At 39.9% G+C, this 50,842-nt stretch overlaps 1 protein-coding gene across 3 annotated transcripts; it reads right to left on the bottom strand.

The window, feature by feature from the left end:
• Positions 1 to 4,279: 4,279 nt before the first annotated feature.
• PDLIM3 (PDZ and LIM domain 3) lies at positions 4,280 to 34,594 on the bottom strand. Of its 3 annotated transcripts, XM_082680327.1 has the most exons (8): positions 34,411 to 34,594; positions 25,442 to 25,593; positions 23,720 to 23,804; positions 15,272 to 15,339; positions 10,304 to 10,567; positions 8,576 to 8,703; positions 6,610 to 6,721; positions 4,280 to 5,246 (listed from the first exon to the last, which is right to left on the bottom strand). In XM_082680327.1, the coding sequence occupies exons 1-8, from the start codon at positions 34,501 to 34,503 to the stop codon at positions 5,057 to 5,059; spliced, it is 1,092 nt and encodes a 363-aa protein (XP_082536453.1). In that variant the 5' UTR covers positions 34,504 to 34,594; the 3' UTR covers positions 4,280 to 5,056. The 3 variants fall into 3 exon arrangements, with proteins under 3 accessions (XP_082536453.1, XP_082536455.1, XP_082536454.1); XM_082680329.1 differs by lacking the exon at positions 10,304 to 10,567; XM_082680328.1 differs by lacking the exons at positions 10,304 to 10,567; positions 15,272 to 15,339 and adding an exon at positions 15,719 to 15,906.
• Between the last annotated feature and the right edge of the window lie 16,248 nt (positions 34,595 to 50,842).

Genomic DNA, 50,842 nt, shown 5'->3' on the forward strand with positions numbered 1-50,842 from the left:
AGCCTTAGGACTCTATCTAACAGATTAGTGACAAATACATATTTATGTTAATAGTGTTCTTTTAAAAAATAACAGCATTGTTGAGATATAATTCACATACCACATCATTCACTCATTTGAAGTGTGATTCTACGATATGTAGTATATTCACAGAATCGTGCAAACTGAGTTGCAGACTCTTCAGTCTGGAAGAGGCTACGAGACCCCCAGTGCTAAATTTACTCAAACCAGTAAACACCTGTGCACCCTCAGTGAGATTCACAAATGCAGCACTTATCTGACCTGAGTGCCTTGTTTCAGAGAAACTGCATTCCCCATTGCTTTGGGCTTGGTCAGAGGGAGGAAAGCTCTAGATCACCTCTACAGATCGGCCAAACCTTCCCAAGGTCCAAGAGACTGTTAGTCCCTCTGTCTTCTTCTTGGTCCAGATCATGCCCATCACTCTATTCCTCAGGTTCTCTTTCTAACTTTTTTTTCTATATCTAGAATTCCTACCCTTGAAGGCATTCCTTTAGATTAAAGGGCTGTCTCCAGAACAAAACACAAGTATTAGACATAAAAGGGGCAGTAGAAAATTATTAGTACTTGTTAGCAGGAATTAACCTTTTCCATTGGCTGGCAGAGCAAGCATTAATCTGAGGATTGGGATCAAGGACAGTATTCATGAGGAGGAATGAGAAGGTTTGCAGCATGAAGCAGTGTTCTGGAAGGGTCATGGTTGGGAGCTTTGGGAACTTGGACAGCAGCACCTGGAGCCCAGATGTGTGAAGGGGCAGGCAAGGCAGCATGTGCAGCTGTGTGTGGCATAATGGTACACAACGCAGGCTCTTGCATGTGACGTTGGTAGCATGAGCCTGGTGTTTTAGTGAACCACAGATATATGTGCACTTTGGCATTTATACACGTGATGAGTAATTCACACACCTGTGTTTTTCAACCCCCCTCTACTTCAGAAAAGGAGATGGAATGGGAATTTGGTCTCATGAGAGGTAGTTCTGAAACTCACAACATAATTTTGCTCTTGGTACAGAAATAATGACTTGTATGTACTCCTTCGCCAGATGAATAGTTGAATAAATAAATGAATGGAGTAATTTTCAACTCAAACAAATATTTGGCATTTTATATCTTAATTTTAAATCTATATGCTTAATATTTATGATAGGGGTAGCAATTAGGTTTTAAGAGCAGCTCTTGTATTATTCTTTGGTTAATGGAATTGTGCTTTGGGTTTTTCATAAGTTGAGGTGTGCTGACATGCCTTATTCTTAGAGGTAGGAAAACATGTTGTTAGACATTCTCTGCATACTTGGACAAACTTTTGAGGTAATTCAGAAGATAATGTTAATATCTCATTTTATGTTCTTCTGATGTGAGCAGTGATGAATAATAGTACTACAGAATTTGAAAGAAAGAAATTATGATAAAGCACCCACTTCTTCTAGGTGCTTTGTTTTAAACTTAATTGCATGAAGCATTCTAATTAGCTTGAAAATGTCAATTTGTAAATATAGCCAACGCATTCAAAAATCCATTTTGTTGTTGTGCCTAGTATTCAACATCTCATACTTGGTAGGTGCTCAACTAAATATTTATTGAGTACTCTACAACATGAATAGAAGCTTAAGACGATTATCTTGAAATAGTCATGTAGATCAGGTAAATGGTTTATTTACTTCAATTATCTGAATACCCTCAATCTGTCTCCAATTTTCTTTTTTTTATGCTTAAGTTTCAGATGGCACAGCATTTAAAAAGAAACATTAGGCCATGATAACAGGATAATACAGAATAATGGTTCTAAGTAGTAGTTTCCCAGGACTGAAATAAATCTGTTCAAAGGACAACTTGACAAACTTTTGCAACTCAAGTTGTTAGGAGAAGAACCCCAAAGCTCCATTCTGCCTATCTTGGGATATTCCTGTGAGGGACAAACTTTAGACTAGCTTATGTAGAGATAATCTAAACTGTTTGCGTGTCACATTAGCCATTAGCTTTACCTTTGCTTACACAGGTGCAAGTGTATGTGATAACTAGAACTGTTTTTCACTCAAACAGTCGTCCTATTGGTAGAGAGTGTAGCAACTCTATTCTGCATTTACTCTGAAAAAACAGCAGTTTAGTTAATCATGAGTGCAAAGTTTACAGATGCCCAGTTCTGTCATGGATCATTTCATTGCTCATTGCTAGCTTTAATAAGCTTATAAATATAAAAACAGTGACTACTCTGCTTTCTAAGAAGACGTGGTATGCTGAGAGCTAAATAAAAACTAGTTGGCATCCTTTGTTCATGGCATGAATTCCTATATAAGACCTGGTGTGAATTCATTTTTGAAGGACAAAATGCTAGTATGGGGAAATACTGTTATTTGTTTGCTTTTTAAAGAAAGTTTTAACTCCTTTCCATTTTAACAACATTGCTATTTTCACCCTGTACGTTACATATTTTAAAACGATTTTTATATTGCATTCATTTCTATTGATTAATTCTGTCATAAATTCCTCTATATGTTTAAATTTCTAGATTTAATCGTCAAAAGAATAAAAATAATGAACACGCAGTTTTAGAGTATGCTTCACAAGCCTTAGTCACAGAGACTGAATTATCAGCTTTAAGCCCTATCTTCCCTGAATTTCAGATTAGAACTATACTACTACTTTTTTTCAAACTGTACTACTTCCTTTTCTCATTATTGAACATCTGAACTTAAGAAGTTCATTATGTACTCTACTACATATAAAATGTGTAAAATATAATTTTAAGGGAAATATTGTCTGATATCCAACATCAAGTGTACACTAATGTACAATATAATATCTAATCTACACTTTCCTTCTCATGAGTCTTTCATTCCTATTTAACTTCTTTTTAGTGTGGTACACATACCTTCAGCGGCACTTCCTGACTCCAGAGATGCTGTTTGACCTTCTCCAGATAACACCAGGCAGACTTCCACTGACAAGTGCCTTGGGTGTGTGAGGGGGAGGGGCAGAGAGGGGGCACAGTGGGGATTAAGTGCTTTTCAAACAGCTTGTATGTGATCCTCCTTATCATAACTCTGCCTTTATCCCCTAGTCCAGAAATGCCTGGTGCTGTCAATTCCCAGGCTGTTTCCAGTGCTGGAGAGTAAATTGGGTTGGTTTTCAGTTTTCTCGGTTGCTGCTTTGGATTTTAACTTTCTCAGGTTTCCTAAGTCAGTTACCATGCATTTGCCATCTAGCTTCCAAATTTTTAAGATTATATCCTTACCAGAAAAAATATTTTAAAATAACATCTGAACAAAAAAAGTAATGTATTTGAATACATTCATTTCTTTGATTGCAGAATTTTCTATTTTATTGGAATAGCTCTGTGAGTGAATTTGTGTTTTGGTTCAGGGGTTCCAGTTTTTTTGTTTTTTTTTGTTTTGGCTCACGGGCCCAGCCGCTCCGTGGCATGTGGGATCTTCCCGGACCGGGGCACGAACCCGCGTCCCCTGCATCGGCAGGCGGACTCTCAACCACTGCACAACCAGGGAAGCCCAGGGGTTCCAGTTTTGATCTCAAATGCCCATAGGGGCCAGGCAGGTGTTCTGGCTCCTCTCACTGGTTCAAAACCTCAGACAGGTCAGGGTCAGAAATAATTAAGTTTGGGAGAACCCCAGAGCAGTACAACCCAGGCCCTATTTTCCATTTGGGACAATAGGAGAATCCTTGCTCCAGTAGGGTAGAGATGACTTTGTGACACAGTGGTGAGACTGAGGGCTTGAGACAGTCCCCACCTCCCCAGCCTGCTGGTTCCCATGTTTGTACTTGGAGAGGACAGTTTCATAAGCTCCCCTGGGTTCCCAGTGGGGTGCATGGGAAGTAGGTAAGACATGCAAGTAAGGGGGCATTGCCGTGGAGCCACCATAGTGAGAGGCAAGGTGACAAATCAGAGCCAGGGGCCAGATGGGGTTCATGTCTGAGATGCAAAGGATCCAAGAATCCAGGGAAGGCTGAGCTGAGACTTTTGGACGTGGTGGTAGAGGTGGGCTTGTTGCCTGGTCCCAACTATGTTGAGAAAACGGAGCACACGTGGAATCATGGGTTTCAGCAGAGAATACAAGCAGGACCCCAGGAGACCAGCAGCCCCTCCCTTCCTCAGGGGCGTCCCCTAAATGTCTCCTCTTGGAGGTGCCGTCTTGGGAAGGAGAAGGTGGTGGTGGTCAGCCTTGAGAATAAAGAACTAGCCTTGATAGAGTCTGAACCTTGACTTTGAATACTTATCTGAAAGAGACATTTAAAATGAAAGAGACTATTTCCAAAGCAGCAGAAACTGTTTTAATCTGAAAGAGACTGCATCACCTTTAACTAGCACATTTAAAATTTCCCCTCCTATCAGCAGAAATTGTGGGCTCAGAAGAGTGAATGAGTTATGAAAACTAAAGAAGCCACATTTTTCTTAAAATACCTGAGTTGTTAGTGTACACGACGAGATATGACTGGGCCCTCTCATTGGAATGTTGATTTTATCTGAATTCATTGAGTGCCACTTCGTTAGGTATTTTTAAAATGTTTTATGTATTTATTATGTATGCTGCATCCAGTAGTATAACTGTTTGAATATGAAACTAGAGAGATCTAGGGAATTTCTCCCTGACATGCACTATTATAGTTAAAACAGATAACAGACACCTGCAGGGCTGTCTTAGAATACAAGATTGTCATTTGTCGTAAGTACTGCAATTGCAAAATCAACTGGTTAAGGAAGGGCAATTAGACTCCCCCTAAAATCTTGACGTTTACATGTTTGACGGTCATATTATAATTGTAAAATATAGAGTGTGACATAAAAATTATTGCTCTAAATTTCATTAAGTTATTGCTAGCCCCAAAGAGAAATACAGTTGAATGTATGTTTCTGTTAGAGCAGGCATCTACCGCCCATTCCTTCTCCTGAGGATACAATGAGATAAGTGTCTAAAAGCTTGGTTCTAGATTTGGAGTCAGCCCTTTGCTCTACTTCTGCCCCAAGCCGTTAACGTCTGCCTGTGAGGGTGCGCCTGGGTGAGTGCATGTTCCATCTGCCGGAGACTTAAGCTTTGGGATAAAGAGTGACTGTGTCGTAGCCCTCTGGGGGCCTCATGCGGGCCCGTGCGTGGGTTTCGCAGTACAGCTCCCCCTCCACGAAGAAGTAGCCCTTTTGTTTGAGGTTGAGGTTACAGTCAGCACACACGAAGCACTCTGGATGCCGATGCTTGTCCCTCACCTTCACAACCGCACCACTGTTGGGGGAAAAGGAGGCCTCGTGAAAAAAACCCCACAAAGCCAGAAACATGATACAAAGGCAGACAGCACTACAGATAAGGCAGGTGTTATCTGTTTCACGTTCAGGAAACAATAGCTGCAAAGCTGGGCACAGCTGTGGAACTGATGTAGTTGCCAGGGAGAGCCAAGACCACCATAGTAAACCTGCACATGTGTCTCTCTGTTGTTGACGTGTGAATATTTTTCAGATCTTTTTCAAACAGGATTTTTTTTTTTTAGAAAAATGATAGGATCCTTACTTCATGATCATTCCCTGTGTTTCTTTGAAAGAGGGAGACATGATACAGATAAAACAGACACCTCTGCAAAGGATTCTGATTTTGGCCAAGGTTGTTGTCTACACAACCAAAAGTCCCTCTGCTTACTGTCTAGCTTGGTGATCCAGCCTCTATTCTATGGAACACAGAGAGAACAGATCAAAGGGCAGAGATGGAATTTCCACTGGTGGGTGGACTTGGCCTCTACCGTCAAAGCAGTTTACTCCAACTTGGGGGCAATCATTGCTTCGTGTAACATCACAACCTGTCGTATGTTTTGAGGTCCTGTCTGCTCCCATCTCCCTGTCCTGCTTGTTTCTCTGTCTCACAGCCCCTTCTGTGCTGTAACCAGGCTTATCTCCCACTGCCCTCCTGGGATGAGTCCTGGGTAAGTGGACAGATGGTGCCTCAGTGTGTGAGCTAGTGACATAGGAACAGAAAAAAGGGATGGAAGAGGTGACCACATGGGGCATGAGGTGGAGAGACTGAAATGCTCTGGTTCACTTGAAGGTTTGAACTGGCAAGTGTGGCTATTCACACATGAAGTCCCTTGAAATGGAAGCTGACTCTATGCCTAAAAATCATATTTCAGTATTTGTGCAACTTAAGAAACCACGTAAAGATAATGTGTTTTAATTAATAACTGGGTGACCCCCATATTTGTTTTCCTGGGTTTATACAGAAAAGGAAGTGTTCAAAGACTGTACAGAAAAGGAAGTGTTCAAAGACTATATGCATTAACAAAGGGAGGGCTTTTTGAAGTGAAGTTATTCTTGGAAATGACTTTTTAAATATACTTCTAGGGTGGTTTCTTTTCACCAGAATATGTCTGAAATTATAAGTCAAGATATTCGACTCACATTCTATGCTAATTTGGGGGTACATCGAAGGAATTCTGGTCAAAATGTGCTAAATGTGTGGACATTATGTTTCAAGTCAATGAATAGAAATTTGTTTTTCATAAAACTTAAAACCTTTTCTATATACGGAGTCTTAAAGTACAAGAAATAGAGAACTGACAGCAAGATTTATGATGAATTTTGGGGTTGAAAATGAAACTTACACAACGCCACTCCCACATTTGTCACAGAGTGGCATCTTCTGTGTGCTGCCAGCACCGCATGGGACTTTTGTAACTGGAGCTCTCACACTTCGAGTTCCAGCAGGACGGTCATCTGAAAAACAGAGTGTTTCCATTTATGGCAAGGGAACAACTGGCAACAGTTTATACTTTGCTTCTATTTTAAGGTGTGCACTTTAACCTGAGGAATTCTTAGTTGCGCCCACAATATCATTTAGGAAGAAGCAGGACTGGTTCAAGCATAATTTGTTCTGAAACGGGACCTTACAAAACAAAATTAGTTAAAAATTGTTGTAGTTGTTGTCATAGGGAGCTGTTACAAAATGCCCAGAGGGGCAGAGGGCATTTTGCATTCTTCTTTTTTTAATTGTGGTTAAAATATACATAAAATCACCATCTTATCTATTTTTAAGTGTGTAATTCAGTAGCATTAAGTATATTCCCAATGTTGTGCAACCATCACCAATATCTATTTCGAGAACTTTTTCATCATCCAAAACAGAAACTCTGTACCCAGGAAACATTAATTCCATATTCCCCCCTCCTTCCTGACCCTGGTGACCTCTGTTCTGCTTTCTGTGTCTATGACTTGCCTATTCTAGGGTCCTCATATAAATGGAATCGCACAATATCTATCCTTATGTCTCTGGCTTATTTCACTTAGCAGAATGTTTTCAAGGTTCATCCATGTCGCAGCATGTATCCGAATTTTCATTCCTTTTTAAGGCTGAATAATACTCTACTTTATGGATATAGCACATTATGTATATCCATTCACGTGTGGATAGACGTTTAGGTTCTTTCCACCTTCTGGCTGTTGTGCATAATGCTTCTATGAACGATGGTATACGAGTATTGGTTTGAGTCCCTGCTTGCAGTTCTCCTGAGTATACATGCAGCAGTGGGTTTCTGGATCCTATGGCAATTCTATGTTTAACTTTTTGAGGAACCACCTTACTGTTTCTCACAGTAGCTGCACCATGTTACATTCCCCATCAGCAATGCACAAGGGTCCCCATTTCTCCATACCGTTACCAACACTCATTTTCCATTTTTTTTTTGATAGTGGCTATATTAATGGGGCATTTTGCGTTTTTGTGCAACTTCTGAAGGACAGTATATGTTTTGGAAGTGGAAAAACATTGGTAAGAGTATGAACTCTGAAGACAGCAGGAGTGGGCTGGAGACCCAACTCTGTTTCTTACTTGCTGTGTGACTTTGTACACATCCACCCTCTCTATGCCTCATTTTCTCTTTTGTTAAATAGGGAAAATAATAGCTCCTACCTCACTGGGTTATTGTGCGGATTAAATGACCATGTGTGCAAAGCACTCAGCACAGGATTTGGAGCACAGTAAGGGTTCATTCCAGTGTTATTTTAAAATTTTGATGATCATGACACCCTGGAATATGGGGGAGGCTGAGAAATTTTGCAACATTTTATGATCTATAAGCTGAGCCAGCCCTTGACTACTGTGGATGGGATTTGTCTTCAGCACCCTTTAATCACCAAGTTGGTGGCTACCTGGATATGTCTGGAAGCTCCTTTCCTTAACCAAGCACCACCCAAGTCCTTTTCAGCAAAGAATCATTTGATGACTGATTAAAATCGGGTTTTTTTTTTGTTGTTGTTTTGTTTTGTTTTGCGGTACGCGGGCCTCTCACTGTTGTGGCCTCTCCCGTTGCGGAGCACAGGCTCCGGACGCGCAGGCTCAGAGGCCATGGCTCATGGGCCCAGCCGCTCCGCGGCATGTGGGATCCTCCCGGACTGGGGCACGAACCCGTGTCCCCTGCATCGGCAGGCGGACTCTCAACCACTGCGCCACCAGGGAAGCCCTAAAATCTGTTTTTAGACTCTCATTCCCATTATGCTTGCTGCCCTCCCCCACCCTGATCCTTCCAATAGCCTCTATCAATAACGTTTCAGCAGATGTTCACGACTGCTCACCATCGTTCACTAGTTCCTGGAGCACCCTGAAGGAGCCTGACTGGCGAGGCTGAGTAGGTTCATTCCGATTGTCGTGGAGCATCCGGTACACATCCGACTGGGGGGGCACTGGGGAGGCCGTGGGTTCACTGAAACACAATATGGTTTGCGAAACAGCGTCAGGAGTGTGTGTATGTGCAAGAAGCCACAAGATATCAACAAGCAGTGATCACTATATTTACAGCAACTCCTGGACAGAGATTCAGTATTTTCAAGTTAATGTCTATTATATCAATAGCTAAAAATATAATGTGAATTCACACGGGTTGCCTTAAAAATATCAGTAATTAACCTGGGGGTCACATCAGCACTTCTCCATGTGGCAAAATCCTTTGGAGGGCAACTAAAATGTGATTGTTAGGAAATAGTAATTTAAAAAATAATGCTTACGTCTGATGGATATATAATTATAATGTGAACAGAATTAAACTTTCTCAGGAAAAAAAAGGACAACATACACATGATAGAAAGTGCACGAGTGAGCCTGGTTTGATTATTCTCAGTCATAAAGATGTCAGTAAAATTCAGATTCATTTCTGATATTAAACCAACAGTGTATGGTTTAGTTTTGTTAACTCCTGTAGACAACAAAGGTATCATTTTGCTTGTAAACTGAAGAAATTCAACTTGTCAGTGTTTGAAAGTGCATAATGTAGCAACTTTCACATAGAAGTCAGCTTTGTTGGCTACTAAATAGCCACATTATAATTCATTTACAAAAATGATAGAAGCTTTATTTTAATAAACTTTCTACAGATATATTCATGATGAACAATTAAAAAAAGCCACAATAAAAATACATGTCAGGCACTGAGTTGCTTTATTATTTTATGTCATTTAATTGCATTATCTAGAAAAGGTAGTTGTTATTTGCACATATTTTTATTACCAGTGTCATATTTGGAAGTAATCATCTTATATATCTGAAACTCCTTGCAAATGGCTTTGAGATACATTATGGTATTATTATCACATTGTATTCATCCCACGAATTATCTCTGGGATATTGTTACCTAGCACTCATAAGCATTACCATACTTTATAATGGCCCTATAATATTGAAAGAAGTAATAAGATTTTATCTTACAGTAAATTTTTTAAATTGAAAATGCTTGATGGCAAAAGTACTTTGAACAAATATGCATAATAAAGAAGAAATTAGTCAAAATAGCGATCAATGGAAATTAAATGTCTATAGCAGTAGCTTGAGATATTCACTTATAAACCCTTATTCATGGCAAAAATTTTAAATGAAAAATAATTAACTCTCCACAAGATGCCATTAGAAGAGAAAAGAGGTATCATCTCTTTTAAAACTTCTCTGAACCTCCCATCCCTTTCCCAGTTTTTGACCCCCAAAAGAGAAACATAGATTATCCCAGATTATAAATCACTTTTGAAAAGTATTGTACCAGACATTCGTAAACTACACTGCAGTTTTTCAAAAGACATATACGTTTGGTCCTTCCATGATTTCAGTTTATTGCGATCTGTCACATAAAACTCTACTTGGTTAATTTTTCAAATCGCCCTTATCATTAGGCCTAGATATCTGCAATAAATCCTTAGTATTTTTTTTTGAAAGCTTTTCACAAAGCTTTCTTTCAATGATAAGACAGTGTACAAGACACCAGTAAAGTTGACATTGCCCATGTTAATATGCCGATGGTTCAAAAAGACTCATATTACCTCATTGAGGGCGTTTCCCCTAGAGCTGTTGAAACCTGACCCTGAAGTGTTTCCATAATATTGCCATCTGAGTACAACTGCATAGGTGTATTAAACTGAGCATGTATAATCTTCACACCAGGAAGTTCCATTTCCAAAGGAATGTTAGGGGCCATCTTAGCAGCAACTTTCAAGTCACCTGGGCAAATAGTACTAAGAGTACTGACAGAAGAAGGGGTGCTACGTCCACTGCCACCGTCAATACCGGACGGAGTACTGCATCCACTGTGTTAATGACCACGTTACACAGAGATGACACAGGAACCAGAAAATCCAGACAGGAGAACACAGAGAACAAGTACAGAGAGGTTAAAAGTAAGAGGTGAATTAAATCAAATGAAAAAGAAATATTTATTTCTGGCTAGAAGTTATTTTCAAAAGAGAAGACATTTAAAAATTCATGATTGAAAAACATTTAACAAAATTAAAAGGTACAGGTGATATTGCATTGTTTGGCTCTGTTCTACTAGACAATATGTTCTACGAGGCGAAGGCTTCATGTAAAAAGAGCTGTGCATAAAGGAAGTGGCTCAGGGAAGTTACATTAGCGGGACATCCTTTTACATTTCTGAGCTGCAGTTTTTAAAACTAAAATATTAATGAATGATCCTTCACAAATAGTAATATGAGTATGCAGCATGAAGATCCAATCAAATATTGAGGCTAAACGTTTCAAAAGAAGAAGTATTTTCAGAAATGCAGTTGGGCCTTAATTGAATAGTAATTGGCAACTTGTAGGTTATGTGATAGAATTATGTTTTAAGACTATTTTGTAAATATTTTATTGTTACTATTTTAATTTTTTCTACTTTCATTCATTCATTTTGTGAAGACTACACTTTAAAAAATTGTTCGGTGATTTGATATAGGCTCTAGAAACAGCCAATAAATGCCTGTCGCCTTGAAATGAATGATTAGAGGGGAAATAAGGTGATCTCAAACTCTGTGAATGCTACTTAGAGCTAAGATTTCTTTTATACATAGCTACTTCTTGTAAAATTTTGGAAGCACACATATATTTCCATGCATATTTCTCATTTCCTTTTAAAGACAATTTAAGGCAACTCATTATTAAAACATCAGAAAGGCCAGTCATGCAACTTTAAGGACAACGACGGAAATTTCTTATTCGCTATGAATAGAATTTTCCGTGGATAAGAGGTTAGTCATAACTGATGCCAACGACTAAAAAGTCATTTTTCTACATGCATTTTAAGTGCAGCATGAGAAATGCATTTTTTGAGAAAAGGAATATATTGGGTTTTTTTAAGCGCAGTCATTTAAGACAAAGCTAAAAGAAATAGTAATATTAGTGTGAACTTCAGTCACGCCTGCAGGTTAGTGTTGCTGTAAACTGAAGGCAGAGAAGAATTTATATGGTGTGTTTTCCTGAAAATGTCCTCTGAGGGCTCAAGTATGGCCGCATACCTGCATTTACTCTCTAGGGCCACTAATGCCAACCTCAGCCCCATTCAGAGAGCAAAAACCAAAAGCATATATTGGGCATTGATTTTACTGGCTTCATCAATGCTGCAGCCTGGATAGTCTGAGCAACCCATGTCACTAGATGAATTAAAATTTTTGTGTGTGTTGTGTTATCCAGTTCAACCACCTGCAAAGACTGAATCGGGCAGGTATATATGAACTTGCTCCTTCACTTCCCAACTACTGAGAACTTGTTTGAAACTCAGTCAGTAAATTGGTTGATCACATACAAAAATGTCATATGGTTTATTCACCATTTTCATAGGCTCAACACTATGCTGAAATTGACTTCAGTTGGTAAAAGAATAGAAATAACATTTCAGTTATAGTGCAGTTTAGTCAGGATCGTATTGATTTGACCTCAGTATAATGAAGTTTATTAAATTGTAATTTAGGGATTTGAAACACTGAGTTTCAATATTGGGAGACTTGGGCTCAAAATAGTGAACCTTTTCAACAAGCATTTATAACTACTCGACCTTACTGTGTGCCAGGCATGGTGCTAGATAGTGGAGAAGTAAACTATGGTCAGCTCAGAACTTACAGATATACCTTATTTTACAGTTGTAATTAGTATTACATTTTTGTCTGTTATTAGTGTTCTTATATACATGCATGCTTGTGTATATAACTTTATTTAAGCAGAGACTGTGTCTTCTATTTCCTAGTTTCTTTATCATTCTATTTAGGGGCCAGTGTGTATTGAATAGATAGGAAATAAACCCTAAGCAAAAAACAATTATCTTTTTATAAATTTCTGGGACAATTTTAAAAGAGCTCTTGAACTGATGCTTTAAATAAAATAGTTTTCATGGACTCTAGTCACTGTGGAGATCATCATGGGTCACCATGACCTATTCCTGTGACCTGGAAAGGTAGATACCATTGAGATTTCTTGACATTGACTTACTGGCTTGGCAACCTGTAAGGTTGATGATACACTCAATTACTTTCATACACCTGGATAGATCACTAGACAGAGAACTAACTTCCCTGGTGTGTATATAGACTTGGGGACATGCTTCCAGAAGCGACTTGTCCAAAAACCACTCACCAGATTGTATTTTATCATTTGGATCTAGCCTTGTATGTATTTTTAATGATAGCTGTGGCTTTAAACATTTACATATTTTCATATGAAAATACTGGTCTTTTAATATGCTTCAATTATGATGAAACCATTGAAAGAACCCTAACTAATAGTAAGACCCAGGGAAATGAATATATTAGCATCTCCAACTTACTTCTGATTCAAAAGTTGTTTATTAATGGTGTAGTTATTGCTTGGTAAGTAGCCACTCAAAATTCCACCTTGATGAACAATCATTTGGTAAGAACAAGAAATTCAGAAGCTAGAGCAAATAGTGAGGGGGCACAAGAAGAAAGGAAGGATAATAGAAGCATTTTTTATAATTTTTTTAAGATTTGTGTACTGGTACCTGTTTTCTAAGCAGATCCTCTCATCTCTTTTTCCACTCCCCTCTTCCAAATTTAGCTAGATTGAAAGGCACCAGCTTACAATGACAAAATTATGAGTGGCTTATTATTATCACCATGTTTGAATTAAAATGAAAATGTAAGAGAAGGGCATTACATACCTGAATCTCCTTGACTTTCCCTGAATTTTTATAAAATTAAATGTTATTGGTCTTCAGCAAAAGCAAGATCTGTGTTACTCTAATGTATCATTTTATCTGAGCCTCACGGAGTCCTATAGCTCAAGTTAGTGAGCTTACCATTATGCTAAGCTCAAAAGAGTGCAAGTAGATCCATTTTACTCTGCTTCTCTGGGAAGATGCATATATTATGTATCTATTTATTCAATAGCAAAAGAGCATTTTAACTTTTAATCCAGTTTTTTTAAATATTATTTAGAGTGGTGTTGGGAAGCTGTTGAATGTGGAGAAATAGAGAAAAGATACAGAGGAAAATGGAATATGAAGGAGGCAAAAACTAAGAGAAGCAAGAAAAAGGATTGTTCAGAGTTGCCAGTATGAGGGAAGGGTAACAGCTCTTGATTCTTCTTGCTACTCAGGAGGTCTGATTAGGTACTCTTGGGCTTTTGTTCCTTTATCTCATGAACATTTGTTGAGCATGTACTCTGTCCCAGCCCCTTTTCTGGGTGCTGGGGATATAATATGTAGTGGGGGCAGAGGTATTTGGTAGTCATTGCCTTTTTAGCATCTTTCTCCTGCTCTTTTACTCCACTCCTTCTTTCTGAGTCTGATATCACAAAATTGTCTGACTTATTTTGAGGCAATCCTCTAGCCCTGACTGTAGCTTATAGAAAGGTCTGCACACGGAAATCATGTATCAAGTGATGGCTGACCATCCACAGCAGGCATCATAAACTCAGATGTCTCCAGAGGCCAGGAGGGTCACACATATATGAAAATGGGCCAGGTATCATACGCTAAGGCATGATGGGCATTTTGGCAAGTTAGAGGGTAGATGTTCCATCTTAAACTTAAATTCAGTATTTTTAAAAACGGGAGGGTTAAATAAAACATTGTGAATTGACTCCACCTATGGACCCCTATTAGTGACACGTGATGTAGATCATTATTCAATGATCCTAACCTGTTAGGCTTGATCCAGCCTAACCCCCAACTTCCTTCCTCTGGGCTGATTGATGTAGCTGAGGTCAGAGGAATGGGTTTGAGGTTTCCCGAAGTCACTATTTCCTGATGTGGCAAGACAGAGCATTAATTTCTTTCCTCGTAGGTTGGAATTCAGTTTCTAGAGAAGATTTGAAAAGGATCATCTGAAGATGATCTGTTTCTCTGACAGACAAGCAGAGATATTGCTCATTTTTATTCCAGTGTGTGCACAGTTATCCATGAGGGTAACCCAGTAAATCTCTCTGCCTCCAACTCTTTCTTTCCTTATACTTATTTTCCCGAAGTGGAAAAGTTCCTTTTCAAGTGGCTTCTCTTCCTTTGCAAGTATCCATAAGAACACAAATTTATTTTTATTAAGTGCTAGAATGAGTGGGATTACCCACTGGGCTCTGATGGTGCAATGAGAATTAGGTGCTGAGATGGGATGATCAGAGACTGTCAAACATGGAAAGCTACACCAGCCTTTCCACGTTTGCCTCACCTGCTGCCTTACTCCTGACCAGGGGCTGGTTTTCATTTTTGTGACTGCTGCCTGGGCCTTCCTGCCAGCCTCAGAAGGTCACTGTGTTCTGGATGGGATCCTCAGAATGGCAGGGGTATCAGTTATAAATACACACAGGGATTGCATAATATTTCACAGCTCTATAATCTGGTCAATATTTACTCTCTTCTCTGCTAAGTGAATTTGTTTCTTTTGCTTTTGAAATAAGCTTCAAAATGAGAAAAGTCACTCCAAACACCTAAGAGTTATGTGTCTTGGTGATTAGTAGGATTTATTAAAGATGCATGCACTCCAAACTTCACAATCTTAAAGCTTTATGACCTGCTTCGGCCTGGAATTATGAAAGGTTTGGGCCGAATATTGTGCTTGTGTTCAAAGTAGTTCACATCCTGTGAAAACAAAGGGTTAAAAAAGTCCCTCAGTGGAAGACTAATATATATATGTATATATATTTAGATAAAATTAAATGAACAATAATCGTACAGAAAGGATTATTTACCACCAAATATTGACATGACTAAGAAGGGTGCTGATGGAACCAGAGCGATTTCTTCCTTTTAACCATCTATTCACTAAATGTTCGGGAACTGGCAGATTGGACTCCAGAACATTAGAACCATGTTCTAGATGCTTGTCTTTAAGATAAAAATCTGATCGTGCCTTCAGGAAAGTAAAAATAAAACAGCAAGAGCTGGACTTTTGAAAGGAAGAGAAGTCATACTATCACCATTAAGAACATGGTGGCCAGAAACCAAGTGGAGTACTTACTTTTGAGGTGAGCTAGGAATGAGCCCCCGCAGCTGCCCGTGAAGCGCATCTTGTATATTGCTGGTTGAATAGAGCCCAATGGGTGAGTTATAGGAAGCGCTCACTACCTGTCTTTTGTCATCAATGTTTGCTGCTGCAACAAAAGGCTGGGCCCTTCTGTTGTACCCGGCACCAATGGGTTTGAACTCCTGTACAATGGCAGACAAAATACACAGAGCCACAGAATGCACAACAAAGCCGTTAACGCGCAAATCAACAGCATCGCTCTTGTTAATCAGGGTTCCTTTACCTCTACGAGATTGATGGCCAGGTTAAGGGAGGACTGCATTCGCCGTGAACTTTACATGTGCTGTAATCACCCACCAAATGTTCAGGTGCAAAGGAACTGACCTTATTTGAAATATTATAAAATAATTCGAATATTATACCTCTTGTCTGCTCCCTACTGACTTCTACATCTAGAGCTTTTAAGAAATTCTCATAAGACTCATTTGAATCCAGAAATTTTGTGTCAGAAGTGAGATTTTTGGCTTAGAAAAATTATTCTACTTAACATTTTCTTAAGTAGAACTTACATATGCTTTCTCTTCTAGTAATATCTTAAAATTTCCCCCATTTTAGAAAACGGGAGAATAAAACAATCAGAAAGGGAGTGAGCATTTATGAATAACTGTACTGAATCATTATAACTAATCCAAGTTTTTTTCTTAATTCCTACAACAAACAAAATTCTTAATTTGCATTAAGATATAACCTTAAATTTAGAAAAAATAATAGGAATTAAAAGACTTTCCTTATGAAAGCAGGAATAACATTTATAGAAAACCCTCCCTTTCTATTGTGATGATTTCATGTTGTGCATTCATGTTTACTCTAATCCCAGAAAGACTTAAGTCAGCAATTTAGAGAGAGCTAATTTATATGATTCACAAAAGGATTTTCACTTCATTGCTTTGGGAAAAGGACCAAACGTCACTCCTAAACCTGGGTGTGAAACATGCCTGAATGATCGGAAACTCTGTATTACTGTCTTCTAATGTAGGAATCACGTTTTCCAGTTTTTATACAGATTTATAATTTTGTAAAGTTCATTAAACTTTTTTTTTCTTCTAAGCAACAGAAGAAAATCAAAAGGGAATGCTGAAATACACACAGCTGATTCTCTTTCCAAATCTTTTCATTTGGCAGAATTAGTAAGATCAGTCTTTACAGTATTTTTGCTCACACATTCACATCAACTTCCTTTACTTTTGACTGTGCCACCAGTGTCTCACACGGATCTCAGACGGCACAAACATTTATGACTATTTGAAATGGTTAATGGAGACTGTTTTGATTAAAAGAATAAAAAGGTCTTGTAATATTCGTATCATTTTTTTTTCTTGTCGTTGTAGGTGAGTAAGGTGTGGGATGGTGCTTTTAAGAAAAGAGATTGTATTCCTTTCTTAGGGGTGGAACCACAGTTTTGCGTGGTGATTCCAGAGAACACCAATGACTTCCTTTAGAGACCCAAGCAGCACACCGCTTCCTTTTGGTTCTCCTGAGCAGGCAGTTGTCACACACACTCCCTATTCCCCCATCTAGGCCTGTTGGCAAAGCCCACTTGAAAAGTAGTTATGACAAGGCAAATGGGGTGCAGCTTCAAATACTAGCCCTGCAGCGTCTTTGACTCCAGCTGCCCCAAATCTCATGGTACCTGAAAATCTGTGATGTGGTAAAGAGGAGCTTTTCTCTCATCAAAATTGGGCAGCAAAATTTAACAGCCTCCTGAACTTGAAAAGAAGGTCTGAGTTGAATACAAAGCCTGTGATTCTATAGTATGATTGAATTGACTAATATCTTATTGATTCAGTTTTTTTATCTCCAGAATAATGACTCACTGCCTAGAAGTTGGTTGGGTGACAATGTAGTTGCTGATATAAGATAGCAGAATGACTGAAACAGCCAAATATGGCTTTAGAAAAATGCTGAATCCCAGAACATGTGTGCAAACATTTATATACTGGTACAATCTGATTGCTTTGGCTGAGTTAATAATGAATTTGGAGTGGCTGTGTTTTATGATTAACCATTATGATTAGCTGTTATTATGGCATGAAAAAAGTGAATGGCAAATAATCATAAGTAATGACAATGGCCATGATTCAAGCCTTTGCTCCTCTTTTGGATATGAAAGAAGACAGAAGGCTAATTGCCTAATTTAGTTACGGTGGACTATAAATCTCTCAGGTTCATTAAAAGAGTGAATCAGGAAGTACTGAAGGAATCAAGCTTTGTGGAATTTAGCTTTTTTTTTTAAACTGAGAGTGATATGCCTTAAAGATCTTGGTATATAGAATTGAATTTACAAAAATTAGGAAAAATAATGGGACGGCTTTATGGGGGAAAAAATCTCTGCCCTTATTTCTTCTGTCTTAAAATTATAAATAAACATGGTTGGCAACTGTCCTATAAATGAGGCATCTTCTCTGAAAATATTTGTGCAATAATAGTCTCTAGTAGTACTTCCAAAAAGCAGCACATAGGTTAATTAGCTCCAAGCTTTTTCTTTGCCATTTTCAGCTTTAGTTACATATTGCAAAAGTCACAAAAGTGTAATTTGTTAAAATAAAACAGTAAAACTCTATTTTCCATTCAGATCATAAAAGGAAGTGTTTCTAATACAGGCTTCAAACATTTGTATTTAGCTTTTGCAAAGCATTAGTTTATGGGCTGCTGTAGTCATTCCAAAAAAAGCACAATGAAGTGTATACACTAAAGGTAAACAAAACATTTAAATATGGCACGGAGAGGCAACATTCTATCCAAGTCTTACATCATTGTTGATGGTCAAACAGAATCAAAAGACAAAACCAACGGGAAGTTTGCTATTCCACTTTAATTCCTTTTTATATTTTCCTGGAAAATCATTAGTAATGGAAAATACTAGTAAAAAAAATTATGTAGCAGTTAATAGAGTCCAGCTCTTGTGTTTATTCTACTCAGACAAAAGCATCTAAATGATTCTTATGTCTTAAGAATTCAACAAATAATCATTGCAGTTAATTAGATCTTTAAATATTATTTTTAACTGTTAGGAGCTCATATTAAGGAGTAATATTCTGAATTAATGGAATGCTAGAGCTGCCAGAATCAAAGCTAAGTAACTTGACAGAGATCCGCTGCCATTGGGAGAATATGCACCTCTTGACAGCAATCTCCCACGTCCTTGAAATGACCTCAGCAATGATGTCATTCTAAGACAGTTCACCTTTCAGTTTCTTACTTGGATAAACATTGGGTCTGAGAACTGAGACAAAAACCAGCTCCAACAGATACAACATGTTTGGTACATGTGTGATAATATACAGATCTGTTTATTTATAAGAAAAAAATGCCTGTGAAATGAGGGAAACTATGTCAAGTGATCATATATTTGATCAAGCCACACTGAGTAAATGATGATATTTTATCGTGTTTGGAATTTATGAACAATCCCTGCCCCCCTCCTCATGCTCACCCCTTAAATGAAAAATAAAGCCACCCTTATAATTATTTTTTCTTCAGTGATCTGTTTCAAGTGTTCCCCATATCTCACTGGGGAAGAGTTTGGGGAACTGGGGATTTTATGAAAATTTGTTTTGTGTAGGCTGCCGTCCAGTTATGAAAACATTGTAGAATAAAGTTATTTCATGAAAATATGACAATTTCAACCCATACCCCACTTGATTGTGCATATAGCATGTCTTTATTATCAAATCTTTTAAGGGAAGGATGCAATCCTTTCTCATTTAGAGAACAGCATTTTTATTTCTGAAAAGCATCTTTCCTGCCTTGTGGTAACTGCATTATAATTTTGAATTGTTCAGTGAATATTAAACAAAGATGAGGGTAATGTTTTATTGGAGAATATAAGCTTTGAAGAAGGACAGAGAACTCTAGCACATACCTTTTCTCTAGAGCAATGCGTTGTATAGAAAAATGCACCTGCTCATAGGCCGTGTTCAGGACTGTCTGGAAGGAGTTTATCCAATGGCCAGGGGTTGATCTAAACAACCTCTAAAGTTTCTTTTAAGCCTAAGATTCGAGTCTAAATTCATAAAACCAAAATTTAGCTATTTAATAATAGCACGGAAACATGGAAAAATCTAGATATTAAAATTTTGTATCATTATTGCTATAACTGTGTCAGAAAAAGTCCCCAAAGCCTAAACCTATTCCTAGGGGAAAAAAAACTGGAAAAAATACACTAACATTTTATTATTTGTGGCTGTACTCGGATGGTAGGATGTAATGGGTTTTTTTTTTTCCCAATGACGATATATTGCTTTTAAAATGAAAAATAGTATTTAAGTCCAATAGCAAAGGTCGGATAACTTACAACAGAAGTTTGACTTGGGTTGAGAAACAAGAGCTCAAATATTGTATTGCTCAATGGCATTTTACTATTCATATAAGACGGCATTTTATTTTATTTTACTTTATTTATTTTTTTGGCCGCACCACGTGGCTTGTGGGGTCCTAGTTTCCCGACCAGGGATTGAACCTGGGCCCTTGGCTGTGAGAGCACGGAGTCCTAACCACTGGAGTGCCAGGGAATCCCCTCATATATGATGGCATTTTAAACATTCAACGGTATTTGTTTTTCAGACTGACACACCTTTGTTGTCCAGAAGGGGTTGCTTTATTTGTAGAAAGAAAAGACATATCTTTGCATAGCTTTGTATTAATTAAAAAAAAAAAAAAAAGAATACAAACATAAGCACAGTTTAGCCTTTCTCCAATCTCAGTCTACAAGTTACATTCACTGTTTGATATTTATCAGTGCATTTTGTTCTAGTTTGTGCTATAGGATTTTCAGATAGGAGAGGTTATGCTGAAATTTAGCTATATTTTGTGGGGAATGTCCTGAAGTGCCAAGTCATGTGAACTGGTCATGCATAAATCTGGCCTGAGGTTCGTAGGGGTAGGAATATTTTGGTCCTTTAGGGGAAGAACTGAAATGGTCCTTATCTCTGAGCCCTTTAAACACCCACCTCTTGGAGAGGGTGCAAGTAAGAAATTAGTCATGACTCAAACTAATGGAATGTTCAAAAGCTCCATCTGACTGACTTCTGTAGCCCTTAACCCAATCTTCACCTTTTGGTTTTTTAAACCTATCTCATTCTTTATCTTTTCCCCCTTTGCAGTATCATAAATATCCATACTGTCTGACCCCAAAATTCAGGACACACGGGCTAATAAATGATTGACAAGAGGCCAGAGTATTTAAAATCTGGATTATCTTTTAAAATTAATTCTCAGAATAACCATAGTCATAAATTAATACTCCTAGATCTGCAAAAGGGACCTCTTCTAGAGTAAAGCTCAGACAATTGCCTTGAAAACTCCAATTCTGGAGAGATGTTAGCAAAACACAGGCTCCAATCATGCATGCTCTAAGCTCACCCCGTGCTTAACAAAATACGTACTTGCTGAGTCACCCACATGCCAGAGTGGGCGCTGCAACATGATCAGGGATCACTGGAGATTTGGTACTTTGGTTAAATATGTGTAGTTGGTCCCATATCTTAGCATCTTGCATTGATGAAACCGGGTTTCAAAAATTAGGAGAAATTGTGAATGGAAATGTGAAAAAGGGTGCAGTACAATTTTGGATGTGTACTCTATATCAGGGGTCCCCAGTCCCCAGGCCGCTGACCAGTACCTGTTAGGAACCGGGCCACACAGCAGGAGGTGAGTGGCGGACGTGCGAGCGAAGCTTCATCTGCTGCTGCCCATCGCTCGCATTACCGCCTGAAGCATCCCCCCCGCCCCCACCGTCCGTGGAAATATTGTCTTCCACGAAACTGGTCCCTGGTGCCAAAAAGGTTGGGGACCGCTGCTCTATATGGAAAAAGGAAACTCGGAATTCTGTGCGGTTTGTCCTAGTGATGATGAGAGATTGGGGAGGTCAATATGTGCATGTACGTGAGCCTTAAATTTCCCTTTTCTGTCTTTTAAAGCACCACGTGATCTCTTTCTTGTGTGTTGCTTCTTAAATGATGAGTTGATGAGGGTTGCAGGAGGCAGGTAGGCTTGGGCATTCCTGCCAAGGGCTGTCTACAGGTGACAGCTCTGCCTGGAGAACTTTGTTCTTATTCTTCCTGCAGTCTTTCTTCTATCAGGAAGATGTCGATTAGAGACATTATTTGCCCACCCACCTCGGATGTTGGGGTGAGCACCATCAGCATGCAGAGTGCTTCTCACCACATTGATTACCTGTCTTGTCCATTTTACCTTTTACTCACCTACCCTGAAGAGCGGCACTCTTACCTGACCTAAATATCCCCCTCAGCTTTCGTGATTTCTTTGCCGCGCGTGCAGCCCCTGGGGGTGGCAGTAGAACACCAGTCTGAGAGTTGGTTCCCAGGACTGCGGTTCGAATGAAGTTTATCTTTAGGGCCTCCAGTTCCTTTCATTCACTTGTCAGCTATTTAGTGAGCACCTGCTGTGTGCCATGCCTGGGGGACTCAGAGTAAGGAGAACAGACACAGCGGTTCCGCCTTCGTGAATATTCCATATATCCTGCTCACTCCCTTTGGGGCCTGTTTTCTCCTTTTGCTTTTAGTGATTTTTAGGCTCAGGCTCTACCTTCCCTCCAATCAAAAGTCTAGGACAAGGATCTAACAAACTCATTCCCTCTAAAAGTTAAACTACTTAGTATGTTTTTTTCTCCTGGGGTTGGGGTGGGGTTTTTATTTTAACTGAAAATGAGGTTTTAATCCAAAGTAATTGGTAATGACCCTTGGATAGTGATGAGGAAGACATTACTGGTCTCCAGGAAGCCCTGTGCCGCCGTCTATCTCACTGTCAAGAAAGGCCAGGAGGCCTTCTGATCACAGGCTGGTGGGAGGGGTGCCATACCCAGCGATAATGAGAGCACCCACTTAAGTGAGCAGCTCTGAGAGCACTTCACTGTGCCAAGTTCTTTTTCTATATTATTTTATTTAAATCTTTAGAAGCTCTATGAGACACATGTACATATGGACTCTCCATGTTTTTACCAAGAGTGAAATGAATGGGGGCTTATGGGGGTAAATGGAAAACTTGAAGGACAAATTCAGGAGTTGATGGTCCTGAAAGGGGAAATCTTGCTGAAGCATAGATTATAAATATACTTTCAATTCGTTTTCATTAGATGTATAGAAAAACTACACTTTGGGAATATCTAATCAGTTTAGTAGGGATACTTGTTTAAAAAGGGATATTCGATTTATATATCTCTGTCTCATTAAACTTGGGGAGCTGCTGACCAAGCAGAGGTTCTAAAATCCTTTTCTTGATTACATTTCCCATATACCACAATTGAGGGTTGGTCTAATTGCAGTTTTTTGGAGGTTTTGAAAGTAGACATGGATAAGCATCAGATTATTAGATTAATTTAGCTCATTATATAGCGTTGCCTGAAGGGAAAATCCTTTATCTTTTGTAATTCAGCAGCCCAGGCAGCATATCATCATGATTACATAATGCAAAACTCTTCTCCTAGAGTAAACTTAATTATAGAATGCCAGAACTGATAATTAAAGAAGGATGTAACATAAGAGCTGGGTGAAGACCTTGAGGAATTGAAGTTCACACTAACTATTAGATTAGAGACACCTGTTTCAAATGGTTGACCCTATTTTTGTTTTGCTTTGTGTTAACATCTTAAATTTCTTGGATTACCTCATGGTCATTTGGCAGATGTCCATCATAAAAAATGAAAAAGTAAGTGGACTATACATAGATATAGCTGACTTTTTCCTGATGAGAACGTATTTGTCTTTTAACAAGGTGTTTGCCTAGGCATACTTCTCTTTCTTTCTTGATGTAAGAAGACACGGATAATATAAATTAATCTCGGAGAGTAAAGACAACCACTTCATCAGGTGGCTTATTCCATTTTTTTTTAATATTTGCCACTTTTCCCTCTTGGAAGGTATCCACATCATTTAAAAGGAAATATAATGTGAACATTATTTACTCCAAAATTCATACCTGTGGTTCTGATTCTAAGTTGATTTTGAAAGGATGAGCCTTTCCATCTTCAGTTACCTGTGGAGACCATAAGCGAGTTTCCGCCCTGTAAATAAAACAACGTTTGTAAACCCCAAATTCTAATGGTACTTCCAGTTTTAGTATACTTTAATTTCCTATGTTTCTGAAAATACTAACAAACCCTTGATACTTTGAGCAAAAGCAATATTCCTTGCTCATTATCCTGTATTGTCTTATTGAATTAGTCTTATGTTTTTAGTGTACTTCTGGGAAGACTTGAATGGATCAAAATTGCTTGGAGGACCGCTATGGACTGAATGTTTGTGTCCTCGCCCCACACCCCAGGTTCAAATGTTGAAATCCTAATCCCCAGTGTGATGGCCTTTGGGAGGTAATTAGGGTTAGATTAAATCATTAGAGTAGGGCTCTCATGGTGGGATTAATGACCTTATGAAAAGAAGAGGCATGAGATCTCTTCCCTCTCTGTGTGAATGCATCAAAGAAGGCCATGTGAGGACGTGACCAGGAAGCGGGCTCTCACCGAGAACCCGACCATGCTGGCTCCCTGACCTTGGACTTCCAGCCTCCATAACTATGAGAAGTAAATGTTTGTTGCTTAAGCCACCCAGCCTATGGGATTTGATTGTAGCAACCTGAACTAAGGTGAGGACATTGTACAGTGTCTGGAGAAAGTGGGTCTCCAGTGCTTGTGGGAAGCAGTACAGGACAGGGAGATTCTGGAGGCACACCCTGCAGATGACCACAGGACAAACTGGATCCCTAGATCTCAACTTCCTTCCTGTCCTACCTGGGTCACCACAGGAGGCAGTGAATGAGTTGTCAGGTGGATTTGCTGTTGGCATCAAGGAAATGTGCTTTGCCCAACGCTTCTCATGTATCTACTTGGGATCATGTGGCTCCTACAGGACTATGTGCTTGACAGGAACACAGGTTATGCATAGATAGGGAAAGAGTCAATTTCACTTCGTGAAATGGCAGATTGGCTGACTGATTGTGCCTTTGGATCACAGCAGGGACAATTGTGAATACAACAGCAAGAGGATAAACACACATGCTAACAGCCACTATAACAAATCATTATTTTCACAATTCAGTTTCAGATCACGAGTCTGATGGCAATAGATCAATTTCCTAATGTTGTTTTTGGTCAGAAATGTCTCATTGTCTAAAACCTTCATGTACATGTACCCTCTCATACCTTGTGGGATTCTTCTGGGCTGAGTTCAGTACAAAACAGCCAATAGCATACAGGATATTAGCAACCAGATTTTAACATGATCACATCTTGGCAAGCACGAGATTCTTTTAGGAGCATCTCTAAATTCCACTCCATGTTCTCTACCGTGTTTAGAACAGCAGTATAACTGGACGTGCTGTTTGGTGTTTATGTGGCCAATACCTTAAATGGTTCTATTTTCATCGTCAGCTAACTGCGTTAGTACAGGAAAAAAGTTATTTTAGCCTCTTTCATTATTCTGACATTCCAGAGGATTCTTTTTAGAAATCCTTTGTTAACAGCTACTAGATTGACTGACTTCAGTGAAGAACAGACCAAAGTGGCTGATACATTAAAAAAAAAGCCAGTCAAAATTCTGGGTCCTGTGACACTCCTTCTCACTGGGAAGATGAAATCATTTATACTTCTGGTTCAGGTTCTTCCGCAAAACAGATCAAATTTTAACACCATTAATTAAAGAGCACCTGTCAATTTTGAGACACAGCTGGTGTGCTGCTGCTTTAATCCTGTCCTGTGCATCAGCATGAGTCATGGACTCAGTACCGAAGCCATCAATAGCCAGGATGACATCTCCGGGACACAGGTTGGCAGCTGCCGCCTTGCTTCCTGGAGTAATCTGGAAGAGATCATTTAAAATCACGTTTAAAATCAACACCCTGCACGTTTAAAATCAACACCCTGCAGCATCTTGAGTTTTGTGCCCAACGTTTATATTTCACCTTGGTAACATTTTGAATGCTTCACTGGGCAGGACATATTAAATCTCACTTAAAATAACTCTTAATTGATCAGTTGTGCTACCTCTATTTTCCCATTATGTGAAATAATTTTGTTTCTTACTAACCACATTTCCTCCATCGTGACATCTCTGATTCTCTTTTAAAACATCTTCCATAACTCCCTGTTTGGATCATATTTTCTTTGCTTTAAAGAAAATCATTTGTTTCTTAGGATTTTTTGTCACCCAGAACTCTCTATTTGGGAATAGAACTTTACTACATCTGGGGAGCCTTAATATTTGAACTGAAACTACTTTAGCATCCCTATAATGCACCTGGGATATAGAAAGCTGGAAAGAGAATCACTCTTGTATTAACAAGAAGCAGCCAGATAATATGCAAAATTATGACTTTTCGTGGACTCTTCAGAGAGCCGAAGTTGCAGGGCAACCAACTAGCTTGGAATCTAAGGAAAGACGGGAGTCTCTGAGGAAAGACAAGCATGGGCTCACCTGTACCAGAGCATGGAGGAAGATGGGGCCAAATGTACTAGTTGTTAAGAAGAGTTTAGCTAAAATTATGAACAAATTGCTAAAGGCCAAGTATGAGTTAAGCATTGAGAGTCTAGAACCCGTGGGAACCACAGATACAAGAGAAGTTTGTATCTACTCACAGTCTCTCCTCCATGAATGAAGAACAGATGGAACAAATAGAAAACAACTAACAAGATGGTAGCTTTGAATTAAACCATACCAATAATTACATTATATGTAAATGGCCTAAAAACACATCACGTTCTGTTTTTTAACAGAGTTTGTCAAACTAGGTAAAAAAAAAAAAAAACGCAAGATCTAACCTTATGCCGTCTACCAGAAATCCACGTGGGTTTCTTTTTTGGAGGGGAGGTGGGGAATGATATGAGAAATGATATGGGGGGAAATGATGTGAGAAATGATATGAGAAAAATATGGTTGTTAAATGTTTAGAAAGTGGCATATCTGAAATTATTTCAGATATTTCAACAAAAACATGTTGAGTATACAGTTAAAGGCGATGATTGTTTTGATGGCTATACCTACTCCCAGTTTTTCTGGGTAAATCCCAACTATTTACAACTGCCTAATAGTCCTCACCTGGTCTCACCCTGCCTGCTTCTCTAACATCATCTCACAGCATTCTCACTCCCCCGCCCCTCCCAGTCCACTGCTCTACAGCTAGTCCGATTTCCTTTTAATTCCTCAAATAGGCCAAGCTTGCACCCTCTTCTGGGCTTTGTGCACACTGTTAACTTGCTCCTGAAATGCTTCCCCCGCCTTCATCCGGTTGCTTCTTCTCCTCCTTTTGGTTTAGGCTTAAATGTCATGTTCTCAGAGAGACCTCCCCAGACATCTGACGTAGTTTCTCCAGCCCCCCTCACCACTGTTACACCCTATTGTCTTCTTTTATGAAGACAGTTTGTACTTTCATGTTTGCTTATTTACTTGTGTAGTGTCTGTTTTCCCAACTGGAAGTCTTGAGGATATCGATAATATTATGTATATTCCTAATGCTTCACAGTGTATACTCAGTGTTTGGAATTGATGAATAATTACTTGAAAACTGAATGAAATGGACATTTAACTCAGAACTTGTGAAACAAAAATAACTAGTCCTTATATACCCAAAGATTATGGCTATTAATGTCAACCTGTCATTGTTCCTTTTGCAAGTTCCCACTGTTTAGATCAGAATAATATGTAGAACTTGACTTAAACCTCAAACTGCTCCAGGAATAAACTAGATCGTTCCTAATGTTTAACTTGAGGATCAGTCATTAATTCATTTTTCGTCTCTTTGTTTAATCTAGTCATCAATTCGATTTAAGTGGCTCTAAGAGAGATCCAAGATTCATATAAATGAATAAAATTGCTAAAATGACAAATTCTCATGGGTCCTAGATCTTCAGTCTCATCACTAAAATGTTTATTGTACTCATTTCATGTCTGTGATCACCTCACTGTAGCAATCATGATAATTTCCAGAAGGGACAGATGATGGGGGCTGGGTGAGGACAACTGGAGATCATTATATCTCAGCTTTTAGGAGGCATTTCGTAGATGTTTTTCCATTTAGAAATTCTCCCACACTCAGAACTGTTAGAAGAATAAAAGTTTCCATCCCCAGTGTGACTTGTAGTGCTAAAAATAACCTCAAACTTTTAATTTTCTCTAGCTATAGTTCATCAAAATCAGTACCATCTATTTTTAAACTTCTAAGACCAAAATGCTTTTCTTTGAGTTGAAACATGAGAAAGCATGGCTCAACGTGTTTGCTTTTAAAGCCTCACCTAGCTTTTCTAATATACTTTAATTTGCTTTATATATAATACTCGATCTAGGTTTAGAAGAGCCTAACATTATTTCTTAGCTCTGGTTCAGATGAGTGGAAGGTAGGGTTGTATGTATCTGTCTATATAAATTTTAAACGGAGATATCTGGGGTGCTGAACTTAGATACTGAATATTACTAAATGTTATTAACAACGTTAATATGGAAGTTAATAACTATTTTATGTTTATGCAAAGTATTACATTTGCAAAGCTCTTTCTAATAACTCTCACCATTACAACTCTAAGACAGTCCGGACAAAGAAGGCTGCTTCTCTTTTTCAGAGAACCTGTGGCTTCTCACTAAGGTGGTTGCAGTTGAACAGCTATGTCACCAGCGGTTTCATTAGCTAAATAGGAAAAGTGGTCGATAGTGATGCCAGAACCAACTTCTGACTTTGCGTTCAACCTGGCGATTGATGTCCTGGGACCTCCACATTAGGAGTTGATAAGAAAGAAAAGAATCTGTAGAGAAATGGATGAGAGACAAGGAGAAAACACGATCCTTCACTTCTTAGTTCTCAAGTTCAGCTAGGATAGTGATCAGCAAATGGCCACTAAACTGGCCTGGTTTTTGTAAGTTAAACTATTTGTTTAATCATAAGAATGCATTATTTTCCAGCATGACTTTATATTATTTCTTTGTAGTTTATTTATATTACTTTATATTATTGCTCACAGTTTATTTTTAACATTTTCCCAAATGATGAGGAGAGAGAGCTAAAATGAGGCAAAGAGTTTTTCAGTGGCTTCTTCATTTTTCAGTTTCATTAGGGTCTCAAATGTCAAAAGCATTCAAGAGATCATGGGAAATAGTACTGCTGTCAATCACTTAGCACATCTTTTCTAACTTGTCTGATTAGAAGGATCACTGAGTGTCTTTGCTTAACATAAAGATTCCAGTCCAATCCAGATGCCTGGAATCACGAAACAGAAGCTGTAGCAGAGGAACTAGGGAATTTGTGTTTTTAACAAGTCCCTTAAGATGATTTCTGTTTTTCACATCAACCTATTACTTGGGTTTATTTGGAAAAAACTAACTTAAATCACAGGTAAAGCATCTGTCAATGTCCTATTAACTGTGGGAAACATGAGGGAAGTCCAGAATATCGCCCTGGTGGGATTTCTATATTAAGAATAAAAATGGTTGAAATAGTTATGGAGAAAGACAAGTATATACGGAAGGGCTGTCCTGTGGGGCCTGGATCTAAATAATAAGAAATCCCATTATTCAGTTGTTCTCCATTGCCTACAAATAAACTTCAGTACCTCACCTGGCATCCAAAGCCCTCCAGCACCTGGCTGCAGTCTACATTTCTAGTCCAATCAGTATCTCTGCAAGTAGCGCCTGGGCATGGGTATGTTCATCTTATCTGGGTGAGGCTCATGTGCAGCCACAGGTGAGAACCATTATGGTGGTTTTATACTGTTGGTATCTTTTAAGATGAGAAAACTGTTGCTCAGAAAGTATAAGAAACCTGCTTAGGGTCACACATCCAGTGAAAATTTGAAATTCCTCGTGGGTCTGTCTAACTCAACAGCTCAAGCTCCTCCACTATCCCAAAATGCCACCCCTGCAGGTACTCTCTCTCCCCTGACTCCGCCCATCTCTTTGGCCATACTTTTTTTCATGGAATCCTGGACAAGTTGTATCATGGTAGTTTGTGTTCATGTCTTTTCTGCTGATAACATGAACTTCTCAGGGGAGTAGAAACCCATTAAGTGATGACTGTATCCCGCACAGTGCCTTCCACATAAAATACCTTCTGCACTTAGTAGGTACTTGTGGGATGTATGAATGTTGGGAACAGATGAACCAGTGCTCCCGTGCAGACACATCTTTGTCAAAACACAATTAAGTACAGTCACCCCTCTGAATCCGTGGGTTCCACATCCAGGATTCAACCAACCGAGGGTTGAAAATATTTGAAAAAAAATTCCAGGGAGTTCCAAAAAGCAAAACTTGAATTTGCCACATGTTGGCAACTATTTACATAGCATTTACATTGCGTTAGGTATTAGAAATAATCTAGAGATGATTTAAAGTATAGGGGAGGATGTACCTAGGTTATATGCAAATACCATTTTATATAAGAGACTTGAGCATCCTGGGGTTTTGGTGTCATTGCGGGGGGGGGTTGGGGGCATAGAGGAGTGGGCGTCCTGGAACCAATCCCTCAAGGATACCAAGGGCTACCTGGAAAAAGACTGTATTCAACTGTAAACATTTCTTTCTAAAAGTTCAAATTTCAAATATAATTTATATTAAAGTACTATTCAGTGTTAAAGCCTACAAAACTTAAGAATACACTGACATTTTCTGTGTTGGCACCCAAGTCCATATATAGCATTCTCGGTTAACAGTGATCTTGCTCCTGGGTGTGGTCTGTATAGAAAGGAGGGAAGAGGAACTGAGTGGGAAGGGACATGGTGGCATGAGATGTGTACAGTAGTTTTACATCGTGTACACAAAAGAAGCTTGTGCTTTATTCCAAATTGGACCATTTATGAAAACAAACCATCTGTAACTTGGCTGTGATAGTGGATCCACCTTCTGGGTGGTCCAAACATTTAAGAAAGAAAGAGACTCCTTAGAACCTTCTTGCCAGAAAAAAAAACAGCTGCTCGCTTAGAGATGTGAACCTTAAACTTTATTCTGTGAAATGCCTAGGCCAGTTGTTTATGGTGTTTGCGGTAGCAACTCCCTGCTGCATGCTGAACAACTGAAACTTAAATTCATATTGCACGAAGTAGAGCACACCCTTGCCTAGAAACCGCTTTCCTACAAATCGTATCACAACCGTATCACAATGGCTCAAAAAAGTTTTTGAGATTGTCTGGTGTTTGATTTACCTTCTCATGTTTTTTATGATACAAAGTTTCACCCAGCTGATGCATTGGATGGTAAACAATTGTAGGGTGGGGACCCTTTGTCCTAATTTTGTGAATTGTAATTTCAGCTGATGGAGGGAATTACTTTGTAAATCCTGCCCCCAGCAGAGGGTGGAGCAGAGGACCACAGTCTAAGGAGCATTTCTATAATCTGCTTTTGTAGAGTGTGAGGAAGGGAGGGGAGGGCGTTGCTTGTAGGACAAAAATTGATTTAATTGACTCGAGGACTATATCTCATTCATGGGACTTTTTGTGGTGTTAAGTGCAGGCATTGGCATTTTCATTCTTTGTATGCTTAAGAACTTATGTAAAACAGACAAATCAATTAACAATAAAACAGTTCTCCTTTTTCTTTATTGTGGAATACTTCTGAGGACACAGTTTGCACCTATTATGAAAATAAATTTATGTCAAAAGTGAACAATTTATTCACTCATATTATGTCTGTTTGTATCCTGTGACCTGTATGAGGTACTAGACACTGTGCTTGGCACTGAACAGCCCCCAAATTTGCCAGTTGTTGCCCTGAGGGGGGAGCATTCCATCTGTGGGATACAGATGTACTCAACCATCTGTGGTACAAGGCATGTTATAAGGAGAGGTTGTAGGTCAAGAGCTACAGTAATTAAATGGATGAAATGATGACTGCTCGAAGAAGGCTGGAGAAGTGGTATTTGAATGGGTTTCCACAGGCACAGAGGACAGTGGAGTGGGTGGGGAAGAGAATTCTGGAGAAAAATGATAGCAGGGGCAAAGCCATGTTACAGAAATCATAAGTGGTCCAGAGTATGGGCACCACTACCTATTTATGGAGTGAGAGGAGGAAAGGAGAGAGGAAATGAACTTGAAAACTTGAGCTGGGAGAGAGGGTGAAAGCCATGAATTTCGTGCTACAGACCACACATTGTATTCTCTATAAACTGTGGATGCCACTGAAGGATTTTTTAGAATGGGGAAGATAGGAGCAACCAGCAACCATCTCAAAGATGGCTGGTAAGAATATGCAGGGTGAATTGGAGAGGGGAGACAACAGCTAGGTGTGAAATTAGGAAACCTTGCCTGGGGACAGTGGTAGAAAAAAAGGAAAGTGGTAGATCTGAAAGATGTAGCATCAGTAGGACCAGGGGATGAGTTGCATGGCACAAAACGCCTGTTTGGAAATATCTGTACAATAAGCAGCATCTTTCACGTGTGTGGGCTTCAGGATGCAGGCTTTGGAGGCAGGTCGACCTGCGTCAAATTCTGCCCTGCCGCTTGTGGTCATCGACAGGTTAATGAATCTCTTGAAGCCCCACTCTTTTCATCTGCAGAAAGGGATATTACTACTACTACTCTGATAGGATTCTTGTGAGATCTAAGTGAGTGCATATATAGGGCTTAGAAGAGTGCATAGCAGGCAACAGAGTATACTAACACGCACACAGTCTCATTCACTACCTTTTAACACAGTATAAAAATATTAATAGAATTATTCTACTACCTAATTACAACACTGATAATTATGTTTGTGTAATATTTTTTAGTCTTTTTTCCAAATGAGTTTTAGTATTCTTATAATTTCAGTGGAAATACTCTCAATTAGGTGTTCACTAAGGCAAAAAAGTTCACATGAATATGTTTTCATTTACTCAACAAGAATCTATTTATGTGAATGGCTTTGGGTACACTTGGAATACAAAACAGTTTAGTTCACCCGCTCTCCTTGAGTTAAATTAAAGAGAAAAGCCGTAGTCAAATGAAATGATCAGATGTGTTCGTGCACTGTTATTGAACCAAGTGTCAATATGAGTGATACAAATTAGTTATGAGTTAAAAATTCAAACGGAATTGGCTTCCCAAACAATAACTGTCATCAGATCAAATATATTTACCGATAGCTCCTGCAGTCAACTGCAAAATGTTAAGTTCTGCTTTGAAATAAACACTGTTTATAATGTCAACAACTCAACATTTCAAACATAAGATTAATCATATTGACATGTTCCACAGTAATAGTGAGATATTTCTTTTATAAATCACTGACAGGATTTCTGTGACAAAATTATTCCTTTAAGGTTTAATATAAATATGGTTTATCCTTTGTAAGGATTCAAGAGCTTATTTCATTTAATATAAACAAATGAACACTATACTTCAGAAACTTTAAAAATATTTCTTCGTAGAGATAATGCAAGCTGTTTCCTTTGGTAAATCCATAAAAGGCATTGCTTGGCTCAGGTCACTGAACCATTTTCTGCCTAATTTACTTAGGAACATTTTTGGGGTATGTTAAGTTTTCATGTCTCATATGAAAACACATGTCAGATATGTTTATATGTTTTCAAAAAATGTAAAACAAAGCTTGAAATGTTCCATGGTATGCATCTGTTCCATGAATACATGTTTTGAGATATTTTTAAAAGCCATTCATTCTTAGGACTTGTAAGTAGAACAGAATTTAAAAAGTATTACCTTGTTCAAAGCCTATGTGAGGATATCAGATTATAAGGTATACATTTATAAAATATAGTATAAGCAGTAAGGAACAAAATAAAGCATAGTAAAGGTATAAATATTCTGAAAGTTTATGTTTTAAAATTAGGTTTAATAGGCTTTATATGTGATCATTGAAATAATAATAATTTTCTGTTAAGACAAACACATGTTGGAAAAAAGGTCAACTAGACCAACTAGACATTTACTGACGACAGATCCTGAAGTATCCATTTTCTTTTTTCTTAATTAGACAATACTTTAGAGAATATTAAGTAAGGAAAGCTTGACTTTGATGGTCAAGTATTCAGAGTTATGAGGCTGAGGATGGTTCTCCATCAGGTAAACGAAACTATCTGACACATTTTCTTTGTAGTTTGAGTTGTAGATGATGATTTCTAAGCCAAGTTCCAGCTTTGGAAAATATTTATTCAAAATGCCTGGAAACCTAGGAATACAGATTAGTGACATTGTCCCTGTCTGGGCTGATATGAGCGCTTCCAACTTGGCCAGCCGAGGTCTTGCCCTGCGAACAGCGCCCTGCTGAAGTTTTCCTCCAGACAGGGAAAGCGCTCAGTTGCCTGTCTCTCTCCAACAAACAGCCACCACTGTCTCTCCTTCTCTGGACTCTATCTCATTTGTTATTGAAAGGAGACCCGGAGGGGAGGGCGAGAAGGCAGCCCACCTCGCAGCCTCGCCTTCTCTGAGCGCAGGGAAACCACGCCGTCCGTTCTTCTCTCCTCGGAAAGTTGCTGAAGGCCAACAGGTTGCAGACAGAGACCATTGGAACTGACTGGATTAATTCTCTAAGCTGCGCTGCATCCTCCAGACCTAGTTTGCCAAGGTGCTGCCCTCCCTCGAACCGTGAACCCGAAGCCGAGGCCCCACCCAGCGCACCCCAGTGCCTCGCTGGCCACTCCTCTCCAGGGGGCCCCGCGGCACGCCAGAGTCCCCGACTTGCAGCAGAAGAACGGAAAACACCTACCCTGGTGATGATCAAAGGCTGGTTGAAGTCTATGCCCCCCGAGAGTCTGAAGCCCCAGGGCGCAGGGCCCGGCAGGACCACGTTTTGGGGCATGGTGCCTCCTGGCACGGCCTTTCTGTGGCGCGGGCGCAACCAGTGTCCCCGAGCGGAACAGCCCACTCTGCTCCTGGGGCAGTGTCCTCGCCGGACCGCGGCCGGGGAGCTTTATCCCCGCTCCCGAGTGACGTCACTGGCCTCCCCTCCTCCCCCCCTCCTCCCACCAAGGAGAGCTCCAACTTTGGAAGAAAGAGACGCGCCAGACCCGCGGGAGTTTACAGACGCGCACCGAGCCGGTGCAGCCTCCCAGACCTCTAGGGCGGACGCTGAAGGAGGCTTCGGGTTACAACTCCCACCACTCTCTCTCTTTTTAACATCTTTATTGGAGTATAATTGCTTTACAATGGTGTGTTAGTTTCTGCTTTATAACAAAGTGTATCAGCTATACATATATCCCCCCATATCTCCTCCCTCTTGCGTCTCCCTCCCATCCTCCCTATCCCACCCCTCTAGGTGGTCACAAAGCACCGAGTTGATCTCCCTGTGCTATGCGGCTGCTTCCCACTAGCTATCTATTTTACATTTGGTAGTGTATGTATGTCCATGCCACTCTCTCACTTGGTCCCAGCTTACCCTTCCCCCTCCCCATGTCCTCAAGTCCATACCCTACGTCTGCATCTCTATTCCTGTCCTGCCCCTAGGTTCTTCATAACCATTTTTTAATAGATTCCATATATATGTGTTAGCATACGGTATTTGTTTTTCTCTTTCTGACTTACTTCACTCTGTATGACAGACTCTAGGTCCATCCACCTCACTACAAATAACTCAGTTTCATTTCTTTTAATGGCTGAGTAATATTCCATTGTATATATGTGCCACATCTTCTTTATCCATTCATCTGTCGATGGACACTTAGGTTGCTTCCATGTCCTGGCTATTGTAAATAGTGCTGCAATGGACATTGTGGTACATGACTCTTTTTGAATTATGGTTTTCTCAGGGTATATGCCCAGTAGTGGGATTGCTGGGTCGTATGTCGTTCTATTTTTAGTTTTTTAAGGAACCTCCATACTGTTCTCCATAGTGGCTGTATCAATTTACATTCCCACCAACAGTGCAAGAAGGTTTCCTTTTCTCCACACCCTCTCCAGCATTTATTGTTTGTAGATTTTTTGATGATGGCCATTCTGACTGGTGTGAGGTGATACCTCATTGTAGTTTGGACTTGCATTTCTCTAATGATTAGTGATGTTGAGTATCCTTTCATGTGTTTGTTGGCAATCTGTATATATTGTTTGGAGAAATGTCTATTTAGGTCTTCTGCCCGTTTTTGGATTGGGTTGTTTGTTTTCTTGATATTGAGCTGCATGAGCTGCTTGTAAATTTTGGAGATGGATCCTTTGTCAATTGCTTCATTTGCAAATATTTTCTCCCATTCTGAGGGTTGTCTTTTCATCTTGTTTATGTTTTCCTTTGCTGTGCAAAAGCTTTTAAGTTTTATTAGGTCCCATTTGTTTATTTTTGCTTTTATTTCCATTTCTCTAGGAGGTGGGTCAGAAAGATCCTTTTGACCCATCACTCTCTCAAAGTAATGCCTGTCCTCCTGTTTATCTTCTGCTTGGAGCTCAGCAGTGAGCTTCATTCGAAGTTAGCACAGGGAACTCTACCTAATGCACTGCGGTAACCTAAATGGGAGGGAAGTCCAAGAGGGAGGGGATATCTGTATGTGCATGACTGACTCATTTTGTTGTGCGTTGGAGGCTAACACAACATTGTAAGGCAACCATACTCCAATAAAAAAATTTTTAAAAAGTCTATCTCCACCAGAAAAAAAAAAAAGCAGTTAAACCATGGCCTCTATACTTTCAATTAAAATAAAACACAAGCATCAGGAATGCAATTGGTTATTTAGCAGTTTTGAGTGTGCTAATGTTTACTTACTAGCTGTGTAAGTAATTACTTAACATTCTTAAGCCTCAGTTTCCTCATCTGTAAAATAGGGGTAATAATGGTACTTCTCCGGTAGGGTCGCTCCGAGAATTAAATGAGCTATCTCTGCACAGTGCCTGGCACAGCACGAGTGCTCAGTAAATATTAAGCATTTCTGAAATTAAGTACATATAGTCATATATATTTGTGGGTATATGTAATATATGTGAATACAAACATATTAAAATTTTATTTTTTAAAAATGAAGAAATCTAAAAGTGAAAATGTCATGCAAAGGTACCCTATCCAATGAGCCATCTAAAAGTATATATGAGAAGACAATTCGTCAGTATACTCAAAGTATAGTTTAATTTTGATTGGAATAATTGTCACCTCCCTCAAATTCAGTCTCTAAACCTGTTTCTGACACGTGGGTGTCAAGTATTAACAGAAACCGAGGAGTTGAGACTGTCCTGTGTGGACGGTACAGGAGCAGCCCCAAACAGGATGGAACTGCATGGAGGAAAAGGAGGGAGGGTGGGTATTCACTGAGCATCTTCATGGTCCAGGGCAGTGGTGATTGCTTTACCCGTGTCGTCTTCATCCTCATGGCAAGACCATCAGATTGCTACTATTATTCCCTTTTTTTTTTTTTTTAGTAAAGAAGTAATTTCTTAGAAGTTGAGTTATTTGCATAGAATCACGCAGCTAATAAGTGATACAATTGTGATCACAAACCCAGGTCTGCCTGACTCCAATGTGTGCCTGGTATAGGTCTGAAGACCAGGAGAGTCTGGGGAGGGTCCTATCTTGGCTCAGTGTAGAATCAGGTATTTCTGGTGTTGTACTCCAGGATGTTCTGATTCCCAAGGAGAGGGGGAGGGATGAGGGATAAGAGTATGAAGTGCTTTAAAAGCCCAAGAATGAGAGTCATGGACTTCATGCCCAGTATGATAGGGCTGTGTCAGTCCAGGAGAGCAGAGCTGCAACACACTTTATTAACAGCATAGTCTGTTTGGATGTGGTTTTAAGACTGATAGAGAAGGGAGATTTAGGAAGCTGTAAGCAAAGTGGACTAGCCTGGTGATAGTGTAAACCACAAAACCTGGATTGGAACTCCTTTGTCCACTGTGGTAGATTATATAAAAGTCCCAGGGGATAGGTGTTTTCTAGTCCCAAACATTTTCCAGTGCCCCACCTATGTTGGGTTATCAAGGAAGTAATCATATATTCTTGTTGATTTTTGCCTATTTGGGCTGGCTATATTGTCACAAAGCACATTTCCTCTGTCAGTCACTGGCTGTGTCTGCATGGTAGACACACACACACACACACACACACACACACACACACACACAGAGGTCAATTCAGGAAAAAAATCAGATAAGTTATTTAGTATTGTGTAATTGTAACAATCAGTTGTTTATACCTTATCTCATGAGCTGGCTCATATAACAAGTTGATCGTATGTTTTTATTTTTTTGTCATTTTTGTTTTATTTTTCTGTCTTTTTACCGGTCGTTTTGGCATCATGTAGATGTAAGCAACATCTGTACAATATTAATATAATACCTGATGAGTTCGTAAGGCTTTGCAGAGAGCATGGAAATCAGGGACCTGAAATAGACAGTTTTCCTATATCCTGCTGTTCACTGATGTCACCAGAAAGGTGTTCAGAGGTGACTGTCAAGGTGGAGGTGAGAATAGCCGTGAGGCAGTGTTCTAAGGAAGAAACAGTGACGCAGTCCTAACTAGTCCTAGAGGTTCCTGCTTTTGGTTTGGGTACAGTCCTAAGAAGGAGTTCTTTCTGGATGAGCGTTTCATTTATTTTCTTTTTTATATTTGCCTTTTGAAAGGATTATGATAAACTATGGTTCCATTAAATATTACTTTTGTGATTATTATTTGAAACCATGTTTAGAAAGCCCTTTAAGGTTTTCCTTTTAGAATAAGTTTAATAAAATTGTTCATTCTACTCTTGTATAATTGGAAAACTTTTCTGTTAGTTATAATAATCATCTCATCTATTTTAATCCTCAAATCTATAATCTTAACCTTGAACTTTCATTTATTTTCTGATCCTGTTTTTCTAACCACCTCCTGGTACAAATACAGTTCAACCTGTGAAAAACCAAATCCATCCTTTTCTTTAATCACCTCAAACTGAATTCCTGGCCTCCATGCCTTTTAATTTTCTCGTTTCTGTTCATTTTTGTACTCCTGTTCCAGGTTTCTAGGATAGATGTTGTAAATTTTCCCTCTTCTTTATTTCTTATATATCAAATATCACTATGTATTGTGACTTCTTTTATTTCTTCATTCAACAAACATTTATTGAACATCTGTGACATACCAGGCACTGGGAATGCAAAGATAAGACGAACTTTCTGTCCTCTAGGAGCCAGTAATAAAATAAGGGAGATGGAGATGTAAAACGTGATCACATTATGTGTTGAGGCTGGGACAGGATTTTGTACAGTGATGCGACAAGAGTAAGTAATCAACTCTCCTTGAGGAAAGTATCCATGAAGGGGTGCTGGGTCTTGAGGGGTAAGAGTCTTCCAGGTGACTGGGGATTGGAAAGGGAACAGGAAGGAAGATGTTCAAGGCAGAAGGTGCTGTAGAGGATGTGTGGTGGCAGGGAGGCAAGAAACAGGTGGCAAATTAGGAAATAGTAAGTGATTGGTATGGACAGAGTTTAGCCCATTAGGTAGGAACAGGAGGCCAGGGTCATAGCGGTCAGAAGCCAGATCAGAGGGAATTTTGTGTGTTACGCTAGCATTTTGACTTTATTCTATTGGGAGCTTTGGAAGAGTTTTAAGCAACATGTATAATCATCAATTTTGCATTTTATTATCATCATTCTGGGAAGTGGGAGGATGAATCACAATTGCAGGAGATAGGAAGCAAAGAATCCAGTTAAAACTTAACGGCAATAATCCAGGAGAAGACGTCGATTTGGGTAGCGGGGATAAAGAAGTGTGGCAGCTATGAGGACCTTAAGTAGGTTCATTGACACAGTCTGGGGACAGTTCTCACATGGGGGATTAGGGAGAGGCTAGGCAATGGCTCCCAGACTTCGTTGCATGTTACATGAATGGTGGAATTATTAACAAGGAGAAAATATATAAGAAGGACAGAAAGGCATTTTTGGTTTAATGAGGGAGTGGTGGATTGAAGCACAGTTTTTGTCATGCTGGGTTTGAAATACCTGTAGAGTATGTGTGCTGTTTAGTGTACTGGTTATCAGACTACACTTTGGAGCCAGACTGCCTGAGTGGTGTCTTAGTTCCATTGTACTTGTTATGTGAGCTTAGGCAAGATTAACATTTTTGTTAAAATGATGATAATAATAGTACTTGCCTCCTAGAGTTATTGTGAGGCTTATATGAGTTAATAAGTACAAAGTTCTCAGAACTGCGTCTGGCACATGCTATGTGTGTATAATCCTTTGCCATTATTAGTGGTAGTAGTGTAGTAAGCAATTGGAGATATAAGTTTAGAGCAATTAGATATATTAATCTAGAGATCTCAACTTGAATAGTTTGGAACTATAGTAGAATCTGTATCTATGAGTGCTAGAGGTTTTTTTTTAAAAAAAATTGGTTGCAGTTTCTTTGACATTCCTCGTTTTGAGAGATGGAGTTGATGTTCCCTCCTCTTGAACTTGGGTAGTTGTATGTGACTCATGTTACCAGTAAAATGTGGTTGAAGTGACATTGTGTGACTTCTGAGGCTAGGTCAGAAAGGGTGATCTCACTGCTGCCTTGTTGATTGTAATACTTGTGCCTGAAGCCCTCAGCTGCCATGTAAGTGGTCTGAGGTTCCATGCTGTAAGGAAGCCCAAGTGCATGGAGAGGTCACATGTCAGTACTACTATTCGTAGCCCCAAACCAGACCCCAGGCATGTGCGTAAAGATTCCTCCTTCCAGTCCCCAGCCCTTAAGTCACTCAAGCTTCCAAGTCCCCTCAGCTCAGGCTTCAGACATCGTCAGCTGAGGAGAGTCCTCCAAGCTGTTGGAGGACTTGGAAAGTCCTTGGAAAGTACCCTTTCCAAGCTGTTGGCCTGCACAATCTGTGAACATAATAAAATGGTTGCTTTAAGCTTCTAAATTTTAAAATAATTTGTGACATAGCAATAGTAACAGGATGAAATCACCCAAGGGGATTAGATGATCAAGGCAACAAAAGAAGATGATTAATGATCACGCTCTGAGGAACAGCAGAAACGGGCATTTAACGGGCAGGAGAATAGGAGGATCACAGGAGAAGAAGATGCTCTTCCTCTTACAAAGTGTTTAAAAGAAGCTGTGAACGTGGTGGCATGGAAGACAAATGAGGAGAAGAATTCAAGGAGAGAAGGCAAATATTATTGGGAGGTGAAATCAAAGTTGTCAGAGTGCCTATTAGATTTGGTAATTGAGGCGTTCTAGGTCTGAGAACAGTGAATCACTTTGCTCTACGCCTGAAGCTATAACACAGCACTGTTAATCAATTATACTCCAATATAAAATAAAAACGAAAAAAAAATTTAAAAATGGTGAGGACAGAAGCAGACTGCTGTGGTTTGAAGAACAGTGGGAGGACAGGTGAAGATGGACTATCTTTTTAAGGAATTTGATAATGAAAGGGGAGACGGAGGATGGTCAGCGGGGGGGTGGTGCAGGTCAAGAGAAAGAACTTTTTTTTTAAAAGATGGGAAGCTTAGCAGTATTTGCTGAAGTCAGAGAAAAGTAGATGCTGGAGAACCATGTGGAATGTGGAGGAAGCAGCTTTGACACGAGAGGTGGAAGTAGAGGTCTTGAAGAGGACAGACCCTTTTCTTCTGAGGGTGGATGGACTTCCCCTAAATTGAGGTGTGTTAGCAATAAAATAGACTACCTAGTTCTCTTCATCTAAAATTCTCCCTGCCTCTTTCAGGCACTCAGTGGCTTCACCTTCTGACAGTGGCAAGTGTTCTGAGACTGCCTTCTTGCCAAAAAAATCTCTCCTTCTCTTTCTACCTCATGGTCTACTGCCAGATTGAAATCCTGTCTTTCTCTTGGTTAGGAACCTACAATAGCACTTCCCTGCCCCTAGGACAGAGCCAAAGTCTGTTAACGAAGGCCTTTTATCATTTGACGCAAGCCATGGATGCTGTTCAGACTCGGTCTCCTGATCACACACAGTCACTGTCGCGCCTGCATGGTGGGCTCTGACTCCCCTTCCCAAGCTCTTTTCTATAGTTAAAAATGTTTTTCTCCCTCCCTCCCTTCCTACCTTCATCTCTTCTTCCTTCCCTACTTCCCTTCCTTTCTGTCTTTACAGGAGGAGTATGTGTTTGTTTAAGTCTGAGATCCCTTAGCCGGTGGTTCTGAATTTTGATGTGCATTAGGAGAGCCTAGGCGCTTATTAGAGATGCAGATTGCTGGGCTCCACTCTCCAGAGATCTGAATTCAGTTGCTGGGGCCAAAATCCGTTGTGGGTGGTCTGTGGACCACACATTAAGAAAAAGTAATTCAAATCAACACATAGGATTATAATTTCTTATACTGTGTCTTTATATGTGTGGTTCATCCTTTCTGGAATGTTCTCTTTTGTCTATCGCATCCCACTCTCTTTCCACATTTTCTGGGAAGACTCGATTGGCCACCAGTATCTACATCACACTTTTTCTCTACTTAACTCTTATTTCTTGTCAATATATCTCAAGTTTGAATTTAGCTGTTCTCCAGTATTTTGAGAGGCACATAATCTTACAAGGATGACTTTTTCATGAGAGCTGTTTTTGCGTTTCCAACCAGACAATAGGCTCCTCCAGGTAAGGGGTCTTATTTCTTTGGAATTTACCAGAACTACCATCCAGTGCTGGGCCCTGAGGAGGTGGTCAGTAATTACTGATAGGTTGAAACAGGTTTTGGTCTTGATTGGAGTTGGTTGGGTGGGGGAAGCTCATTCCTCCTTCTCAATTCTTCCTTCTACAATTGTCCTGCCAAGAAGCACCTTCATTGACAGTCGCTGTTATGCCCGTTGTTTACGGTTGCAGCTTCCCCAACTCTACCTTGCTGTTGCTGTATTTGCATGTCCTTGCTGGTCCGGCTGCACAAACCAACTTTTCCAGGGGCCCGGGCAGCCAGCCAGAGCTCCTAAGCCCTTCCATGCATTGTGCCCAACTTCCTCTTTGGTAAGAGCCTGTGTGATTTTCATGCTTTGGAGGATTTGGACTCTTGTGAAATGCCTTCTGGGGAATTAGCCACACTGAATTCCATGCTTTGTGTCTGCCCTCAGTGCTGTCAGGAGCCTATATTGTTTCATTCCCACGTCGTCACACTCCTTGGGACAATGCGACGGTTCAGCTCAAGTTCATTTGGTATTCCCCTCTGAAGTGTCACTTTTTCCCACCGTTTTTACTGAATTAACTAATAACAATCAAGGGACTCATCAGTATGCTGGAAACATAAACTGAGGCCTTGTAGAATGTGCAGCAAATAGGGGTGTCTCCTCTGTTACTGCTGATGGCTGCCATTTTGGTGCTAGTGCCTTTGCAAATTGCAGGGTCAGAGAGAGAGAGAGAGAGAGAGAGAGAGAGAGAGAGAGAGAGTTGGTCAGAGTAGGGGAGATTTTAATATGTTTTCCCATTGAAGCAGCTTATCTGGGGCATTTCTACTAGAAATGCCCTTACTAGATTGTCTTCTGGGTGAACTTCAAGCTGAGTAAAGGCAGATTGCTTCCTGTCACTGGCAGGTTGAGAAAGATGCTTCTTTCTTTGTGGACTACTTACCTGTTTCTGATTCTGCTAAAGTGATCTTGATCAGGAGAATTACTATGGGGTGTCAGGCATTGTGCTAAGCATTTAACAGGCTAGTTATTTCTAATTCTTAAGACAATCCTGCAGAATAGATATTACCTTCCTAGGATACAGGGCCTGTGAGAGGATAAGGAATGTGCCCGAGATCTTATACCTGGTAAGTGGCAGAGCTGGATTCAAACCTAGATCTGCCCCTTTCTGCCACTTCCTGATTCTTCCGCTATTTCATGTTGCCTCAGTGCACATTTGCTAAGGTTTATTGACCCCAGAGCACTTCTAACAACCTCTACAGACTGTTTGGTGCCATAGTCTGAGGTCTTCGAAGAGCCAGCAGGTCATTTTCCATGGGGACCAAGGTGGCGTCACAAATCCCAGTGGAAAAGGGCTCCTCAGAAAGTTGGAGTTGCCCTCACTCACTGCAGCCTGTTATTGCTGTTATCAGGATCCTAGAAATTCCTGCCTAAACGTGTCTTGGAAAATCAAAGACCTAACTTCAGTCAAATGGTATTTTACTTGGTAGGGTTAATTGCCCTCAGATTCTATCTAGATGTACCTTCACATTTTTCACAACATTTGCAAGCGATCAGAAGAGCCAGGATGCATAGTTATAATAGAAACACATTGGAACCCATTCTTCGGTAACAGAGACCATGTGTTTTACGGCTTTTCTGTTTGGAGTCGGTTTATCATCACTATAAAAACATTTCAGATGAGAACGGAGTGTGTGGAAACCCAGGGGAAACGTACAGGGAGCTCTAGATTTAGATGGCTGGATGCCTGGCCTGGGTTTAGTCACTCAGAAGGTTTAAAGCGAAGCACTAATGCTAAAATTTAATCTATCACAGACGCCTTGGCCATGTCCCTGAGCGTTTCCACCTGCTTCACTGCTGGGCTCTATGGCTGGTAGCCTAATAAATAAAATGTGTGTGTTCTGTACTTAGTATATCAGTTTAGTCAAGAGAGCACTTGGTCCCATATATAGTCATCTTAGTGGGCCCTCGTTTTCTTTTTTTAAATTCTTTAAAACGTAAGATGAAAAATGGAGATAATAACTAATGAGTAATTACTTTATAGAGTCCGTGTTTATATTATCTGGAAAATGTTATTCCTGTTCTAGAATACTGGGCTCAGCCTCCTCTTGTGTGGGGGACACATTTAGGAGTGGAGGAAAATTAGTACTTCTGCCCTGTTTTTCCCAGTTTTCTGGTGACACTGGGAAGGAAATGAGCATTTTAGGTTCCAAGTCCTGGCAAGTGGTAGCGGTTGGAGGAAAGCCTTCTCTCTACCGGAAAGACATCTGCAGAGAACATACGTTTGCTGCTCCCCTAGAATAATGAACTCACTAAGTTTTAGACATAGAATTGGATGCTCGAGGTACAAATTAAAACCAAACTCAGCAAAGGCTCTGGGCCGAGGCGTCCGGACCCTGTCATACCAGAATCTTCCGGATTTTTTCTGACATACATCACTGGAAGGCCCTTAGTACCTTCAAAGGCCTCTTTGATAATTGCCTCTTAAATTTCAATGATTCCCAGGCTCATCCCGTGTTCTGGAATTTCACTGGGTGGCTTCATGAAAACCCATGGCTTTTTTACTTAAAAATTAAAGCCTGTCTCCCCCAGTCCTTTTTTTTTTTTTTACTGGATGCAAGATCCATATATTGAAATATTGAAATGTCTGTTAACTTTTTCCCTCAGAGAAACTCAGGCTCGACTTTACCAAAATCCGAACCTTTTGCTTCTTTCCCTTCCTCTCCCCTCTGTTCTGGTGAAGAGCTCCCCCGGGATGGTTATTCAAGGCTCAGACCTGAGTGTTGTCGTCCCCTCCTGCCCTCAGCCACCCTGAATAATGAGCGCTCCCCACATGTTGTTTGATTCCATGGATATGAATATTCAGAATCGGCAAGTCCCTGGAGACAGAAAGCAGATTAGTTATTGCTGGGGCTGGAGAGTGTGGGAAATGGGGAGCGACTATTTGATGGGTGCAGGATTTCCTTTTGGGGGTGATGAAAAGATTCTGGAAGTATACAGTGGTGATGGTTGTACAACATTGAGAATGCACTTAATGCCACTGAATTGCATACTTTAAAATGGTTAAAGTGTTAAGTTTTATGCTGTGTGTGTTAGCTTGGGCTGCCCTATCAGAATACCACAGACTGGGTGGTTTAAACAACAGAAATTCATTTTCTCATGATTCTGGAGGCTGGGAAATTTAAAATCAAGGTTCCAACAGGGTTGATGTCTGGTGCTCTCCCCTTGAGTTGCAGATGGCTGCCTTGCTACTGTGAGCTCGCGTGGCCTTTATGCCCTGCGCTTGGAGAGAGGGTGAACAGGCTGCTCTCTGGTGTTTCCTCTTATAAGGACGCTAATCCTATCAGATTAGGTTCCCACTCTTATGACCTCATTTAACCTTAATTACCCCCTCACTCCACATACAGCCACATTGGGGGTTAGAGTTTCAACGTATAAATTCTGGGGGGACACAATTCATTATGTGACACATAGCATTATGTGTATTTTACCACAATAAAAAATATTATTTGAGCTACTGTGTGGAGCATGGATTATAGTGAAAGGAGGGAGACTAGTTAAGACACTAATACAGTAATCTAAGTGAGAAATGATGGCAGTGGTAGAGAGGAGCATTTAGTTTCTACCCTTCTTATTTTCACTTGGAGAGATTCTCTACTTGGCTTATCACCCCACCCCTTCCTCTTCCTGTTTCCTAACTGGTATTTGAAAGCCATTGGTCCACATTTCTTAATTGGGTGGAGTTACTCTAAGGATGGGGGGTTCTGTGCCTTTTCTTCCCTCTGCTCTCCAGTGTGAGGTAGTAGTCCTGTTCTGCAGACCCCAAATTCCCCCTGGAGCACGGGCAGTGCCCAGAATGGGGTGGGATGGGGTGGGGGGCAGAGAGTGTCAACAGGCTCACTTGACTACAAACCAAATCTCTGACTCCAATCAGCTTCATCATGACGCAGGTGATATTTTGCTTTCCATCTTCATGACTCATGTAGCCTGCTCCACAGAGCCTTCAAATCGCAGCTCCAGTGTTACTTTCTCTGAGCGGTATTCCCTGGCCACCCTCCACCCCCAGTCTCCAGTATGGTTTCTGTGCATAGGCCCATGTGCATTCCCCTAGCTTAGCACATAACAAACCATACTGCAGTCACTTATTAGTGTCCTCTCTGGGAGAGATAAAGCCACTGAGTTCCACATACACATCATACTTCATACTATTGCAATGCAGGGGTCTAAAGACGTTAAGCTTCTTAAGGGTGAGGTCAGTCTTACTCACTTTCCATTTCCTGTGCCTGATATAATGTCTGACACAACATAAGTGCTCAATAAATGTTTGTTGAATACACAGCTCCAATAGCACAGTTAGTGTTCCTACTTCACCTTTTTTAAATAACAGAGAGAACATAAGAAACCCTCTAAATCTTTATAACTTACTATCAGAAGTTGACTTACTATCAAATAGTTGGCTGTTACCAAAAAAACAAAAGATAACAAGCGTTGGAGAGAATGTGGAGAAATTGGAACCCTTGAACACTGTTGGTGGGAATGGAAAATGCTGCAGCCACTATGGAAAATAGGATGGTGGTTCCTCAAAAATTTTTAAATAGAATTAGCATGTGATCCAGCAATCCGACTTCTGGGTATATACCCCAATTAATTGAAATCCGGATCTTACAGAGATAGCTGAACTTCCATGATTACTGCAGCATTATTCACAATAGCCGAGATATGGAAACAACATAAATGTCCATTGACAGATGAATGGATAAAGAAAATGTGGTATATACATACAGTAGAATATTATTCAGCCTTGAAAAATAAGGAAATCCTGCCATATGTGACAACCTGGATGAACTTGGAGGACATTATGTTAAGTGAAATGAGCCAGTCACAAAAGGACACATACTGCATAATGTCACTTAGATGAGGTATCTAAAATAGTCAAACTCATAGAAACTCAGAAACAGGGGCCTGAGGGGAGAAGGAAATGAGGAACTGCTGTTCAGTGGGTATAAAATTTCAGTTATGCAAGGTGAATAAGTTCTAGATCTGCTGTACAACACTGTGCCTGTAGCTAGCCATACTGTACTGTACACTTAAAATTTTGCTAAGGGGGTAGATCTCATATTAGGTGTTCTTACCACACAAAAATGTTAACTTGAATCTTCGAAGAGACTGGATCTATAATTCACTTGTAAATTAGTCAGCTAACAAAAGATGGTCAGCGAGGCAACTGGAGTTCTTTCATGCTTTTGATAAACTCTCCACTGTGATACTCAGCTGGAGCTTGTAGTCTTCTTTGAAGGTTTTCTGAATCCCTACAGTTAAGGAGTGCTATTATCTTCTTGGAGCTGATTGCCTGAAAGTTAATCAGCACATGAAACTGGTTTATGTTTTCTGTTCTCAGGAGAGTAAAAGGTAGCAATATTCTTGGGGCCATCTATATTCTCAGAAAATTGAAAGGTGTAGATACAAATTATGCATTTCTTTAGGTGCAGAAATGAATTCCTTTCAAGAAGTCAGGGGCTTTGGGGAATTTTCTACCAACAGTTATGAGTTTTTGCTGTTCTGTACGTACGTTCTCATCTAATTTCCCTATAACTAGAGTCCTGCATACTTTAGTTGGTTGGCTGGGCTCGTGGCTGTGGTCTGAGGGCATGACATGAGTTGAAGCCAGCTTGCTAGTATGACAGCTGAATCCTTTGATTTGTATTTCCTTAAGTTCCATTCTCCAACTAGCAAATTGACCTACCACGGATTACAAACGTCCTGAAAATGAAACCATGAAATGATTTAAAACCTATTTTGAGATGTGTCAAAAATTGAAAAATGTTAGTTGATTATGTATTTCTTAAGATAGTGTGCTGCCTAAAAATATCAGTGAAATACTTTGAACATTATGCTAGTCTGCAAGTGAAACATAAATAATGAATTGTACATTTACCTGGCATCATGGCACTTAAAAGAAGCCAACATGAAAATGAATAAGTTGCATCTGTGGGTTTCACAGAGAAACTACTGAAAGACTGCCTGCCATTCATATGCTACATGTTCATCTATTTAGTGGAGACATGCTCCTTTGTCCTAGGAAAATGCCCTGTTTTCTCTCTCACTCTTTCATGGCTTAAATGTAGCACACCCCCAGCCCCAGTTTTACAATGTACTTTTAAATAACACAGGGCCTCATTGGAAGCAATATATCCTTTTAGCTAAATATTTTTTGAAGGTGGATGGGATGGTGATTGACTTGAGAGGCTGGTAGGAGGCTTAGCAGGCATTCCTAGAATTGTAGGCACGTCTGATTACATTTTACAAAGCAGTTTAAAATAGATGACACAGAATTAGTCTGTCTGGGAGCTTTCATATTTCCTGGTCATCCAGCTGTGATGGGGAGGTCAGAGCAGTAGCAACCAGGGCATTCTCGGTCTTTCACTGGGGTCCTCAAGTTAGAAAAGCTCTCTTTATCACAGAGCTGTCAAAGGGAGTCTTAAGATCCTTACATTGTGATATCCAGTTATGAAATGCAAATTCAGTTGATTACTGCAGTTTTAAATGAATTGTCAGGAACTTGGAACTTCTTTTCTTGATATTAAGTATTCTACCATCTCCTGTTAACGTTTTGAGGGGTTCTCTTAGAATTAGGACACAGATTTTCACTTATTTAAAGAAGGTCATGAGGTTACTTCTAGAGACACAACAAAAGGAAACAAAGAAAAACAAAACTACCAAGTACTCAAAATTGAGCTGATAGCAACTTAAGTTTTGAACTTCTAGGTTTGTCCACCACTTGGTATAAACAAAGATAAGACCATTTCTTATTGTCTTTGACGTAAATACTCTCAATAAAAGAAAATACATATTTGCAGCAGGCAGGTGCTGGAATTCAAGATTATCTGGGCATATGTTAAGGACTTGTGAGCTGACCGGGTACTAAGTGGATTTTTAAATGAAGAGTAGTTGCATGAGTAACCCCTTCTGAAGAATCTGATCCCAGGGGAAGAGAGAATAAGAGGTTGATAAATACTCAGAGGTTGGTGCAAGTCCGTAGAGTGGTTTAAAAGGGCAGGGGTGTTGTACCCAACGTTATCATTCCAGATCAGCCACATTACTGTGTTTCAAAGCCCTAAGGCAAGAAGTTATAAGAACGAGAAAGAGTGGTTTCATGAAAATATCGACGTGATTTAAGCACACATACTGCCAGTTACACTAGTGCCACCAAACTGGTAGCTTCGGAGGTCAACTTCCTTAGCCAGTAGCACCCTCAGCACTGGGCATGGCCAGCTGCTGGGGATTGGTGGCCCAGGAACATAAGTAGACGTTAGCAGCAATATCATTGCCTCTGGGAGGAAGCACATTGCAGACTTGGTGCAGCCTTATTGTCCACTTTCCTTGGAAATGTTATGGGGATCAGTGACTTCAGTGGGCATAGGCAGGAGTGATGGCAGCTTCTCTGGGCACTGGCGATTTTGACTTCATCATGTTACGGGAGCAGAGGCTGTCATTTTTGGTGTAAATGGTTCTAGGAACTAGACTATGAAAGATGGCATCGTGGAGTATATGTGAGCTACTACTCCTGGGAAGAACAGGCAAATTGGCATTACTACACAATCGTGGGGCCAGAGCCAGGTTGTGGTCCTCTGCCATTGATTGTGACCTTCTTTTTATCCCGGGTTAAAGCAACCTGAGAGTGAGATTTGACCATTCTGGGCCAGATAATCAGTTTACATTTTGATGTTTTGAAGTTTTAGACATTTAGAGGGAACCAATGAATAATTGAGAAAGGAGAATTGTAAAGCATTCGTTTCCTTTCTGTTTTCTTTCCATCTTCCTTCTATTTATGTTAAAACTGTTTAAAATTTCCTTAATTCCAAGATTTTCAACTTAATTTTGTTAAAAGAAGCTTTTGTAAATATTCTGTTTACATTCTTTCCACAAAAGTAAAAAGAATATAAAGGAAGATAAGTTTTATTGAAGCCCTACAGGCCGGAGTCAACTAGATAGATCCTTTAAAAATACATTATGGCACTCACTCTGGAAATTGAACATCATTATTTTCCATTCTGTCATTTTCTCCTCAGTGGCTCGGCTCCATATTGATCGTTAGAATCAAGCGTCATCTCTGAGCTTGGCAAACAGCTGCCCTAACTTGGTTTAGGGCTAAAGCCTATTCTGGCAAAGAAGATGGGGCTGCTCATTCCAGATGAGATTTGGGTGGAAACGGTGTGGCTGTCTGCCAGAGCTTCAGGCATCAGAGTGAGGGCTGAAGTACACGTACGTTGTGAGCTGGACCCAGGAGTGCGGATCAAATCTACAGGCTCTGGAGCCTGTTTGCTAAAGGAGCAGACGTCGAGTCCTCCAACCAGCAAGATCCAACCATGGAACAACTGCGTAGTCTTGAATCTAGGTATGTTGCATCACATCACCTGAAAATACACGTGGCAAAGGTCAGTTATATTTCAGTTCTCGTAGCAGAGGAGAATTAGCCTGGTTCCTCATAAAATTCCCTGTCCATATATCATACCTAATGTTAATAGAAATAATGATTTATTATTCCTACTAGAAATATTTTTGGATAGTATTGTGTTAGATTAGCCATTAAGTAGCCATTCTGAATCTACCAGCTTCTCGCTTATTCATTTATTTAAAAAACTTCTAT

This window comes from Grampus griseus, assembly GCF_964374135.1.
Source record: "Grampus griseus genome assembly, chromosome: 21".
Lineage (NCBI taxonomy): Eukaryota > Metazoa > Chordata > Mammalia > Artiodactyla > Delphinidae > Grampus > Grampus griseus.

Excerpts from the sequence above, each read along its gene's own strand:
- PDLIM3 (XM_082680327.1), bottom strand. The coding sequence starts at position 34,503 with ATGCCCCAAAACGTGGTCCTGCCGGGCCCTGCGCCCTGGGGCTTCAGA. Across the intron at positions 10,568-15,271 it reads ATAATTCCAGGCCGAAGCAG|TGGATGCAGTACTCCGTCCG; the intron begins GTCATAAAGCTT and ends TCATTAACACAG. Across the intron at positions 6,722-8,575 it reads CCAGGAACTAGTGAACGATG|ATGACCGTCCTGCTGGAACT; the intron begins GTGAGCAGTCGT and ends TCTGTTTTTCAG.